Consider the following 64,935-nt stretch of genomic DNA (forward strand, 5'->3'; position numbering starts at 1 on the left):
AGTTTTCATAAAATCTAACAATATGCAATAATCAATCTCTTCATTAGTAGCTCTTCACGTATGTGATTTAGGATAATTTTATAATAACATTAAATTTAATATTTTTCATTCACTTCAATTGATTTTATCAAGTTTATAATTTGTTTTTTTTTTTTTTTGTGTAAAACCTAGTGGATTGACTAATTAAGTTTTGAAGTTGAAATAAAATTAATTTGGTGCATTTGCATTTTATGATAATGAGATTCTGGAGTTTTTTTAATATATTAGATTGATAGTTTAGAAATTAGTAAAAGCTGATAATTGATAATTCAAAAATTAGTAAAATTAAAGTTATAGTTTTAATAAATCATAATATAAAAATTTCTAGAACTTAATAGTTTAGAAATTATTATATTAATATATTAGATTTAAGGGGTGGGAAGGGGTGGGGTGGGGTGGGGAGGGGATGGGCCGGGCCGGGGCGGGGAGGGGAGGGGCGGGGCAGGGCGGGGACATATGTATCCCCGTCCCCGACCCGTTCCCGACTACGGGGATTTTTTTCATCCTCATCTCCGCCCCTTTCCCCGTTTTTATCGGGGAATCCCCTCCCCGTTAGGGTCGGGGAGGGTCGGGGCCCCTAAAATCGGGTCCAAATTGCCATCTCCAACGAACCACAACACATTAACATACTAACAAGCAAGAGAAACCTCAAGCTGACTTCTCCACTAACTGTATACAGAAGGGGAGGAACTTATTTCCATAACAGTAACAGAGATGGATTCTCTGTATTATTATTTAGTTTTATATTATATATAACATATATTTACGCACAGAGAGGAGATTGCAGTGCGCAGAGTTCTTTGATATAATTCTTCAAACTATGAGCAGTGGAGACCTTGTTACCCCCATCTTCACTTGCATTGGTGGTGCTAATCGTTATCTCGTTTCCCACTTCAACGAATTTAACAGGAGTAAATTTTGGAAGGCGAGTAATTGCATCATCATCATTTGTAATACGTAAGAGACGGAGCTTCCAATTGTTTCTTGTAAGCCTGTCGAATTCATTTTTGAATTCTTCGTCTCCACACTTGGGGCTCCCAAACACAAATGCTGTGATCAAGAACTCCTTGTTGCCTGGATTGGGATTGGGCATATTATATCCATTGGAAACTATATCAGTTGCATTCAATGTAGCAAGAGCTGCCCCCAAACTGTGTCCTGTCACTGTTATGCTAACTTCTTCATCTTTGTATTCGTTTACCCAAGAACGAACTTCTTGCAAAACCTGCAAGTATAGAAAATGAAAAATTACAATTTTAGAATCCTGCTTAGCTGGAATAAATATGAACCAAAATTTATACCTGATCTCTAGCATTTCTTTCTTCTTTATTCGATGCTGGGTTTGGCTCAGTGTAGACGGAGTAAAATCCCTGGTGCACCTTAGGATGTCTGACAAACGGGAATATGAGTTGAGGATAGATCGGACTCATGATCTGTAAATTTTTAAACCACTCCCCGTCACTGGAGGTTCCTCTCCAGCAAACCAAAACGTCTCTCCTTCCTAGCACTTTCTTTCCTTCATCTGTGGCCACAGCAACGTAACCAATCCAGGTGGATCCGTCCTGGCGAACCAAATCCCACGGGAAACCAACATTTATGTTTGCATAGATATACTTTTTCACTTGGTATATCTTGCTTTGTTTGTCTAGACCAACTTGAGAAAATAAATCTTGTTCTCCGTATTTGGGATATGCATAACCCTGACTGGTGGCATCTTTACTGATGGAGTCATAAATAGCGTGAACACTGTCACCATAGAAAGTTATATTCTTGTTGAGATCAACGTTGAGAGGATTCAGGAGACCCTCCCAGTCATTCTCGCCACTAAGCTTCTTCCAATTCATTACCGGGCGAATAATGATTTTGTTGACCACAAGTCCTACCTTCTTTATCTGGCTGTTGTGTTCATACAAAGAGATTTCCATGTCCCTGGACACGCCACAAGAAGTTTCAAAGCCACCAACTTGGATTTCTTTCCATTCGTTAGTTGGTAGCGTACTCAAATCTACTGTGACTTCAGAGGCGTTTTGATTGGGGAGGACGAGCTTCAGGTTCGAATTTGTAAGTTCTTTAGCTTTCTCGTTCCTCCTTAACACAAATAAAACTTCGTAAGAGGTCCTTGGAGTTAGCATTTGTGCTGGGAAATTCGTTTTCACATCAAGCCAATGTACTTGCACCAGTTCGGCTACCTCACTGCCAAAAGAGAACTTAAAATCGGTAACCTTCTTTTCAAGTATAGCAAAACAATATGTAAATCTATTATATATAGACACACGCACATACATATTGTCTTCTGTTTTCCAACTCCAATGATATTTAACATCTGCATGCTCGATTAAGAGATCCCTTGCGTACAACTCGAATGCGTTGGCACCAGTAATCATGTGAACCCAATACTTCTGCATGCAGTATTGATTTAATATTAAGTTAATTGCTACTAAATTATTAATATTAGCAAGGAAAGAAGATGATCATACAGGGATTTTACCTCTTTAATTCCCTTGAGGGAAACTCCAGCGTGAAGGTCATGAATCAGGTCTTCAAGGCGTTTGCCAATCAGCGACCGGTCGTCAGCAATGTTAAGAATGGCATCTAAGCTGTGTGGGACCTTAACTTCACAAGAACCCATCTTGTTTTCTTTCTCAATACCTCTTACTGGCACTCTTCTTACACCTTGAATTTATAGCATGAAATGGCTCTACATGTACATTAGATGATTCTTTCTACTAAATCACAGGCTGTAGACATCTTGAATATTCACAAGATGAAGTTTCTCGAATATTATAATAAACCTTGAATTTATAAGATATTATATTTATTTAATTTGTCCCTATATTGACATTTAGTCGTTCTTGCTTCTTTTCACATTTATATTACTCTTCTTTATATCAAATCAGAGAACTCGATAGAACATATTATGTCATTTTGTGTTTCTTTCTTCTTTTCATATTTATAAACTAGTTTTTGTATTTATTATCCTAGATGAATTTTGAGAAAGGTTTTCTCTAATACTAGTAAATTTTATTTTATGAATAAAGATATATAAGAGACCATTTTGTAGAAAGTTATTGACGAAGAGTGCTCTACGTGAAGATAATAAAAGAGTTTCTTACTGGGAATTTGTTTTTTTTTCCCTCATCATGTCATTGCCATACTTATGCAAAAGAGATGGGAAAACTATCAGTATTCAAAATTAACTATCATAATTTTATTATAATGTAAAACTATCAAAAGTCTTTTAGTGATACTATGTCTTTCAAAGATGAAGAGTTGAAGACTCATTTTGAAATAATGTGCATGTTAAACAACAAATAAGGCTCTCATTTGATTGTAATTCAATCAAACTCATTCTAGAACTCTATCCTCTCTTGTTTGTTTTTCTTTTCTGCCTTTTTTCTAAAACATTCTAGATATAATGGTCATCATTCTATAATTGTGTGTTTCTTGGGTGAAAAATGTGTGTCTCGGATCGTTTGTGATTGGGATTGTCATGTGCACTTGAATTTGTATAAAAGCAGAAGGTTTGTTTTGTTTGATTGATTTTTTAGGTTATTCAGTTAAAAAATGTGTTCCTCAAAAGTTTTTTCATTTACTTATTGTTTCATGGTATCAGAGTTGTTGATAAACGTCAGTATGGCAGAATTCTCATCAACATAGTATTTGTTGAACACGTCTAAGAAGAATACTTTCCTTAGGACTGCTATGACACAAACTGGAAGTTTTTTGGCGACAACTTTGCAAGCAATAAAACCCTTAACTTGACAGAGAAGAACTATGTCGTTACTAGAGAGTTCAGATTCTATAGTAGAAGCAATAAAACCAAAATCACCTATCCTTACTTCTTTTAAGCACACAGAGTAAAAAAAGTATTCACATACTGTACTTTACAAAACAGAAAACAATTTTAATACAAGACGATCCAAACAATCCTGATCCTGAGCAACATTTTAGAAGCAGACGCGAAGAAACCAAAGAATTATGTGAATTCACATTCTTATATGTAAAAACACTATCAAATTGTTATTATTTTATTTAGGTCAAGTGACATATTTCTAACCGTGCAATAATTAAGCTTTCTTTATATCAATTCTCATTGCTGTTAAATAAATGGTGGATTTTTCCACCACCTGAAAGAGATTTTGAAAACTGTGTGTAAATGCATTTAATGCACAGTGGGCTACATTTGGTGCCTCGGAGGAAAATTTGTCACCGCCAAACCAACCCACCCCGCCCCCCGCGCCCCGCGCCCCACCCCCCCCCCCCCCCCCCCAAAATTGTAATTGAGATGCATATATTGATTATTTAAAAATTAATCTCGATATCTCCGACTTTAGCCTTGTTTATTTCCTTCATCTTTCTTTTCATTCTTTTTTTAATTATTTAAAATTTATAACACCTTATCAGTATAATATGTTTAAATATATCTTCATACTAATTATGTTATTATCATATTTGTATGATATAAATATGAATATCTCAATTCTGATATTATCTTGTTTATCGAATACAAACTACGTATGCTTTTATTATTGTTATTATTCTATTTAATTTTTTATTTATGATTTATATTAATACGAATTATAATTGTATCTCATTTCTAATTCGAAGTTTATAAAATCATAAATCTAGATCCAAAATCTTAAATATCATTTGTTATCTAAAGTTTGCAAAATCATCAATCAAGACCCAAAATCCTAAATATCATTTATAACTCGAAGTTTACAAAAATCATGAATCTGGACTAGAAGTCTTGAATATTATTTGAATGATTATTTATATTATAATAATTATATCTAATTTGTAATCTGAAGTTTATAAAATCGTAAAAATATATATTTATATATATATGGGCTTAAAGTCTCAAATTTCATCAAAATATTATTTCACTTAATATTAACTAATCACATTTGCAACTTGAAATTTGCATAAATTATGAAAAATATAGACTTGAAGTCCAAAATATAATCATAATTAAAGTTTTAAATACTATAATATTTTGAATACTAATTACAAAATTAAACGTTTTGTAAATATAGGATAATATTTAAACCTGAAGTTTCAAAAATTAATCTCAATATCTCATCTATAAAACTAACTATTTTATAAATATGAGATAATATATAAACCTGATGTTTCAAATATTAATTTATATATATTGATTATAAAACCAGAAGTTTTATAAATATAATAATATTTGAACATAATGTTTCTAAAATTAGATGAATAATATTAAATGAGTTTTTTACACAATTTTTCATATATAATTTATGAGCCTTGAGAAAGTAATTAAATAAAATATCCTAGAATAATAAATCTAAGGTCACTATTTTACTAGTGTCACATCCTTGAAAGATTGCAAGTTGAATATATGAATATAATGATAGTTTCATTGAATTTGTGGAGAAATTTGAAAGATAAATTTGCATAAATTATGAAAAATATAGATTTGAAGTCCGAAATATAATCATAATTAAAGTTTTAAATACTACAATATTTTGAATACTAATTACAAAACTAAACGTTTTGTAAATATAGGATAATATTTAAACCTGAAGTTTCAAAAATTAATCTCAATATCTCCTCTATAAAACTAACTATTTTATAAATATAAGATAATATATGAACCTGATGTTTCAAATATTAATTTATATATATTTATTACAAAACTAGAAGTTTTATAAATATAATAATATTTGAATCTAAAGTTTCTAAAATTGGATAGATAATATTAAATGGGTTTTTTACACAATTTTCCACATATAATTTATGAGCCTTGAGAAAGTAATTAAATAAAATATCCCAGAATAATAAATCTAAGGTCACTATTTTACTAGTATCACATCTTTGAAAGATTGCAAGTTGAATATATGAATATAATGATAGTTTCATTGAATTCGTGGAGAAATTTGAAAGATAAATTTGAATATCAGATTTTATAATGCTCCCAATGGCTCTGTTATTTAGTACAATTTTACGATATTCAAAATCTTTCTTTATTTGAGATAATGTGGGAGAGAAAACATTTTCCATCTTTCTTTTTTTTTTAATTATATAATATACTCTTGTAATAACAATATCAGAAAAATATATTTTGAATTAATATAATATTTTCTCATTAATAAAAAACCATTAAACTCACCTCACAAGCACTGCATCGTTCCTTAAAATGAATACAACTAATAGAAGTAGTTCTCATAGGTGTAAGTAAGGTTATGGATGAAATAATTTTTACTCTGAAGATGGTTATAATAAAAAATTTTAATCATATCACCAGAAGTGGACTAAGACTGTAGCAAAATAAAAAATAATACAGAGTAAACTACAAAACAATAAGTGTGATTATAAATGTCATTGATTGATTACTTGTAATATACACAAACATTGGGTGGATTTACATGGTACAAAAAAATTAAATTTATTGATAATTTAGATCATGTTGATTTAATTAATCTTGATATTCCAAGAATAAAATATGCCCAAGAATTTTATAATTAGAATCCATCATATATCTTTATTTTGGAGTCATGAATATTATTTTGTGTTTTATTATCATGTTCTCCTTCCTTTTACTATTTTGTGTACATTTTGACTAACGTAATTTTTAAATGAAATGATGTAGATTCCAAAATTGAAGTGTTGACTTTAAAAACTGATGATAGAGACATATGTTTGGTGGATATTGTAACAATGCATACAATTTTTAAAGAAAATAAATTTTTCTTATAATGTGATTGAAGACTAAATTAAACATTATATTAAGATCAATAAATCTTATTGAAGACTCTAAAAGAACTACAATTTTATTGAAAAATGAGACCAAATTAAGTATCAATAATACATTATATTCAAGTAGATTTAGAAAAAAATCTACGTAATTTTAAAGATATAAGAAATAATGGTTATCAAATTGAAACCATGAAAGAAATGGTATAGAATTATTTGTCTAACTGGTAATACCTTTGAAAGAACGCTTATACTAGAAAAATTATTTATTTTATCATCTAAATTATATTATACAATCTAAAGATAATTGAAATCTATGCAGTATCAAACCAAAAATTCCTTAATAAAAAAAAATTTATGTTTTGACATAACTGTTTAGGTTACCCATGACCTACAGTGATGCATAGAAATGTTAAAAATCCATAGGGACATACATTAAAAAATTACAAAATTTTATTGTCCAATGAAAAATTCTACATCGCCTATTCACAAGGTAAATTAGTAATCCGGCTATCTCCTTCCAAAGTTGAAGTTGAATATTATCATTCTTATAAAGGATTCAATGAGAAATATATGAACCTATTCATCCACCAAGTGGCTATTTTGTTATTTTATACTCTTAATTGATGCAGTTATATGATGATCTTATGTTTGTTTATTGCCAACTCAAAATGTTGTTTTTGCTAAACTATTAATACAAATTATCAAATTAAAGACACATTTTTCAGATTATTTAATCAAGTCAATACGGTTAAATAGTGCTGGTAAATTTACATCCAAAACATTTGATGATTATTGTATGTTTATGAGGATTGATGTTGAACATTCAGTTTCACATGTCCACACTCAGAATGGATTAGTTAAATCTCTTATCAAACGACTTTACGCAATTTTATGTGCTTTATTTATTACTAAAAACTCAATTATCAATTTCTATATAGGAACATGTTATATTATATGTTACATCATTAATTCACTTGTGACCTTCTTCTTATTATCAATATTTTTTCTCTACAATTGGTTCTTGATCACCAACCTAATATATCTCATTTGAGGATATTTGATTATGTTGTATATGTCCTTATTATGTCTCTTCAACGCACAAAAATAGGACCCCAACATTGTTTAAGAATTTATGTTGAATTTGATTCATTATCTATTATCAAATATCTGAAACCATTAACAGGTGATCTTTTTATTACATAATTTATAAATTGTCATTTTGATGAAACAACATTCCCACTTTTAGGAAAAAATAAAATGTCTTCTAAAGTTATACATAAACTTACTTAGTATACACCTATCATGTTTCATTTAGATCCTCACAGATCCCAAACTAAAACTAAAGTATAAGTGATAGTGCGTTTATAAATTATTGTCAACCAAATATCTAATGCATTTATAAATATGACAAAAGTGATAAGATCACACATACTAGTTGTCAATGCACCAGCAAGAATTAATGTGACTACTGAATAATCCATTCAAATCGTGATTGATGAATCTATTGTATGCCAAAAGCATGGTAGACCTATTGAAGTGAAAGACACTATTTCTCAAAAAAAGAAAGACAAATAATCAAATAAATATCAATCATGATGATCTTAAAATGATTGAAAAATCCACTCTCTAATATTCCTTTAGAAGAGGTTATAACCCGTGAAGAGACTCAAACCCCTGAATTGACACAAATCTTTGAAAAATAGGAAAATAAGAATATCAAAATATCTTTAAACTATGTTTATACACGAAATGTGAAACCGTAAAACAGTTAACATTGATGATGTATTATCATTTACAGTAATTAGTGAAATTATGAATGATAATGATTTTGAACCACATATTATGGATGAATGTAGACAATTGGACTAAATAGGAAAAAGAAATTCGAATAGAATTAGTTTCTTTAACAAAATATCAAGTGTTTAGGCTTGTAGTCCTAACACCTAAAGACATACAATCTGTTCGATATAAATGGGTATTTGTGAGAAAAAAAACAGAAAAATAAAATTGCTAGGTATAAAGTAAGGTTTGTAGTCCAAGGCTTTTCCCAAAGGCTAAATATAGATTTTGATGAAACATATACATTTGTGATAGATATAATCACATTCAGATATTTGATTAGTTTAACCATCTCTAAAGAACTAGATATACGTTTAATAGACATAATTATTGCTTAATTATATGAAAATTTGGATATTAAAATTTATATGAAACTCTCTAAAAGATTTAAATTGTCTGAAGTAAAAATGATTAATTCAAAAGACATGTACTCATGTAGACCTAAACATTTGTTGACTTTTATATCCAAATGGTGAATGATAACACAATTAGTTAACCTAAACATTCTACAATTGTTGACTTTTATATCCAAATAGTGAATGAATATTTTCTACTGTTAATTTAGATTATAGATGATTTTTTCATGTTCCCCTAAATAGATATCTCATCAAGAGAAAATAAAACTAGGATTTGGGAACCCCATAAAACATATCTAACATTTATCTGTCTTCTTTAATTTTCACAAAAATAGATATCTAATTAGAGAGAGCATAAAAAATCAACAACAATTCAAATTGATAATAGAAAATATTCATCACTAGTTGGATATAAAAGTCAACAATTGTGAAATCCACGAATTGATTAGTTGTCTTAGGTGAATAGGGTGTAGATGGCTTATGCAACTACCAACTGCTAAGTCAAATATTTTCCCTAAATTAAGGGATTCATTTTCTCATTTCCACTTGTCTAATTTCAATCTATAACAATTGAAATGTAGAATAAGTAAAGGTTACCCCCACCCTTCTCAAGGGGTCTTCAATGCACTTTTCTCACTCACTTTGTATAAGGTCTCATATCTTAATTCATTCAATAAAATTCAATGATAATAGAAATACCTTCTCAAAATAAACATGATATCAGAATTGTAAAAGTTTGGCAATTGTTGATCGAATACCCATTTGCGCATGATGGATAGAGTTGCACAAAGTCAAACCTTTGGGTTAAAAACCAACTCATCACTAGTTGGATATAAAAGTCAACAATTGTGGAATCCGTGAATTGATTAGTTGTCTTAGGTGAATAGGGTGTAGATGGTTTATGCAACTACCAATTGCTAAGTCAAATATTTTCCCTAAATCAAGAGATTCGTTTTCTCATTTTCACTCGTATAAATTCAATCTATAACAATTGAAATGTAGAATAAGTAAAGGTTACCCCACCTTTCTCAAGGGGTCTTCAATGCACTTTTCTCACTCACTTTGTATAAAAAGGTCTCATATCTTAATTCATTCAATAAAATTCAATGATAATAGAGATACCTTCTCAAAATAAACATTGTATCAGAATTGTAAAAGTTTAGCAATTGTTGATCGAAGACTCATTTGCGCATGATGGATAGAGTTGCACAAAGTCAAACCTTTGGGTTAAAAACCAAATAAACACATGGGTATCCAATAGGAGTATGACCTAATTAGATGGGTCACCGCATGCATGATAGAGGAATGTTGGAATGTTGAAGAAAATAAAACTTGTTAAGACGTGAGGATTCATAAGATATTACATTTCATTAATTTGTCTCTAAATTGGCATTTAGTCTTTCTTCTTTTCACATTTATACTAGTTTTCTTTATGCCAAATCAGAGAGTTTGATTGATTTCATTATGTCATTTTGTCTTTCTTTCTTCTTTTCATATTTATACCAATTTTTGTATTTATTTTCATTGATGAATTTTGAGAAAATTTTTCTCTAATACCGTTGAATTTTATTGTATGAACAAATCTATAGAGGAGACTTCTTCGTACAAAGTGATTGACAAATGGTGCCCTAAGTGAAGATGATAAGAGAGTTTTTTACTGAAATTTTGTTTTTTGGTCTTTTCACTACGTAAGTTATACAAAAGGAGAGGTGAAGACTATTCTTTCCACTAAATCACAGGACATGTATATACTCGAATATTCATCTAATTCAAAAAAATAATAACATTCTAATATTTCAGTTAAATTTTCTGCTATTAAAAATTATAAATATTTATCATTTTATTTTTTAACTTTTTATTAATACCAATGAATTGCCGTTGGGGAAAATGTGTTGGGCATCTTCCCATATGAGATTGTTTTTGTTCTTAAATTTCACCATACGAGTGATCCTGTATATATCCTTTAGCTCAAGCAAACTCCTGATTTTATCCAAGGTCTCATATATCCATACATGCAAAACAATAGTTAAAGTTATGAAATCGTTAATATATTGGTTTAACAATTATTTTAGCTAACTGGTGATATAAATAGGCAAGTTCTCTAGAATACTAAAGAGAAACCCATTAAATTGTACCTTTGAGTAACTATGGAGCAATTGTTTTCGGCTCTTGTTTGTGACAACCTCGTTCTAACTCTTAGTGAATCAACAGTCACATTCCACACCTTTATACCCCATGGGTATTTGTTAAACAAATGGGCAGTCGAGTAGCTACAGTATCTTGACCTTTATAACACTGCACAAGTCTAGACCTAGTAACACCGTGTGCAAACAATATAAACGCGCCAGCTTGACCATATCTCCATCATTATTCCTACGTGAAGTTAAAAATAGAAATAAGATCATTGTAAGTCACCAAACTCCTATTCTCAAAATGCATATATCATATTCTATGTCATGCAAACGAGGGGATGTATTTGGCAAAGTTGGTGATACGGTTGAGTCTGCCATACTTTCTCTTCCAAGAATGACATAGTAATCTTACATGTTTGAGACAAGAAGTAGATTATCTATTGAGGCAATTCAAGGTCTGGTCTTTGGTCGAGTGCTTCTCTTGTTGATTCATCAGGAAAAGCATCTGGATAGGTAGCCAAGATTTTTGCCTTCATGCCCCTGAGTGTTGAAAAGGAAAAAGAAATGAAATAGATTTAACACCAATCTGCATCAAAGCCTGACTTATGAGTGATCCTTATCGGTATACAAACATTGTAGTTCATTGGAGTCTATAGGAAATGCAGGAATAGATTAATATATTCATGTTTGGCAGAATATTAGCACTAAACCTTTACGAGCACGAAACAAGTTAAAGGAAGTACAAAAACAAATGGCCAGATTAAGACACTTGGTTGAAAGTACATCAATAAAATTTATCAAAGCCTAAGTCAAAAAGAAATAAGATACTCAATCACAGAACAATTAATAGAACAGACGTATAATAAGATGTCAATACCAGGAACTTCAAGTTGCATACACATGTTCTTAGTTTTTAATCTAAAAACCTGTCTCAAACCTTGGAATAACCTAGCTAAAGAATTTTTTATAGTTTTCCAAAATTTACAAGCTGGTTGATTTAAAACCAGCTCACAGCTGTTTTTGCGGAATACATAACATAGTATTATCAATATAAGTTCTTTTCAATGTACCATTTCCCAAAGATTACTTGTGAAATTCTGTAAGCACATCGTTTAGAAGTCTGTAGCACAAAGCAACAATTTCTCTGGAATAAGAATTATATAGAGTAATTCTTCCTGCCCCAGGTCCATAAAAAAACAGCCACTACAGAGCAACTGCCTAGTTCAGAACAGTTTACTTCTCATTCAACTGGTACCAGCATGCAAAATGCAATAAACAGGTGCATAGAAATACCCTGTAAAGATATATAATCTATAAAGATACTACATGTAGAAATAGTACTAGCTACTAACGAGTACAAACAAATTTACATGTTATTATACGATTGGGCAATTTATTTGTTTACTCTATCTCTAATTTATAATCACTCAATTATATGATAATAGATTAGTTTGTTTTTACCTCTGTGTGATTGTATGTATAGCATTTTCGCAGTTTACTAAAATGAAAACTGTAGCATCTCCGGATGTGATTGCATCAAATTCAAACCTTAAACTAATATCTTACTGCACACTTCAAATTACCAAATGCTATTAGTTGAAAATTAAAACAAAAGGCAAACAACTAATTCCAACTTCCAAGAACCCAGTCAAATTACTAATCTTCAAAACCATTAAAAAAAAAAAAAAAGGGATTGTATGATACCTTAGCTTCTGAAATATGTAATCAAGATCTCCTTTCATGGACTTTAAGAGACGAGCATTTCTTGAAAAATCACCAGAAACCTCAGCAAAGCAGTGTTCTGAATACTCATTAAAATGAGAAAGAACGGCGTTACTGTCCTGTACCCTTCCCAATCTACAATTTGACACAAAGAGAAATTTAATGAAAAGGCTAAAGAAATAAATTAGGGTCTTGATTAAATTGAACAATCTTTGAAAAGAATCGAAAGGGAGAGAAAAACGTTACATGAGATACTGCAATTGCTTGACAGAATCCAAATCCTCGGTTTTGATAAGGGTTTTGAATTCGCGAGACACCTCTTCCGAAGCTTCTTCTATGGATTGCTTCTCCAATTCCTCCATTGCTACCCTGACGGAGAGACGATGAAGCGAACAAGCTGGAGTATGGCTGAAATAGTTTCAGTGGGCTTCTTATTGTACCCTTATTGGGCTTCATCAGGGCCGATATTAATTTGTCTGCTTTAACAAGAAGAACTTTTTTTTAAGAATTTTCTATATATTTTTTCTTTTTTTTCCATTAAGTTTTGATAGACCAATAGAGTGAAATTGATTATTCAAGAAAGGACTTCGGTTTAGAATGCAATTTTGTAAATAAAAAATGAGCATGACATCGTTATACATATAAAATATAATATAATACCTATTTTATTTTTTTAATTACAATTTTAACCTTCACATGAAAGCTAGTGATCAGTTTAGTAAGAGTGGGAAGATCACTTAGAGCAAAAGATAGTGATAGGTGTCAGATGACCAATATGACCTAAATTTGGTATAGTCTACAAATATATGAATCGTGCAAAAACCTCATAATAAAGTTTATGGGTTATCAAAACACTGACTCACAGAAAAAATAAATATAAATTAAATTTAAATTTTTTAAATATATTTTTAACAAATTAACCCATTAAAAAGCTCACAAAGTATGGCTTAACATATTATAAATTATGTTTCGCATCTTATAAATTCGCATTAAAAAACTACATTTTGCAAGTTTTAATATGACACTGGTGTATTTCCATCGAGACAATGTAACATGCAAACTCAATTTTGAAAATTACTATTCATTTGACATAGCAACAATTTATCTATCAATTTTAACTAATCAAATGACTTTCAAATCTTGCAAATTATATATCATTAGAAAAAACATTTAAAGAGTTTTTTAACGGTATATAATGTCAACCACAACTCAATTAACAAGACATTCAAAACTAGCTTCAAAATTTGTTGGCAAAAACTAGAAATTGCAAAAACACACATTGTGAACAGTAATCCAAGGCATAAAATACACATTCAAGTCTTTACACTTTGAATTTCAAGAGAAACATAAAATGTAACCAAGGTATAAAGGAAAGTTTCACCAACCTTGAGGTCTTCCACCAAGAATGATTGGATAAAGGAAATGAGATAAAAACCAACAAAGTTTTTCTTCAAATTTTCATTCAAAATGCTAACCAACCCTTTACAAAGTATGACCACATTTTATATAGGGAAGAAGTGGTGGCAAAATAAACTTTCCAATACAAAATTTATTAATTTTTTTATACAAAAATCTCTTGAATTAAGCTAAGTCATACATTCTAAACTAAGCGCATACATAGTAATTAACTAAAGACAAAAGTGATTTGCTTTTTTCTTAACTCTAGGAATTATGTTTCCTAACTAAAACAATTAAATTCTAACTTAGTTCCAATGTAACTAAAACCCAATTTTGGGCTCTTTGGGCTTCTCAAAATGATGTTTGGACGTTTGGGCCATTGATGGACTTTGAAAGTTACACTTTTGGATCAATTGGAGTAAACTATTCACTTGGACCTTGGGTGCATGTAATAAGATTATACCCAAAAATGGTTTTGGGCCAAAATTGAAGGTGCAATGTTTCCTTTGGCTTGAGATTTGTTAGAACTTCATTCTTATTGGCTTCAAAGGTTGCATGGAGACTTAAGGATGGCTTAGAACCTAAAAATGACAATGGAGTCGTGTATACATCATCCTTCCTAGGTTGAGAAGGATTTGCCCTCAAATCCTCAAGATGATTATCCTCCACTTGTTGATCATTCATAAACAAGCTCTCTTTCTTGACTTCTATTCCTTTAATAGCTTATGAACTTGTTGTGAGTTAAAGTGATAGTCTTGCCATTGGATTTAAAGGAGTAAGTGTTCTTCTTGCCATCATGTTTCACTTCCTTATCAAATTGTCAAGGTCTTCCCAATAACAAGTGACAAGCATTCATAGGAATCACATCACACAAAATCTCATTATTATAATGTTTACCAATGGAGAAGGAAACAAACACTTATTTGGCTACTTAGAGGCTGGTCTCATTACTCAACCATTGTAGTTTGTATGGTTGAGGGTGTGGCATGGTGGATAACCCAAGTTTGTCTACTAAGGTGGATGAGACCACATTTGTACAACTCTCACTATCAATAATTAAAGAACATACTTTCCTCCAATAGTGCACCTTGATTGAAAAATATGGAGTCGTTGCTCTTCATGAGGATGAGACTTGGCATGCAAAGCTCTCCTAATAACTAGCAACTCTTCTTCATCAGCTCCTTGTAGAATTTTTTCTTCTTTCTTGTTTGCTTCATAATTTTCATGGCTGGAAACTTCACTTTCTTCTTCTTCTTGAAGGGACTCCTCAATTGCCTGTATCTCCATCAAAGATAAAACTCTCCTATTAGGGTATTCAGCTTGGAGGTGTCCATAGCCTTGGCATTTAAAGCACTTTTTGTTGGAAAGGTTGGTCTTCACCATATTAGGCTTATCTTTAATTGGTTCCATCATTTTTTCCTTGTCTTTCTCCTTGGAAGAAGAATCAATAGCATTTGTGTAGGATGGGGTTCCTCTATGGAAGGTAGTTCCCTTGGTAAAAGATATGTTTTTGTTAAATAATGTCCCTTTAGAGAATGACTTGGAAACCATAGGCTTCATGACCTTCTTTTGCTTCTCCACTTTAATAGCCAACTTACACAAATCTTCAAAAGTGCAATATGGTTGTAACTCCACCATATGAGCAATGTCTTGATTCAATCCTCCAATAAATCTTGCAATGGTTTACTCCTTTACTTCTGACAGTTCACTCCTCATTAATAGCTTCTGAAACTCCTTAATGTAATGCTCTACTTTATCACTTCCTTGTTTAAGGGTGTGTAGCTTGAGGTAAAGATCTTGTTTATGGTTCTCCGGGAGGAATCTTCTCTTCATAAGCTTCTTTAGTTTCTCCCAAGATCTCACTCTCTCTTTATCGTCCATTTCCCTTTGCTTCTTGAGATTTTCCCACCACAAGGACGCACAATCCTTGAATTTTAAGATGACAAGCTTACATTTTTTTCTCATCCGAATAGCCTTTATATTCAAAAACTCTCTCTATAGCATGTAACCAATCAACAAAATCATTTGGACTCATGCTCCCTTCGAATTCTGGAATTTCAATCTTTAAACCCCTATCATCATCTTTTTCTCTCCTAAGTGGCATGTCTTGTTCCTTCTCACTTGAGTCATCATGAATTATCAATTCTTTCCCATTATTATGTCTAGGAGGAGGAGGGGAAGGTCTAATATGTCTTCTTGGGTGATGTAGTTGGGTTGGGTGAGGTGGAGGAGGGGGTATTTGGCTTTGTGTTGAAGTTTGATGTTGTGATAAGGGTGCCCGACTTTGAGTGAGGGTCAAGTCTCTCATCATTTGCATCATTTGATTCATTTGGTCCCTAATGGCCTTAAGTTCTCCTTTAACCTCTTCTTTTAATGTCATGTGGGACAATTCCCAAGGATAAGAATGAAGTTCTTTTATGGGACATTTTTGGTAATGGCTAGTGGATAAAGGTTAATGGTTATAAGTATTTAAGGCTTGGGGAGAGTATTGGTAAGTGTTTAGGTTAAGGAAGGTTTGTGTTTTAGGTAAATTAAGGTTCTGTGAACAGTAACTTTTAGTGAACCGTAAATTTCGGTGGTGAACAGTAGCTCTAAGAGGTATAAATCAATCAACAAATCACATAAACACCCTAAGCTCTAATACCAAATGATGCATTTCTATCAAGACAATGCAACAACACACAAACTCAATTTTGGAAATTACTATTTATTTGACATAACAACAATTTGTCTCTCAATTTTAACCAATCAAATGACCTTCAAATCTTGCAAATTATATATCATTGGGAAAAACATTCAAAGAGCTTTCTAACAGTATGTAATGTCAACTACAACTCAATTAACAAGACATTCAAAACTAGCTTCAAAATTTGTTGGCAAAAACTAGAAATTGCAAAAACACACACTGTGAATAGTAATTCGAGGCATACAACACACATTCAAGTCTTCACACTTTGGATTTCAAGGGAAATATAAAATGTAACCAAGGCATAAAGAAAAGTTCCACCAATCTTGGGGTCTTCCACCAAGAATGATTGGATAAAGGAAATGAGATAAAAGCCAACAAAGTTTTTCTTCAAATTTTCATTCAAAATACTAACTAACCCTTTTACAAAGTATGACCACCTTTTATATAGGGAAGAAGTGGTGGCAAAATAGATTTTCCAATACAAAATCTATTAATTTTTTTATGCAAAAATCTCTTGAATTAAGCTAAGTCATGCATTCTAAACCAAGCTCATACATAGTAATTAACTAAAGACAAAAGTGATTTACTTTTTCCTTAACTTTAGGAATTATATTTCCTAACTAAAACAACTAAATTTTAATTTAGTTCCAATGTAACTAAAACCCAATTTTGGGCTCTTTAGGCTTCTCAAAATGATGTTTGGACGTTTGGGCCATTGATGGACTTCAAAAGTTACATTTTTGGATCAATTGGAGCAAACTATTTACTTAGACTTTGGGTCCATATAATAAGATTATACCCAAAAGTGCTTTTGGGCCAAAATTGAAAGTGCAATGCTTCCTTTGGCTTGAAATTTGCTAGAACTTCATTTTTATTGACTTCAAAGATTGCATGGAGACTTGAGAATGACTTAGAATCCAAAAATGACAATGGAGTCACATATACATCATACACGACTTATGACATAATGGATTATATCAATTTTGGCATGGTCCACTCGTTGCAGATTCTAAACAGTATTAAATTGTTTTAGATTTTTAAAGTGAATTTCACGCCCAAGGGTGACTTTCTTGTACCATTCATTTGCTTTTAAGGTATAAATAATATAGTGTTGCTAAATTTCCACTAGCTCTTGGCCTTTCCTTGGTGGCCAGTGGAATGTTGCCCTTATGTATAAGGGTGCAAGTGCTGGCAATGATGATGATAGTAATAATAATCCTCCTAAAACAAGAGGTATTCTAAGGTACCTTTCACACTCTTTAAGTATAGGTTTCCTGAAATTTACACTGGAAAATATTGGGCTCTGATAATAACTTATTAATTTTGAATTAATTTTTTTAAATTCGAAACAATTTAAAATTGAATTTTACTGGAACTAAATCCGAGTCTAATTTTGCATTGTTTAATAATTCATCCATTTTGAATGAATCTTTTTTGAATTTAAAATAATCTTAAATTAGATTTTAGGGTAATTAATTAAAATAAGCAAAATTTTAAGCTTTTATATGTTTTTAGGCCACCCTAGAAAAGTTTTACCAAAATAAGCAAACTGTATTTTTTTTACCCTTTTTACCCTTATGTTGAAAAACCAAGTAAAAATATTTTTTCTGAGAATGTGCGTTGGTTTATGGTGGTTACGATGGTGGCTAGGGATTTTACACTGAAATCCTAAATATGTCGAATTATGTATATGGATGTTTTTGAATGTTTCGAACGCTTAAAATGATGTAGTTTCAATGTTAATGGATGTCTGGAAGTGTAGCCGTTGAGAGACAAAAGCGCACAAATTTACAGTGTCACGCAAACTGCGCAAATTTACAGTGCTGCGCAAACTGCGCGAATCGCGCAAACACTGTTTACACCACGCAAACACTGTTTACATCGCGCAAAAGTAGATATCATAGTCTGTGAACAGTATTTTTTGCGCGATTTTGCAAGCAGTTTGCGCGATGTGAGTAGTATTTGGGCAGTTTGCGCGACACTGTTCACTTTTGCGCTTTTGTCTCTCAACGGCTACACTTCTAAGCATCCATTAACATCGAAACTACATCATTTTAAACGTTCGAAACATTTAAAAACATTCATATACATTCGACATATTTAGGGTTTCACTGTAAAATCCCTAGCTACCATCGTAACCGCCATAAACCGACGCATATTCTCGAAAAAATATTTTTACTTGGTTTTTCAATATAAGGATAAAAAGGGTAAAAAAAATACGGTTTACTTATTTTGGTAAAACTTTTCTAGGGTGGCCTAAAAACGTATAAACGCTTAAAATTTTGCTTATTTTAATTAATTACCCTAGATTTTATTCAAATTAAGTCTGAATCAACTTTTGCATTAGTCAGTGTTAGATTCGAAATAATCTAAAATTGGATTTTATTCAAACAAGATCCCAATTAAATTTTGCACTGTTTAATAACTCATCCATTTTAAATTAATCCTTTTAAATTTAAAATAATCTCAAATTAGATTTTATTCAAACTCAGCCGGAATCAAATCTTGCATTAGCCGGTGTTGGTTGGCTCTGCTGTAAAATATCCTAGCTGGTGGTGGCTGGCTTTGCTATAAAATATTTTTTATTCCTTTTTTAATATAAGCAACATTTTAGCATATAAAGTCACTTGTGTCAAAATAATTAAAATTATAGTGATGTTATGTATATATATCATTAAAAAATATAAATAAATTGAGTTTGAGTCAATCTAAATATTTGAATTTAAGTCTTAAAAGCAAATTTAAAATTAAATTATTTTTAAATTGAATCTCAAATCGATCGCTAATTAATTTTTTTAAATTTGAAACAATCTCAAATTAGACTTTGTTTGAATTAGCCCGAATCAAATCTTGTGTTAGCCGATGGTGGTTGGCTTTACTATAAAATATTTTTTTCTCCATTACCATTTGTGCCAAAATAACTAAATATAGAGTAATGTTGTGTGATCTTTTGATATGTACAGTAACAAATAATTATGAATATCAATTTGTTATCATATAATTAAATGATTTTTAATTAAAAATAAAATAATAATAAATTATATAATAATATATTTATGCACATTGTTAATTAGTGCATACAATATTACTCTGTTGAAAACTTAAAAGTGAAAAATATAAAATGTTTACCCTCTAATATCGTAGGTGTTATACGGCGGTAAATCTATACAAATTTGGCAGTAAAAATGGAGTTCAAAAAGAGATTTTAAACCATAAGTCGGGTCAAAGTTAAAAAAAGGGAAATTGAACCCGACGTGAATCGAACACGCAACCTTCTGATCTGGAGTCAGACGCGCTACCATTGCGCCACGGATCCACTTAGACATGGGGTGTCAAAATTTAATATAAGTTAATATAAGTGATTGTGGGAGTTCCCTTTGCGTCATGTGCATTGATTGATATGATACCTAACCTAACCGAAGAAGAAAAATCTATGAAGCATCCCAATCCTATAAAATTCAAACAACCCCGCCACCTTAGTCAAAATAAAAAATCATGAATCATATATGCAGAACAGAACCATCATCATTTTCCTCCTAGAGCTAGACCGACAAGATAAAGGGTATTAAGGGCTTTTTATTCGAGGAGTTTTTTGGACTAGCACTTGACAATAATCCAAAAAACTATAAAACTGTAGGGCTTCCAAAATAATATAGGCAGTGTCCTAAACCTTAAAGATATTTAGGTAATTGCACCAAACCATAGGGGCCTCTGAGAAAATTCTTTAATAATATAATCAAAATTTAAAAGTTTATAAGTATGACACGAAAGAGTTACAGTACACGTGTCAGAATTATGCAGAAAGAGTAAAGAGCACGAGTTTCGAAAATACAGTGGCTATCGCCCTCACCGTTTAAACGCCTCGAATTTCAAACGTTGAAAAGGATAAGCCCTAAGCCCATTCTACGCTTATTCATAATATCCCTACCGCCGTTTGTAGCCGTAGCCGTAGCCGTTTTAGATGGGTATTATGTATGTATATTACCATCATTAATCATCATGCATGGTGATGCTACTATATTACCTATTTTGCTTGGCCAGAAAGTTCTTGGGGCTTTCTGGAATGTTATTTACTTTTTTACCATCCCAAAAATGCCCTTTGAATTTTTGCATAAGCTATCTAGGAGGCTAGGAGCTACCCTATCTCTTTGTCGTTGAAAGAGTTAAAATTTAATTTCATATTATATGAATTAAATAATAACCGAAATTTTTTTATTATGACAGCGCTGGATGCAGTGGGAAAAGAGACAGAACTGTAAACCAACGTCACATCGGTAGACAGAGTCAGCATCAGCTGAGGCAGCGGCAGACGCAGACGCAGACGCAGACGCAGCCCTAAGCGACTAAAATAATGCAGGGCCGGGGTGTGGAAAGTAAAGATGAGAGTGGGCATCATCGTGGGCCCACCGCTGAATTTTGAATAAAATAAATAAATAATTTTAATCTTCTTGTCAAAAAGAGTGGCGTCCTCTGCTTTAGGAGATTCTAGTGGGGCCCTCTGTCAGATCGGTACCGACACAAATAACGATACCGTCCTCAGTCTCTGTGGTGTGGTCCTCTTTTGTTATCACATCTGTCTACTTCTTTTTATAAATTCATTTATATCTTAATATTCCCTTGAATAATAAAAAATATAATTGAGGAACAAAAATTATAAGATTGTATTTAATTTGGACAATTTTTTATTAAAATAAAAAATAATTATAACAATAATAAATATTTAAATGATAATTAAATTAAAGTATTATTATATTTTATAAAAATTATTTCTCAAGATAATTTGAGTGGAGCAAGATTAAAAAATTCTTTAATAATATTTTAAAAATATACATATAATTATTTTAAAATATTTGTAATAATATTAATAATAAAATATAGATTACTGAAATATTTTTTAATAAATAATATGTTTTCAACTATTTTATATATTAATAATATATTATGATTTTTTTATATTGTCAAATAATAAGATTAGTTAATTACATTGTTTTTTATTTAACAATGTTTCAAATAATGAAATAAACTAAATTTGATAGTTGGGTTTATTATTTTAATTAAAAATAATAATTTTATTTTAAAATTTTAATAAGTGAGAGTAAAATTATGATAAAATTAGTATTACCTTATTAATCTTTTAATAGTATTCGTCATATCACCTTTATAATAAAATATTATTTTAATATGTTATTATTTGATAAATCAAACAACAAAATACTAATAATAAAAGATAAATTATTAAAATAAATATATATTATCTCGAACAAAAAACCTAATTATGAATTGATATCCGTAAGTTTATGTATAATAATATATTTATAGGATTAGAGAAAAACATAATTGACTAATTACATAAGCGGATATGCATAAATCTTAATATTTTGAATCTAGACATTTAAATAACAGTAGTTACTCATATTATCTTGTAATGATAGAAGAAAGAAATGGAAAATAATCTAGGAGAATAGAATGATATATTGAAGAGATCGTGAATAACAATTGAACCATCAATTTCTCTTAACCTATTGCTGTTGTTATTTATGGATATAGCGTCAACTACCTACATTTCGAATTGACATGCGTATAAGTGATATGTCTAGTTGTTGATTCTATAACTAATCACTTCTTCGTATTATTCTCGTACATTTGACTAAAGTAAAGTTTCACAACAATTCTTATATTTTAAATTAAGGCCAAATGACTATATCCCATCGAAGTAGGGTAGGACTCGAGCCAAGTAGAGCTCAAGTTTGGCTCGATTTGTATATCGTAGAGCTCAAGTTTAAGCTTGAGCTCGTAGAAGCTAAGCTCAAACTCTATTTGAATTCAGTTTGGCTAGTTTCGAACTCGAGTTTTTTACTATTTTGTTATTAAAACAACATCGTTTTGATACATATTGATCAAAATGGTATCGTTTTGTATCAAAAAATTTTAATTGGTAAATTTGGCAAGTAGCTTGAGCTCAAGTGAGCTTGCATAGGGCTGGCTCGTTTCAGGCTCTTTCGTATAGAGTCCGAGCTCGAACGAGCTCAGTTTGAATCCAACTTTACACCTAAGTTCGTGCAAACCCAACTTCTCATGCTTTAACTATCAAAAATTTAAATACTCATTATTCTATTAAATTTCACTGTTAATGTTAAGGGTAAAATTGTCATTTAACACATATTTTTAAACTAAAAATTTATCACATTTCCATCCCCCAAGTTTAAAAACTAACAAAACCCCCACCACATAAAGTTTGAAAAACTTACATTCTCCCATAAGGTTTTTTCAGTAGATACCAGTGACTGAAGACAATGGCGATGATGATGTTCCCTCTCCCTCCTGACTTTTCGCTCAATGACACTCCATTTTCGGCCATCTTCTCCCTCATCGACTAACATATGACAAGACCGAGATCTGGGTCTCTTTGTTGTGCTACAAAGAGATCTTGGTTTCTTCATCACATCGTCGTGCGATGAAGAAATTTAGATCTCTTCATCGCATGACAAAGCAATAAAGAGGTCAAAATCTCTTCGTCGCATGATGACATGACAAAGAGACTCATATTTCAATCTTGTCATGTGCTAATCGATGAGAAAGGATGACCAATGATGGTCGAAAATGGACTGCGAGTGAGAGGAAGGGAGAACGTTGTCTTTTCTGGCTACCAGCAATGTGCTAGAAAACCCTAGGAGAGAAATATTGATTTTTCAAACCTTAGTGGGGAAGGCGGGATAAATTGTCAGTTTTTAAATGGGGGGGGGGGGGGGGGATGTGACGAATTTATAGTTTTTTAAATATTTTTATTAACTAACAATTTTACTTTTGATAATATCAGTGAAATTTAATAGAATAGTAGATATTGAGATTTTTGGTAATTAATGAGTGGAAAGTTAGGTTTGCACTCAACCTTTAGTGGAAAATAGTCATTTGGCCTTAAATTAAATAGATTTTAATAAATATTTATAATTTATAATGATATATATCAACAATATAAAATTTTTTATTATTTCTAAAACTTGGAAAGCATTTGTTATAAATTAAATTAGAGGGACTAAAGTTTTGATTCTGGTCAGTAGAGTAGCTCACTGCGTACATAATGTGGGCATTAATGATAAGAAGCAACCATGAGATCCAATACTATTTAATTTTAATTCAAAATTTGGCAAATATAATATAAATTAATATTTATTATTATTTTATATCATTTTTATTGTTATAAAAATATTTTTAATTTGAGAAAAATCTCTTTATTAGAAAATAAATACTTGGGATATGATGGTACGGTTGATGTCTTGGATTGATTGATGACAGGCGATGATGAACCGGTTCTTCTCTCTTTTGTTTTCTATTTTTGGAAGAATTTTTAGTCAGATTTTAGTTTTTTTAATTTGGAATAAACAGTTTAAAATTAAATTATTTGGAAATCATATTTATTTATTGGTTTATTATGTACATTTTTCTACGGAATCATTGAAGGAATATTTATATAATATTTAATTTGGCGACGCAATAAAAATGAAAGGCATTGAGAGCCCCACTCGAAAACAACCTCCAAATGACGCAGGAAATCTGACAATTAACTTTCACTAATATTGCATAATTTTCTTGTCCAATTTTTCCCACCAACCAAACGGGGCAAGTAGCAAACCACATGAACGGTTTTCAATAATTCAAATAACACTATTTAAGAGATCCAAATTCACAATTTTCTATCATGTTTTTCATCAAGAAAGCCCCAAATATCATAAGAAACTCTTATTTGATACAAGTGTTAAAAAATATACACATCTTTCATACAGTCTTCGAAAACTTAGGACATTTTATTTTTAAAAATATTGCAACTTTGAAAAAAGGATATCTAAAGCAAATGCAATTATTCCGACTTAAATTTGGCCCACTCCAATTGAAGATGTCCTATGAAAACAATATCCAAATCCCTACACTCAACAAATCATTTAAGCTAAAAACAAGTTCTTTGAAAAAATCAATGCCCAACATTCTCATTCATGACCTAGAGTTTTCCATACCAAAGAAAATAGACACCTGACTCAAAGCTTATCTTTAAACACATGGGAATCTCACAACCAAGGAATACAGCCAACTCAAGACCCAGGACAGACAACTTACCATGTTGCATAGACAAATTCTTAGCCTTTCTAATGCACCCTAGATACCACCTTATCTCAAAATTCAGTTATCTATGACTTTTTCTCCCAATATCCCAATTCCCAAGAACCATTCAACATAGAGAAGGCCCTTGAATTGATTGATCAATCAAAAATTGAAGTCATATATTTAGAGTTAGAATCAATGTATGATGGAGATTCCAATGCATCATCTCCAGTATCTCTTTTGACAAAATAAGGAAGAATCTTTACTGTTTGCTTTTGCTTGCGCTATGTAAAAACTCATGTGCTCATATTACTACTTTATGTATTATTGGTTTGCTTTTGTTGTATGATTTATGTGCTCTTTGTTTTACTGTCTATACAAGCTATCAGCTCAATCCTCTTGTATTAGAAAGTTTGTTAATATATAAGGAGCCTCTCCTTCTAAGAGAAGTAATCCTATCCATCCCTATCCCAATTTCCATCTCTCTATTCCAATGTTTTTTTAGTAAATTCTGTATTGAGTTTAAGGTCGACACTTGTGACTTGGATCTAGAATTTGAGTGCACTACACAGTTGTGGATCCTGTAGTGACATGCAGAAGTTTGGGAATAGAGTCATCATTATTGTTCCAGCATTGAGTGTGGTTTGAATAGTGTCAAGATTAGCATGTTCAAAATTTGGAAAATGGGTGTCAAGGAGAGTAATCCTTGATGTAGTAGGCAACCTTTTTCTTCCATGAAAAGTAAGGGCAAATCGGATAGCACCAAAGTGAAGATGAGTGTATCATTTGGTGATCCATTCTTGAGTGAAATGGGTAGGATATGCCAAAGTGACATATTGCTCTAAAGTAGTTGTTGGAAGCTAGTAGCTACTAAATGAGACACTTTGGATGTACTCCTTAGTTTTCAAGGCTAATGGGTGAATGATGGTGTTTATGGTTCTTTTAAAGGGGGTTAAAAGTTTCAAGTAATTATGATATCGGTTTAAGTTGAGATCCCTGATCACTTAAAGCTGACAAAAGCTAGTAGAGCATTATGGGAGGACTTGGAGACTCAATGTTGTGCAGCCGTTGCGACAGGCTTAGGCTTAGAAAAGTTTAGTCAATTAATGCGAAAGCTAGCAATAAGACTAGCTAAGCTTGAAGTAGATAGGATTTACTACGAAGAAGAAGAACTCACTAGAAGATCTATTCTTCGAATGCAATTGTTTTTAAAGACTAGGCTAATAAGAGAGATAGTTGAATTCAATATCCCTTATCTCGAGTTAGTCACTTTGAAAACATTAATAGCCTCTCTGAAAGAAAAATATATAAAAGATCTTGTAGGACTATCTGTATTTCCAGATAGAGCTATAGAATTACGCGTTCCATGAAAACTCTTCAGAAAATAATACTATGGGCAACTTTTAAAAAGAGGATAGATCGATGTAAAAGAAATTGAAGTTTAGACTTATTATCCATATATTTTATCTCGTATAAACTGTCTATTTTATAAGAGAAATGGTAGGTAAGAGAAGATGTAGATGTAATAGGTACTATATGAGTTTTAGTTTGTGGCTGAGTAAAACTAAACATATTTGTTTAATACTAAATTCTGACAAAACAAGCTAATCCAAATACCAAAATTGGGAATGAAGATCTAATTCAAAAATAAAAACATGGGTCTAATACCAAAGAGAGGGAACCAAATAGAGGACTTCCAGAGTGAAACTAGGTAAGCAAGGCATGTCTAAGAGCAAAATTAGTGAAATAGATGAAGTCTTTCCAAGGTTTGCCAAGGTGCCTATTCTTAACTGGGGATTCAAGCTATGGAGGTCTTTTGATGGAAATTGGGTCTTCGTTCAACTCAAACTCAATTTGAATAACTACTACAAATTCAAAATATTATTAGGACTACAAATTAGTCAACCTGCACGACAAGCTATCGGTGGCCCTCACTCGTAGTGAGCCAATCACAAATCAATTATTGTTGAAACGAACTCAAACTTAATCAACTCAATGAGCACACAAATTTAACTCAATTTAACTAAATTATCAATAATCCCCTAAAAATATTAAATCTAAACTTACGACTTGAAAATCTTATCATCTAACCTTGTATATAAAAGAATAACTAATAATATATAAATTACAGAATTTAAATATAGTGTTATGAAAGTTTAGAGATTTAACTGTAATTTTTTCAATCGAGTTTGAGACAAACTCACCAATTTAGCAAGCTCAAACTACAACTCAAACTCTACTTTTATACCAGCGAATCAAGCTAGAAATGGCAACTGGGTAGCGAGAAACCGCATACCCTAATCTTTGCCTTCTTATAAGAAAAACCTTTTCAAATGTTCATTCTATTACAAGGATAATAGGAAATCTTCATCTCCTTGCAAAAAAAAAAATTCTTTCCATTTTTTCTTTTAATCCCTACAAGAAAAATTCTTCTCTCCTCTCCCTTATTTCATTTAAAAAATAATAAAATATTTATTATATATTAAAATATATTTATAATAATTCAAAATTTTTAAAAGCATTTCAATATTCAAAACTTCTAAGAGAGTGAAAAAGAGGTTTAAAAAAAGAGACGAATTAGAAATATATTTATTCTCATCTCTAATTATGAGAATTTTAGTTATCTTCATTACCATCATTGTTTCTATTAAAAAATCTCCTCCCTATTCAAGAAAGGATATATCGGGGATCAAGTTTAACAAGCCAAATTGTCATCTCTAAATCAAGCACAAACCAAGCAAATAACAATAATGAGATAACACCAATCAAACATGAAACAGGTAGTAGCCATACATTACAAATATTCACATCATGAAATCCTGCAGTGACTGCATATATATGTCATAATATGATAGTAAACTATGCTTCTCCCAGGAACAAATACATAATATATAGATACCTAAATTATGTCTTTCAGACACCTGTTTTTCTTCATCACACGAAAGACCAGTTTATGAACATGAAGGCCAAGCAATGACTAGAGTTGTCATCATCAAGAACTTTCCATGCAACCGCCTGCTCATATGATGCTGGCCTGCCCATGCTCGATGCACATATTCCTCCTGGCAGATATGCGAATCCCTGTAATAACATGCAAAACTCGTTAGCTGGCTCCCAAACAGTATCTAAAATTTTAACCCCATTTAGTATTTACTGAAGAATGTAAAATTACCTGCTGCATGATCTTAGCAAACTCAGAGCAGAGAACTTTTCTCCCAGCCTCGTCAAGAATTTTATCAAGCATTATGTCCTGAAGGGCCACGAGGGTGGTTTCGAGCATGTCAAGCCCAGCCTGGTTTGCGAAGGTAAAAACAGGAGAAGCCTGCAATATATATTTGCTGATTATGTTTAGTTTACTTTGAGATAGCATGACTGGAACTTCAAAGAGTTCCCTTTGCGGTGCTCTGATCAAACAGCTAGTTGAAGAAATTACATTTGTTTTCAAGGAGCAGCACATTATTGCATCAGAGTGGTGCCAAAGTTGCTTCAACAAAGCATCACCAGCTTGGGTGTCGACTCGAAAAAGCTCTCCCCCGGTGTGAATCCTGAAACAAGCAACACTTAACAATTATTTCTGAAATGAAAATTTTCTTTCGGCCCAACAATGACAAGATCAAAGAGATTGGAGTCTAACCTGTAACTGCAACATATCCATCGAGCCAAAGTAAGAGCCTCAGGAGAACCAGGAAGTGGTTTTGCCCCCACCTGTGAGCTAAGCCTGGAGGGTGCAATGGCCATGGCAACCCTCTGGACGGATCCCACAACACTACGGACATATTGGCGGGCCATGGCAGCCACGCTGTCCCGCATGTGATTTTCAAAAGTGAATTGGAATGCAATTGTCAAGACTGACCTAGAGGTGTAATTGCTCAGCTCAGCTTCACCAGCAGGACGGGTACCACCAGATCCTACCTCAAGTGTAGAGGCCAGATCCAAGGTCCGAGTTGCAGCAGGTCCATCCTGTAAATACAAAAAAACAATTTTAAGAAAATGGTTAATATGCAAAAGTTATCAAAATAACTTGCATGATGACATATAAACATAAACAAAAATACTGTTCTGCAAAGAAAGTCACATTTTTCCCGTCTGCTCAAAAGAACTTCCTTCATTTAAACCACAGGATATCGAAATGGCTATTGTGCAATATAATAATAATAACACAAAAGCCAAGAATACGTAGAAGCCTTTCTTTCATGGATATCCAAACTTTACTAGAGTCCGTTTAAGAGATATTACCTTGGCAGTTTTAGACTCTAATGGTATGACACGAAAACCAGACGGTAGCAAAGGAGCATCATCGGCAAAAGATTCATCAATAGGTGCAAAAACAAGCTGAGCACAGCCACTAATGGCATTTTCATCAACCCCACTGCAAAGCTGCACAACAAAATTCCAGATAAATCACTAGTCATAAGAATACCCACAAATAGTACTGACTCCATTGCCAGTACTATTTATGACCCTAAAGTAAACTAACCTGTAACAGGTACATATCCCTTGCCAAAGCTACATCTTCAGGCAAGAATGCATGACCCTCTAGCCGAACAACCTCTAAGAACTGTTAGAACCAAGAAAATGTTACATAAAAAAATAATTCTCAAAAGGACATCATAAGAAAGGAAATAAATTTCAAGCAGATAAAGGGTTTTTAGTTTTCACCTCCTCGTGCTCCACAGTATGGGCCAGAGGTAAAATGACTTGGCTACTAGGAAAGCCACCAGGCCTAGCACAAGGAACTACGTAGGGACTAGCTTTGAGGCATGCAGCAGAGTATGCATCAACACCATAGTCAGCCCACTCTGAGCGGTGCTCCCTCAGAAAACGAACAAGCAAAGCAGGGGGAACATTCTGCATAACCACAGGAAATTACTTAGATTATACACCACAATTGAATTTGGATGAACCAAAAATGCATGTATGAAAATTTAATGTTGGCTAATCTAGTGGCACATCGCAAAAATGAAGACTGCGTAAGAGTGCAATGAAAGCAGATATAACCGCAGATTTTGATCCCACAAAACCCGTTCGGATAGAAGTGAGTACCTGCAGCAGCATTGATGCCTTGGCACAAAGCACACCTCCAAAACTTGGAAAAAAAGATGAATTATATTGAGACCCAGGAAATTTGTTTGGGGATGAGTTAATAGCAATAGTCACATCCTCCACGCCGTCTGTATTCATAAGCGACCATCCATCATCAGAAAATCCATTAATTGCATCATTGAAACCCCTGAGATCCATTACAAAACCTATTAGTCAAGGAAAACAGACTGAAGAAAAGACAGCAATCATAGACCATACTGGTTTATATAATTTAGAACAAATCACAGGCCCACAAAAAACGCAGGCAAAACAAAACTTTTTGGCATTCCAATTGGTCCACAGACTCGGAATTCATCTGACCGAGATGGCCAGGCTGCCCCAGGGTTTTTCCCAATGCCAGTTTGAGAGAGCCTACCTGCAAAGTCTCTGGCTAAAAGTTCTTAGCACAGCAGGCTGGCGACCTCCACCATACTGAATTTCCCCGCTAGTCTCTTGCGCAATTTGTCGAATGTGTCGCAAGGCCTGCATAATAATATTTCAAAGATAAAATGTGGACAAACCAAAAAGGCAATATTGATAATGCTCTTGTAGCAGTTCTTACAGCCATGGTCATTTTCTGAGCAAGGATTTTAGATGACTCATAGAGTGGCCTGAGAACTTCAGGAACGCTCCAAGCCTAACACACAACCATGAATGTAAAATTATCAAGCATTTAGAGAAATCAACTTCGTAAACAGACAAACACACAATTTTAAAAAAATGTTCAACAAAAATTTCATGAGATGTTGTACATACATCTAAATCAACATGATCAACAATGTGAATAATGGAGCCACCACCCTCACAAGGACGGACTACAAAGCCACTCGGAAGCACTTCACCTCTAACAAAACTTGATGCAGGAGGCCCTGCGGGGCCACCCATGGAAGATGTCAATGACCTTTCACATACCTGCAAATAACATTTTAAGAGACAAAACATAAAACCACATAAATTCCAAGCATTTAAACAGAGGTGAACAATCAAGAGTTATTTGCATGCAAAGGTAAGAAATCTAGAAATTTATGACTCCACTCAAAATAAAAGCCATGTGCAAACATAGTAGCAGAATTTTGCAACTATTACAACAACAGAGAAAGTAGCAAACTCAACCAGCAGAGGGGTTGTTAAATGCATGTATAAAAGGCTTCTCTCATAAGATTATAAAACCAATCTTAAGAGTGTAGGCTCTTTCATGTTATTCCAAGCTTCAACAAAAACAAGAGCAGCCACACCTAAATGATAAAACCCAAAATTCAACAAACTACAAGATACATTGTTGAGTTCATTTGACAGGTTTCCTCAATCCTGATGTCCATATTCACAAACAAGTGAAAAAGGAAACAAACAACATCAAAGGGCTTACGACAAGACTGCCATCTTCCAAACTTGTTGTATATCTCAGCGTCCAGAAGTCCCGTGCTGCTGCCAGTGTTGTTGGTGCATAAGTCTGTAATGAGAACAAAAATAAATAAACAGGCACTACAAATATAATTTAGAAAATCAAGTAATAAAAAAATAACTGGTAGAAGTCTGCCAGAGTTTGAGCTGCAATGAAGGTTCTATTAGTGATTACAACAAACCTGCATGTATATGAGCTCTATTGTTCCTCCATTTCCAGTAGGTATTACACTCAACACTTCAAGGCATCGGCAATCACGAAACCAAGATGGACGATCTTTCAGTATTTCAGTGATCTGGAAAAAAATCCATATACAACAATGAACAAGAAAAAGACCACCATAAATTTTTGCCTTCAAGAAGATAAAAAATAAAATGTAGGAAGACAGGCACCTTTGTGGGATCTAAACTCACGAGACCACAAGCTCGTGCTGCTACTCCGCTACAATTGCGAGAAACAGCAACGATTCCAATAGAATCCGGACCAGGCTACAAAAGCATCAACAGAAAAGTTAGTTCATGCTAAAGACACAAATAAGCACAACAATTAATATATGTCAAAAATACTAAAGGTAAAGAAACCAACACCGAAATTTTTATAGATCTACCTTCATCCCAATCATCTGGACCCAGTCGACAGCAGTTCCAGTAGCCTTAGGAAGGAACTCTGCCAGAGTCTCCTGTGCTATTGCAAGAAGACTGACACAAGCGGAAAGATATTGACAAGTTTATTAGCCAAAGCAGAAATTTAAATATCTTGATTGAATTGGTCTAAAGAGGCATTGATTACTAACCCAGCTGGGTTATTAGCATCCCTCTCAGAATGCTGAGGTGTTGGGTTTTGCTGTTGTTGGTGCTGACCACTCATGACCACAGACTCACAGCTATTGTCTGTGGTCGCAGATGCCTGCTTTGAATCCACAAAAATTAAATAAACTTTAAGTATCTTCACTAAGTTATAAATTCTTGCTTTTAACAGTAACAACTCAGATATAATATGCAATACTGTGTGACCAGTATTTAAAAATACCAGAATAGGAAACACTTGTGATTGAAAACATCAGAAGGAAACCAAATATAAGGTAGGTTTTATGTGATCGTAAAGTGCTTCAATATCCATGACGGATAATGCAGAAAGTATATTCAAGTCAAATGCAACTAATATATTAAAAGAACGTGTTAGAGGAATTATGAATTACTTCAAAATGTAAATTAGCAAAAGGCTATGACATGGTAATTCCTGCAAACGAAAAAAATGAGACAGGTATAGCAGTATAGCACCAGGGTAAACTGCAAAAGTGGGGAAGCTTACACTATGCAGTTGTTGTCGCATGTAGCCATTCTCGTAAACCAAATGTGACACCTGCTTCTGCAGACGGTCATTCTCCTCCATCAAAAGCTTGTTCATGGCACTCAGCTTTCTGTTTACCGACTGAAGACGGGAAGCTTCCTTTCTCTGCTTTTCTCTACATCTTTTTTGATAAAAACAAATAGGAAAATGATTTTAAAGGGCTGTTCAAACTGAGAACATATCTTCTTGACAAAACAATACACAAAACTTATAAAAAGTTTTGATGAAGCTCTGCATTTTTATTTATTTATTTATTTACTTAGACAAATAGTAGATACAATTTAAACATAATAAAGGGCCCCCATCCATTTTTTATCTACGAAACCTTCAAGCCCAGCAAAACCATTCAAGAACACAGCTTCTTAAAAATTTTCCAAGATTTTTACAGTATCAAAATATAGTAAGAAGAATGTAACGGATTTAAACACATTATAAATATTGGTTGACAGAAGGTAGAAGAAAATTATCTCCCCGAAAATGAAGTCAACTCTTAACGATTTACGAAGGTAGCTGAAGAATGATGACTGAACCAGTTTACCAGAAAGATGAAATTTATTGTCAAAGATTCTTTTCATAATTCCTTTCTGCAGGCTCAGAAATGTGAAAAAGAAAGGACTGAGGACAACACGAAACTGTCATAGTCCTTCAATTAATTTCACAACCACCCCCATTACAAAGTGTTAATTTTTGATATATTTATAAACCCATTAAAAAAAGCTACAAAATGGAAGTTTCAGTTTTCACCTTCTGCAAAATGGTTTTAAAAAAAACAGTAAGGTAAAGTAAACATTGAAGTGAAAAGCCAATTAACTAGCTGTCATCTTCATTTACTTTCAAGAATACTCAAAATGGAAAAAGGCCTGAGCAATTAAGACTCTGTTCAAAGGAAGAAAAGAAATCTAATTTATGCAATAGATATTCCCACAAGTTCTATAAAATAAAAAATATAAATGGGGAAAACAGGAAACAAAACAGTATACAAACGATAAAACAATAAAAAAAAAAAATCAGAGAATAATAAAAAACCAAAACTTTCATAGGACATACATAAACCAGTTTCCTTTTCAAAGAAAACCTCAAAGCACAAAAACGCAGCAAAGAAGATGATATAACCCCACACCATTTTAGATAGAAGCATTTCAAGCTTCAAAGACTCGAAACAAAGAGAAGAAAAAAATCCAAAATAAAGTAACTTCCTCTCCTCTAAATGAGACATTAAGCAGACCCATAATAGATCACAAGCACGTTAAGAAAATCCAGTACCACTTTCATTTTCCAAGAGTTCACGTTCAGAAAGTTTACAAGAAAAAGGAATAATTCTTAAAAAATATTATTTATCAAAAAGTGACACGGCCAACCCAAATTTCAAAAGCCAAAAACTCTTAAAATGAAAGAAAAACAAAAGAAGAAAAGAAACTTTTGAAAAGAAGAATCCATTTTGACCCTCATTTTTTCTAACACAAGAACAAAAACAAGATAAAACGTTTACATTTCATCAAAAGAAAACACTCATAAACCCACATTCAGTCACAAAATGAACTCAAATTTTGTCTTTTACAAAAGAAATAAGTTTTTATAAGTGTTAGTCACCTGCGGTTTTGAAACCAGACTTTGATCTGCTTAGGCTCAATATTAGAAAGAATAGGACACTCCCGAATCAGCTGTTGCCTTCTCAAAGAACTAGGTTTGGGGCATTCAGAGTACACCCTCTCCAAAGCGTCAACTTGCTCAGGGGTATATCTCACATATTTACTCGAATCCATTTGCTGCTCCTTGCTGTTGCTGTGGTGATGCATAGAATGTGCCATACGCAAAACTTCGAAAAAGAAACAAATTTTCACTCAAAGAACCAAAAACAAAGACAAACCCAGATGGAGTTTTCTGCCTAAAACCGAAACAGACAGTGGTTTAATAAACGCTCTTGATCTTCTTCAGTGTTTTGAGTAAGAATTCGTGGTATTGTTCAAAGGCAGGCTCTCTCCACCAAGAGAGCCCACTCTCTCCTTCATCAGTTTCTAGCTCTCTGTAAACAAATACTAAACCCTGAGTGGTGAAATGAAGCCGAAAGTTGAAGAACCAAGGAGCTTAAAGAAGGGACCACTTGTCTTTATCTTAGACACCAATCTCGAGATTCTTTTACTTCTTCTTACAGAGAAACCAAAATAAAAATTAAATTATTTTTCAAAAAGATAAATACACATGGTACGTATAACAGCCAGAGTATAAGTTAATGATAAATTAGAGGCCAAAGGGCTCTTTCCCACCCACGGATTACTGTTTTCCTAATATTCCTTTTAACTTTAAAAATCTCAAAAATCCATCTATAAATAGTTAAAATTAATAATAATAAAAATAAAATTATTATTTTATTTATAATATTAAAAATAAACTAAAATATAATCTCTTTTTCCTCCCATAAACTTTAAAAACTAAAAATTTTTCTCTAACTAAAATTTAAAAAAATGACAGTTTCCCCCTAAGATTTGGTTTCTAGATCTCTGACACTAAATCAAGCAACATTGTCGGTCGTCTATCCCTTCCGAAACTTTCTCTCCCTCCGACGGTCTCTCTTCACCCATTTGGACGCCCGTTCGATGTCGATCTTTTTCTGAAAGACGAAAAGTTTTGTCTTCATCTTCTATCGTCTTCAAGTCTCATTCGATGTCGATCAGACGACCAAATAGATGAAAAGAGACCGTCAGAGGAAGAGGAAGCTTCAGGAGGGATAGACGATCAACAACGATGTCGGATTTGATGTTGAAAATCTGAAAACCGAACCCTATGGGGAAACTATCATTTTTTAAAACTTAGACTGAGGGTAAATTTTTAGTTTTTAAAGTTTAGGGAGAAAAAATAAATAAAATGTTAAAAGATTAAAGTTCTGTTAATTTTAACCGCTCATAAATGAGTATTTATGATTTTTAAAATAAAAAAGGATACTTAAAAAAAACAACCATCTTTCGGTGGGAAATAGTCCTCTGGCCTAAAATGGATTTAAATGAGTGTGAGCTTTAAAAGATTTTGTACTATTAAATGCATATTAAAACCACTTATTTAAAAATTAGATTAGGTCTATCTATTTAACGAATCAAAAATTAGCTTCGAACTTTAGTTTAGTTAATATTAAAAAATAATTTATTAATTAATTTAATTAAATTTGATCAAAATTGAATAAATTAATTAAATTGAAAAAATCAAATTTGAGATATTTTAAAAAAATTAATTATTTTTTAAAGTAATTTAATTATTTTAGATTAAACTAGATGAATTTTTGAAAATCTATGAGAAAAATATAAATTCAAAAACAAAAAGAAAAAAAAGTATCACATATCCATTCAAATATCTTTTATATGCAATAACTTATAGAACTATATATTTTTTTCTATACCACGAGATGAGATATTTTTTCATCTAATTTTTTTATTAAAATCAAGTGAATAATTGTCACTCTGTTTTAATTATTATAAGTATAAGTATCCTGATTAATTTTATTTTTATATAAAATTTTAAGCAAAATCGATTGATTAATCTAATATTATTTTAAAAAATTCATTATAATGTGATAACAAGTTGAACTGATAGATTCTCGATCAAACTATAAATCAGTAAAACAACTGATTCAATTATTAATCCGATTTTAAAAATATTGCTTAAAATATGTTTAACCAACTAAACTCACAGTTTGGAAATTATGATTTGCTTTGTACAAATTAAAATAATATTATTTTAATTATTATATATCAAAATGATATTATTTTTGTATTTTTTATATAATAACAAATCGAGCTCAATTTAAACTCTTAAATTCAAATTCAAATTCAATTCCTTTTAAACTAAATTAAATTTAAATTAATTTGAAAAATGTTTATCAAACTTAAATCTATATTTGAACTCAATTATTTCAAACCGATCTAGACTTGAACTTACCCAAACCCCACTCGAATTCATGGTAAGTTATTTCCTAGAGATTCACGGATTGAGAGAATAATTATAATTGAAAATTGTTTGTGGCGAAAATATCTTTTCAACCCTTCAAGTTTTTTAATTTATTTTGTTAATGCTTTTTAGTATTTTTTTTTTGTAAAAATATAATCAAAGTTGAAATTTTTAATAATAAATACCTTTTTGCACAACCATATCATGGCAATTATTTTGTATTAAATTGATGAAATGATCATTTTAACATTATAGAAAATATTAAATAACTATTTTTCACCAAAGTTTGATGAATTAAACAAATTTTACCCTTAAAATTAAAAAAAATCAAATTTTCACATGTCATCTAAATTTATTAGTGAATCTATTTGATTTTTTTAAAATAATTATTTTATTAAAATTACAAAATTATTATTGACACTTAATAGAATTATTAAATTATCAATATATTCTTTTCAATTTAAATTCATAGATTAGACTTCTAAAAATATCTAAACTTTAATCAACTTTAATATGTCGTTTCTTTCAAGAGTATAACTATCATTCTTAAAACTATTGAGTGTATATTAAAATTTTAAAACTTTTTTTATAGTGTAACTATCATTTTTTAAAACTATTGAGGGAGTATATTAAAATTTTAAAATTTTTAAAAATACCTCTAAAATTTTAGGGAAAACCCCCTAAAATTTTATTAACACCCTTAAACTTTTCAAAAAGTAACTTTATCCCCTAAACTTACAACAAGAGAAAATAACAAATTAAGGGGAAAAATAAATAGAGAAAATAAAAAAATTTAATCAAAATATTCTTTCTACCCTTTCATTTAATAGAATTCATTGATTGATATAGATGAAGTAGATAGGAGATGAAAATTTGGCATTTTGAAAATTAATAAGTGGTAATCATCGTATCAACAAACCTTGGGTGGGTAACAATTTTTTGGTCGAAATATTGAGGTAATGATTTTATTTGATAAAAAGAATTTGAATATACTTTTAAACTTTAAAAATATTATCATTATCGTCGACCACTTATTTTGTTACAGAGATGTTAGTTCAATCGTGTATAATATTATGTATCAAGATTCAAGATTTTAATTTTTGTATCATATCATATTATAAAATTACCTTTAAAAAATAATAAAATTTCTAATTATTGTAATAATATCTAAAAAAATATTATAAACACCTATAAAATTTTAAAATTCTCAAACAAATCCTTATCAAATTATCATTTCTAAAAAAAGTTGTGTTAATTCTTAAATATATATCATTTTTCAAATATATAGGCCAAACGACTATTTCCCACCTAGTTTTGATGATTCTTAAAGTCACATTTATAAGATTTTAAAACCCAAAATCCTATCTATGGACCAACTGTAGTTAAAATTTTTTGTTAAAGATAAGGATAAAATTGTTATTTTACTAATAATATTTAAAAAAATATAAAATTCATTATATTTTTCCTTTGAGTTTTAAAAACTAACAACTTCACCTCTCTGTAAAGTTTTTTAACTTTAAAAAGTCACATCCCCCCCCCCCCCAACCACCATCTTTGACGCCAACGATCTCCCTTCTTCACCCTAAACCATTGTTGACTCTATCTCTTTACCTCTATAGTCGGATCTGCTTGTTGACAGTGCTAGTTTTGTCAAATCTAGACATGTCGACAACTCCAGATGAATCATCTGGATGCATCATCATCTAGACAATGATTTGTTTGGATTTAACAAGATCTTGCACTGTCGAAGAATGAATCCAGTTAAAGAGGTGAAAAGATAAATTTGGCAACGACTTAGGGTGAAGAAGGGAGATTGTCAGCACTAGAGGGGTGAAGAAACAAACTCTAGGTTTGGAGGGGAGGAATTTTATTTTTCAAAGTTAGAAAATTTTAAACAAGAATGAAGTTGTGAGTTTTTAAAACTTAGAAAAAAAAATTTTTTAAATGTTATATATTTTTAATATTATTAATATAATAACAATTTTTCTATATTTCTAATAACAAAATTCTAACAATTGATCTATAAATTAAATTTTCAAATTTTCAAATACCATAGATATAACTTTAAAAATACATTAAAACTTAGATGGGGCATAGCTCTTTGGGCAAATATATATATTTCTTACTTAGTATTATATAAAATATATTTCATACGGCAGGATAAAATACTTATATATATATAAAAAAAAAAAAATTGTTATGAGTAGACTATCATACCCTTTAATTGTTTTGGAGATTGTGACAGTGAAAGAAGCAGAAAACGTACGCCAACCGACAATTACAAAGTCAAAATGTTAAGAGACAAATAAGTCAAATTGGTAACATGGTCATATAAAATGTTTATAGTATAAAAAATATTGGGTATTCTACTTAATGTCACATTTTAATAGAAAACAAGTTACACATGAATAGCCTTTATAATATAGACATTTCATTTCCTTAGTGTTTTTTCAATAAACCCATATATATACAGTTGGATATATAATTAGATATATAAATGATATATATTATCATATATGATTAAATAATTTTAAATAAAAAATAAAATAACATCTAATCACATAATAATATATCATCTATATATCTATGTATATACTAAAAAATATATACATATAGTATTATTCATTTGGAAGTGCATGCGTTGAAGGTCTAGAGCTTTCTTCATTCTTATCCCATAGGGTAATAATGTTATAATTGAAAATTAGTTAGTTAAAACTGTTCTTACTTTATAAAGATATTACTTCGATTCAACAAGCCGATGCTTTGAACATATTTATTTTCATGGTTTTATTTTTAAAATGTTAAGATATTATTTATTTAAACACAAAATTAGTCACGATTTTTTAGTTTTACAACTCAAAATATATTTTATATTTACACCATTCGAGTCAGTCTTGAATCAACCAAAGTCAAACCAAACTTGAGTTCAAGCTACTCAAGTTCAACTCTTGAATCGAGCTTGAGCTTGATAATAGATGGCTCGGTGAGCTCACAAGCTCATAACTCAGTGCGAGTAAAAATATCAGTAAACTTCTAATAATTTCAAATTTTATATTTACACCTTACAAATTTTATTTTGTTATTTTAAATAAAGAAGTAATTGATAAATATATAAATTATAGGTTTAAATGTATTTTTTTAAAATTAATAGGGTATAATATAATTTTTCGAACAGAGCTCGAGTCAATTTTTTATATCTAAAGATTGAGCTTGTGCATGAGCTAAGATCTTATCGGCTTGCCAAGCTTGAGCTCTAGATATATACATTTGAGACATCATTCGGTTTAACTCATTTGCATTTTTATATTTAATATCTCTCTTTTGCTTTAAAAAAATGATAAAGGACATTAAAAATCGATAAATTATCTTTTAATTTATAATTTATGGTAGTTAATTTTAGGGAAATTAAAATAATTACCTTTTTTTTGGGGTAATAAAAAATTTACCCCTAATTTTAGGGTTTAAAAGAAATTAACCACACTTTAAAAGATTTAAACGAAAATACCTTAAATATCTTATAAAATACTAAAGTTATCTTTCTTTTATTCCATATTTTGGGAAATTAATTAAATTACCCTTTTCTAAGGGTAATAAACAAATTTATTCCTAATTTTACAAGTTCACAACTTAGTGTGAGTAAAAATATCAAAAAATTGTGAATAATTTCAAATTTTATATTTACACCTTACAAATTTTATTTTGTTATTTTAAATATAGAAGTAATTAATAAATATATAAGTTATAAATTTAAATATATATTTTTTAAATTAAGAGGGTATAATATAACACAATTTTTATAAATAAATTTGTATATAAAAAATATTTATATGACACATATTATTCTTTTAAATATTGATAAACCATCCCAAGACATTATATAATAAATAAATAAATAAATAAAAATATAAATATATTTCCATTATATTTTATAATAACTTAATTCTAAAATAAGGTCGTTGTCCCGTCAATACGAATAGGGATTTCCAAAATAAACTAGAGGAAGGACAAAAACAACCCCTACAAGTGGATGAGTGAGACATTAACCTATAATTATTACACTAAATAAGTATATTGTTGGTGGGTCTTCAACTCATGCTCTCATTCATGTTTAGATATAGATCTAACCGTTTGTATTATCAAATCATGATTGTGTTTCAGGTTATGGATCCTCAATTCTAACTCGATCTAAAATAAATACGTATCGAAAATTTTTAACTCTAACCTACCCTGAAATATGTTCTGGTTGACCTGATACAATCAGAAATTACATGAAATTATCTATTGTTTTTATTTTCTTAAGTATTTTTACAATTTTAATTTATTCACCAAATTACTTTAACCTACTATCAACAATACACATAATATAATATTTTATTTTATTTATAAATGGTTTAAAAAATTTACATACAAAAACCTTTAATATATATCTATAATCTTAATAAACAAATCTTATTTTCACTATTAGAATAGTAAAAAAAGTTAAATAAAAATAAAAAATAATTGAAATAATTATACCCATGTGAAGATACAATTATTTAAAATATATAAAAATTTTAATTACTTCGATGTTTGTCTTTCAACATTTTTTTAATCTATTCCTAACAAATCTTAATATAACAAATATGTCTCTAAATATTTGGATTAATTAGAGATACTTTTATATCAATTCTAACACAATTTTATTTTGTTTTGAATTATATTATATTGATTCAAATTAAATTTTGCATAAAAAAATTTAATCTTAATTTGATTTAAATCTGGGTACGATAAAATAAAATAATAAAAAGAATGGGAAAGAAGCAAAACGAAGGAATAAATGAGGGACTGCATTTTCGTCTGCCAACCCGGGCACCTTTTTCTTTCCTTTTATTATTTTGACTGATGCTGATGGGTTTTGACTCGATTTCTCTGCCACGGCCTCTTTCGGCAATATGGACATGACATGCATGGATGATGTGTAAACATACATGTATGCATGTATGCTGCATGTTATTGATGTAGTGATGCATGTGTGGGCATACGGATGGCATCATGTTTGCGACGTCCGTGAAGAAAGAAAGTGGAAGTGGCAATTTTTGCTTTAGTGTTCAAGTCGGGCGGGTTAACCCGGACCCGAAAAAATTCGGTTTTTCATATGGGCCCATGGCTTCGACTGGAGGATATTGGGCCTATCCCAGTCCATTTTATAATTATTTTTTTCTTTCTCAAAGTATTTCACAAAATTTTGTGATGCAAATTATCTGCTGTTAGATATTAATATTATAATATTAAAATGATTCATCTTGTATTAATATTTTTAGACCAAGATCAAATCTCTAAACTAGTCAAATGGCCTACATACGAGTTAACTGATTGGATAAATCAATCAGATCAGTTTGAGTTAATTTAATTTCAAAACATGTTTTAATTATTTATCAACATTAGTATGATTATCAAACTAATTTAACCCATCAGTTAAATCATAGTCTAACACAATTTACTTAATTTAACTTTAAGACAATTTGATTTGATGGGTAAAATGAGTCTTAAATATAACTTGAGCCAAATTTATCTTCAACCAATCTGATTCGAATTTTAGAACGATGTTTGTCATACAATTTGCTGTAAAGAGAATTAATGATGTAAAAGGATTAAATCACTGACAATACAAGTAACATCAATTCCATTTGTACAACAAACATTACAACAACTCCAAGAAAACATGATTAAGATTATAATCTAATTAAGGCTATAATTAAAGAATGATAACTTTTTCAATTAATCTTCATGATTTTTTAGTTCAAATATTGATGTCTCCCTAATCCCAAATTTCATGAGAATTAAAAAAGAAAAAAAAAATCTTTAAAGCTTTATGATCTCTAAAGTTTATTGGTAAACATACTTAAAAACAAATTAGCCCTATATATAAGACAATAATAATAACAAAGTTAAAAGGAAGAAGAAAGGGACAAGAGATAAATTTGAGAAGATTAAGAAGATGAGGAGAATTAATCAACATTTAATTACAAACTAATTAGTGTAAGTGGGGTTTGCTGACTTTAATTGATTAATGATAAAGCAGGTGATTAGTTGGGGAGATTAAGATTAGTCAACTTTAATTGGAATGAATGGATTCATACACTAATTCTTTTTCTAGCCATCACCTTTCACAAGTTTTCATGCCATTTAATATCATTAAGCAATTAATTTCTTGATTAGGGGATGTAGGGTTATATATGTTTGCAATAATTAATTTTACACAAGTAAATAAAAGGCCAAATCTCATTTCCACCCAAAGTTTGATGATATGATATTCCCACCCTTTAGGTTGGAAAATCCATTTTCCCACCTGTTTAACATTTAAAGAATAATTATGTCATTTTATCTAATTATTATCGTAAGTTTAATATCACTTATATTCTTACTTGAACAAACAAATTACTCTCTAATAATAAATAATTTATTTTTTCTTTAATTGAAAATTACAGTGATTGATATGATTTTAATCAAAATCACACTAATTAATGTAATTATTTTTATTGAAATTATACCAATATAATTTAATTTAAGTTTAAATCACATCGATTGATGCGATTTTGGATGTCAGTTGGCGACATTCATTGTAAACAATTATATATATTTAATTAAATTTTGAGGATAAAGTATAATTTAGTTTGAAATTTTTTTTCTTTTAATCAATTTATAAAGAATTTAAATAAATTTTTCAAACTTATGTGGTGGTAATTTGTTGTTTCACAAACCTTGGGTGAGAAATAGTCATTTTGCCTAAATAAAAACATAAACTGGAATTATATTGAAATAAATAAACATGAATATTATTTTTCAATAATATAAAAATATTTAATTGAAATATAGCTGGAAAGAACCACTGAAAAAAAATAAAGCTCTCTAATTACAATTTGCAAAGTTTATTTGGGATGCTTAGAATACAAGTATAATTTGTGTGGAGTCATCATGGAGTCTCTTCTCTTGCAAACTTATGATTTAATTTAGATTTTGTCTAGGAGTAAGAAAGATTATCATCTCATAAAAATATCATTAATTTAGTCAAGTTTATTCCTTTTAAATAATTTTATTTTATTTTATTTTAATTATATATTTCTATGTATTATTTTTAATACATACTTTTAAAAAAACAATGTAGTTGATTTTTAAGATTTACAGTATCTGAATTCGATCAATCATACATATGTGCATTATGATAAGGAATATAACATAAATAATATTAGGGTTAGATTCAAATCAACTCACTTGGTCTTAAAAATTGACTCGGTTTGGTTTGGTTTAGCTTAGATATATTTAGTTTGAATTCAAACCAAGTTCAAACCAAAAAGATCGGCTCATTTATTAAACTGAGTCAAACTCAAGCTAGAAAGAATTCATTTCAAGTACATAGCTTGAATCTATGGTTTGTATATGTAGTTTGGATTTGTGATTCGATCTTGCAACTCATTAACAAAATTGCATCATTATAATTGGATAACATAAAGTCATTTAATCAATATGTCATAAATCCAAGTCACAAATTTGATACATATGCGAGCCATGAATCTAATCAAACTTGAGTTGGTTCCAGTTAAACTATTTTTTATTTGAGTTGAACTCAAACCACCATTATACTTGACTTGATGAATTCGAACTAAATCTAAACTAAAAATTTTTTCATTTGAACTGAATGCGACTCTGAGAATATTTGATCTCATCTTAGTTTGAATCCACAAGTAAACTTATATTAAATTTGAATCCTCATGCATTAACATAAAAGTATTCAAACCCTAACCCTAAAATCAAAGTTTTGCGGTAAAGGCCTAGCACCACCAACCAATTCTTTTTAAGTAACTTTCCCACTTCCACTTTGTATCGTAATTCATAAGAATCCAAGAGAGGTAAAAGCTTTTTGATATAAAGGGATGGAAATAAAAGACTTTATAATAAATATACAAGAGAAATTTCAACCATGTGAAAATAAAAGCCAATCGTTTTATTCTTTAATTCTTTTATGCAAAAGAAAGGGAGGACATAATTAATGGCTTATGATGAAGTTCTAGGGAGGAGTCAATGGTGACGCAGACTCAGTTGGTGTTTTCTTGTCTCCCCCTTCTACATATATATAAACATAAACGATCATGAATCTCTTTAATTCTTTCTCCTTTTGTAAGAAAGAAAAATAAAAAAAACCTTTCCCGTCTGGCACACAAAGTTAAGGTTTATATGATATAAATTCAGGGTCCACAGAGGCGCATGTTCTCATATCAGATTGCGTGATTTTGCAAAATTTGCGAAGGTGGGAGTCACTTTCCAGGAAATATCTCAGGGACCCATATGCATGAATTAACTTTCTTTGGTGGCGATGGTGGTGGAGATCAGAAGGTCGATGACCCCAGCTTTGTCATGCACAAAAAGAAACTTTCATTTTTTTTGCAATTTAGACCCCACCATTTACATTTCTCACTCTAGAATTGTGTGCCCTTTGCTTCCATTTTACATCTTCCTGATCTCTCTCTGGTTATGATAAGAGGTGTAAAGGTATAGCTAAACATGAAATATGCAGATAGAATGAGAGAGTGAGGAAGAATCCCAGCTGAATATTATGGTCCTGTGAGAGGGAAATGATCTTGATATCTTTGCTATCAATTATGACTCTAATTTCTTGTAATACTTGTTATTATCACGAGTGGTACCAAAGTTTTTTAATTTTATATTTTTCAACACCGTAGGAAAATATTACCTACCAAACATCCTATACACAACAATCAAATTATGTGCATCAAGTCTTTAAGTATCCAATGGAGTATTCAGATAATGTCATTAATTATGTGATTATCACCATTTTAAATTAAAAATAAAATATCACTCAGTTATACGATAACATATCATTCGAGTATTCAATTAGATAGTCAAAACTGAGTGCATATAACATTACTCTCTATACAATTCCCTTTGCTTCTATGGATATGAGTGGGAAAAATAAATGATGTATTTTTAAACTTTACAAAATGCACCGTTTCATTTTAAAAGATGATTTAAGTCGGAATATCTTCTCGGCTCGTTCCAAAAAGGTTCAAAACGAAATGAAGTTAATTCAGCCATGGGAAAGTCTCTCAAGTTTGAATCTCAACCATTGGTACGATATGTATCTGGTTTTAACATGCATGCATATGTGTAATTTCTATTTCTCATGTGCAATATTAGAATGAAGATAACAGACAAATCAGTTGTTTATCCAAAAGGAAAAAAAAAAAAAAAAGTAGATCATGAACCTATCCCCACAACATGATAAATACAATTCATATAATCACATTACACATTTTCATGTTTTCACCATTCTATCATTACTCCCTTTAATCAATTTCCCTCCGCCTTCTCTTTTTGTTGATATGTATAAAATAAAAGTAGGGAAAAGGACTCTTTCCCACCCATTTTTTAGGCCTATCTCAAACTGATACCTACGGGAGATGAAAAACCCTTTTTTTCACCCATGACCAAACTGCCGTCCAATTTTTCAGTTAGAGACAGGGGCAAATCGATATTTTATTATTTATATTAAAAAGTTATAAAACTTATTACTTTTCATCCCCTTAGGTTTTAGAAACTAACATTTCATCTTTAACTAAAGTTTTTAAACTTTGAAAACTAACATTTTCACCCGCAAACCTAGGGTTTTCATATTTTTCAAAACGCAGTCGTCCCCTATAACTTTCAAAAATAGCAGTTTCACTCCAATTCTTCAACTTCATCTTCCAACGTTATCTCCGGCGTCGTCACCGACCTCCTCCTTCTCTTGGTGCGACAACGGTGGTGCTACGAAGAGGTCTTCATCTCCTCGTCGCACGGTGTGACGAAGAGATGAAGATCTCTTTGTTGCACGATGTGACGAAGAGACAGAGACCTCTTTGTTGCACCATCTCGTCGTCGCACCACCCAGACGACGAAGGATGACGCTTCGTCGCTTGTTGCGTCATCTAGGCGTGTCCACGAAGGATGACGAAGCGTTGTCCTTCATCTGTTCTTTCAGATCTAGATGACGCTTCGTCGTCCAGATCTGGGCAACGAAGGGTCATCCTTCGTCATCTTTTGTAGTCGAAGATGCAAGATCGGTGGAATGCATCGGCCATCGGTGGTGGCGGGAGAATGAAGCAAACCCTAAGGGTGAAATCTAAACTTTTTAAACTTTGAGGATGGGTTGAGTTGTTAGTTTTTAAAACCTGGAGGAAGGAAATGGTGAAATTTTAAAGTTTTGATGTTTTAAATAGTAAAATATCGATTTTGCCCCTGTCCCTAACTAAAAAATTGGACGACAGTTTAGTCATGGGTGGGAGAAATGGTTTTTCATCTCTCGTGGGTATCAGTTTGAGATCGGTCTAAAAAATAGGTGGGAAATAGTCCTTTTTCCCAATAAAAGTATGTGCTCTTAATTTTGAGTATCTAATTAAGTATTTAAATAATATATCATTATATAATTAAATAATTTTAAATTAAAAATAAATAATATATAATCATATGAATATACAATACAAAAAATTGTCCCTAAAATATTTCATAGAATATATATATATATATATATATATATATATATATATATATGTATGTATGTATGTATCATAGAATAAAGTTAGGATATGATCATAGTATCAGCTTAGAAATCTGAGTTTTTATTAATTATTTTCTTTAATATTTATAATACACCTTTTATGGTGATGAGATGTAGAAGAATACCTCCTGGCGTAAGTCTCTCCTCGAGACTTAGCTTAACTGGGGATGTTGATGTGAGATGATGAAGTCCTCCTTGCATATCATCTCCTCTCCTTGCATAGTTGTTCTTCTCAAAGACATTCAGTTCTACATTAGTTATTAATGGAAAATGTTAAGTCTCTGAGTACTTCTAAAGTACTGAATATACAGAAGCTAAATTTTCACCAAATTTCTCTCAACTCTTTCTCTAAGCCTCCATCCTTATCAACTTTAATTAAGGATGCCCATCCACATGTCTTTTGAGTTTTTAATTTGTCCCTTATTTATATCTCATTTTCCATATGTGGATTCCTCCATATAATAGCCAATTGTTAATACTTTTAACCAAATTGAACAATGTTAATGGAGAAACATGGTTTCTGCTTGACAAATTATAGAAAAAAAAATATATATTTGACTGATCAACATTCATGACATTGGAATGAATTATGAAAGGCAATGAAATGGGTGATAATAATCAATGATTTTAAAACCAAATAGAATCAATTGGTTCAATCGGTTAAATCGAAAATCGGCTCTAAATCTGGTCCGATTAATATAAAAAGATGGTTTGTTTATTGAACCGATCAAACTCGATCAAAATCGGATTGAATTGGTTAAAATTGGGTTTAACCAAAATTTAAAGTATTTTTTGAAATTTTATTTTTTTTGAGTAATTTTATTTTTTTTATTAGATTGGATGAATTTTTAAAGGTTTGTAAGGAAAAATAAGTTCAAAAATAAAATAAAAAAGAAGAAAAAAAATCTCATATCCATTGAAATGTGTTCTATAAGCAATAATTTATAGAATTATGTTTTTTTTCTGTATCATGAGATTGAAACTTTTTTATTTTAATTTTTTAATTGAAATCAAATGAATATTTTTTACTCATTAAAAAAGATATGTTCTAATCTCCATAGGTGTAAGTATATTTTATTTTTTTTTTATAAATTTTTAAGTAAAATTTATTCATTATAATTTGATAATAAGTTAAACCGATCGATTTCCTGGTTGAACTAGTCGAACTGGTCAAACCATGAATCAGTGAGACAATCGGTTTGATCACTAGTCCGATTTTTAAAACATTAATAATAATAATAACAATAAAATTATGTGTGATGTATCATAGTATGATTGAATATCATCCAATCATATGATGACATTTTATTTAAGTATTTAACTAGTTATTAAAAATTAGATAAATATAGTATTACTCAAATAATAATATTTTCAATATAAAGTCTTACTATAGAAAGTATTTTATTTAGTTTGTTCTATGCTCCTAACACAACCATTCTTGCATTGCCCAAAATTGGGCACTCATGATTCTCAATTTCAGCTGTCAAATTCAAATGAATTTCTTTCTCATTGCTTCACTTGTATATATATTTAACATGAAATTATATATATATAATGTGATCGATTACACAGATTATATCCTTAGCATGAATTTCACGTCACACAGATTAATTATATATTGCTTCATGCGATAATCCAAGGATAAAAATTTGAGTCAAAATTTGCTCATGAATTCAAAAAGAGTGGGTAGAAAATTCTCCGGGCATTTTTATTACAAATTATTATTATTATTTTTTTGTAAAGAAAAATGTATACTTTCAACATCCAAAAACATATTTGGTAATGTTTCATCGATTTAAATTATACATGTTCTTACAAATAAATAAATACATATATGCATTCAATCAAGTCTAAATTCAACAACTAATATTAATTCATTTGCGTATAGATTATAAAAATACTAAAAATTAAAGGGTAAGAGAATTAGACAAACTTTATGCGTCATATAATTGATGAACAAATCCATCTAAATCAGATCGATTATTAAACTGCTAAAACTAGTCTTTCTTTCTTATATGCTCCTAAAATGATGATATTTTTAATGAAGTGATTCATCGTGCATGCATTGGAAAATGAGACATATATAACCTCTTTTTATAACAATTTACTGAGCTCTCCCATTACAAACTTAATAAACTCAATAATTTATACTCGTATTGTTATAACCCATATTTTTAGTATAAAATATATGTTACATTCAACAAAATTGAATACAGTAGTAGCCATAAAACTTAACTCATTAGACTTTATATTTACCAGTGTTTTAAAATTAAAAGTGATAAGATATGAATAATTTGTATTTACGATATATACAATTGTCTAAATAATATATAAATTTATACAAGTCTTAAATCCTATATAAGGAAACATATATCAACATAATAAATATGCAATAATATACAACGGGAAAACATATATTCCAATATAGAAAATCATATATTGAGGATATATTCAAACATAGGAAATCATATATTTGAAATATATTTTAATATCCCTCACAAACTCAAGTAAGCAAAGAATTTACTAGATTGCGTTTATAATGCAAGTTATGAAATCATCCAGGAGGATAAGTGTAACACCCACAGATACGCTTAATGGTATTTTTGTCTTTGTGTTTTGCTTTTGACTTTGGGAGAGTTTAAATTGTATATTTAATGTTTGAGGGATGGAACAGACGTTTGCCATAGGGGTAGACACATGTTCATCTGTTAAAAGGGAAAATTTATCATTTTGCATTGGTTGCGTGAAAATGGGAAAGTGTGGAAGGATGAACAAACATTCATGGTAGGATGTATGCTTATTCATAAGTTCTTTGAATTTGAAATTAGATAATAAGGACCAGTTTTGTGGTGATTTTGGGATTTGCATTTAAGTGGAAAATGGTTGGAATGACCATTCATAGAGGCAAATGATCATTCATGATGTTAATTCTGGAAAAATAAAAGGATTTGTCATGTTTGTTTGGCTCATATACATATTTTACAAATTCTAGCACAAAATGTGACTTGAGAGCGAGATTTTGGAGCAACACGACGTTGGATTCAAGCCAAGCCACATGAAGATTTTTAGCTATCAAAAAATAAGAGGTAAGTACGATGATATTTATGGTTTAATTGGTTTTGTTGGAAGTTATACCTATGTTAACGGTTTGAAACATTTGGATTGGGAGTATATTCATGTTGTGCAATTGTTATAACCTGCAAATAATCACGGAGGCAAACTTTGTAATTGATTTTTGTTGATTGGATTACAAGAAATTTGATGAGCTTAATGTTATGTGAATGGATGAATTGTGTGATACATGATTTGTGGTTTTGAAATTACGATTGATAATTATTGTGGCTTAAATCATGTTAGAAATGGGATAATATGTGTACAACCTTATGGATCATCAGATTTTGGCTAGAAAATGTAAGAATCGATAGGTCCAATTTTTGTAGATAATGATGAATGGTTATCCTTATTAGAGATGACAATTTGGACCCGATTTTAGGGGCCCTGACCCTCCCCGACCCTAACGGGGAGGGGATTCCCCGATTAAAACGGAGAAAGGGGCGGGGATAGGGACGAAAAAAATCCCCGTAATCGGGGACGGGTCGGGGACGGGGATACATATATCCCCGCCCCGCCCCGCCTCGACCCCTCCCTTCCCCCTTCCTCTTTCCCTAAATCTAATATATTTACTAAAAAATATAACTTTAATAATTTTTATTACAAAATTACCACCTATCTTTTAACCTTAAATCTCATTTTCCTTCAATTTTTCACTCCACAGCCACACACTCCCTCTCCCAGCCAAAGCTTCCATTTTTTATTCCACAGCCGCACACTCCCTCTTCCAGCCAAAGCCTCCATTTTTCTCTCCACAGCCACATATTCCCTCTCCCAAGAGGTAGTATACTACTCTTGACTCCTTGAACAAAATCAATGCCCTACACATTACAGGCGCTGGACTTGCTGAAGCGTTATTATTATTATTATTCTTAGTACTGCGGCCTTCAACAGCAACAGAGCACAGCAACTGGAAACCATCAAAAATTTTATCAAACCCCAACGACCCATCCTCAATCTCCCCATATTTCCCGAAAAACGCCCTGAGCTTCTCGGCACCAATCTACGGCCCCACATTCGCCACATACAATTTTCGAGCACTCATCTCAGAACCCGGCTGGTTCTGAACAGGTCCAGTGGAAGCTAACTGGCAGGCGGCGATCCGATTTCTGATATTCTTCTGCGGCTCCTTCAAAGCCTTACGCACAGCGGCGCGCATCTTGAAGAGGACAAAACCGTAGCCTTTAGAACGGTCGGTAGTTTTATCGGTGACGACATTGCATTCCTCGATGGCACCAAAAGGTTTGAGAGCAGCGATTAGGGTTTCATTAGTGGCAGCCCACCCAAGGCCGTGGATGAAGATCTTGCGGTGGACGGGGATTCTTCTTTTTCTTCTCCTGATGATTCTTCTTCCTCCGAAGATGACTGAGATGATGTTCATAAAATATTGAAAAATTAAACTTGGATATGAGAAGGGGATTTTTCCCCTTGGGGACAGAGAAGAGATGGGAGGGGATTTTTCCCCGTGGGGACGGGAAGGGGATGGGGAAGAGATTTTCCTTCGCGGGGAGGGGACGGGGATTATTTGTTATCCCCGTAACGGGGACGGGTTGGGGACGGGGATTGATATCCCCTACGGGGACGGGGACGGGGATTGATATCCCCGCCCCGCCCCTCCCCATTGCCATCCCTAATCCTTATGTAAGAGTGGCATCCGTTTGTCCCCTAATTTAAAGATAGTTAACTTCGTTCACCCTAGGAACATTCATTGGGTAGTGAGGCCATGAACAACAGTTCAGTATAGGACAAATGTTTATTCATGGTGATTCAGAAAGAACAAGTAACATAAAGGCAAACGAACATGCTCAAGGAGTAACACTATTAGTCAACTGTTAGTTTAGGGTATAAGTGAACGACTGTTCAAGCTAATGGTGTCATACTTGTTCATGGGCAATGTGAATTCAATGAGAAGGAAGGGCAATGGATGCCTATTTATATGTTAAGGAAAATAACTATTTTACCTATATGTTGTATGCTAAAGAAGGGGATAAGAATAAAAATGCCCTAATAAAGGCGAAAAAGAATGAGATTTGAAGGTGTCTAATCACGTGGACGATGACACAAGCTATGATTGAAACAAATATGAGTCAAATATTAAAAACGATGTATCTCTTTATTTTAGTCACCGAGCTATGTGTAGTGTGATTGTAAAAGCATTACGGTTAGTCTGTGTGATTTTGATACCTATGTAATTTACTATACACTTAGCACAAGGTACCTTAGCATTTAGGATTCTTATGCACACATTTAACATTGGATGTCTTGACATCTAGGATGCTTGTGCAATATGGGAGAGGCTTGAGGTCTTATTCCTTAGGCATCCTTAGCCAAAGTCCAACCAACAAGTGTATTGGGTACACTTTTATGTTATAGGATATCGTATGTTTTCATTAACTATTCAGGACACTGATGTACATCATTTAACATTAGTTATATGAGATGACACTGTTGATGGAGATACAACATTAGGTATTGAAATAGTTTGGATAGATATTTGAAATGTTGAGAAAACATCTCAGAAGTACCACATTATAATTTAGAAATGGAACACCTGTGATTATAATTTATGTTGTGTGCAAGATATCAAGAAATCACCTATTTATTGAATATTTTCACTCACTGTGTTCCTTGTTATAGTTTTATAGGCAGATGTGTGGATCAATGGGGTGACAGGATAGCCAACAGGTTAACTTGGGATGTTGTATAGGGCAAGAGGCATTTTGGTCATTGTGTTTTGGTAAACCTTACTTATGTATTAATTGAAATTATTTTATGCACGGTTGGTTATGTAATTTGGATTTCAGACACTTGGTTACTTGTGGATGATTTTATGGATTATTTATAATATGGGTGTTTAATTCAAATGCGTTTGCACCTTTTTATATGTTACATGAGTTAAGTGTTATATTATGCTTTTATTATTTTGTTGTTTGTTTTGAGGGAAATTTAAGTTAGCACATCCCTTCAAATTTATATTCTGAGTTAGGGTATGTATTTGGAGAGGGGTATTACAATAGACCTTGGTAAAGATGTCTATTATAAAATCAATAGAAGGTAAGAAAGTGAGATGAAGTGTGCCACTAACAAGATGATGATGAACAAAATGATAATTAATTTCAATGTGCATAGTGTGTTCATGGAAAACATTATTGTGGGTAATTTGAATAACACTTTGATTGTCACAATGGATGTTTATAGCTTTGGATTAAGAGACCCTCAAGTCCTGTAATAACCATTGTAACCAAACAAGTTCAAAAGTAGTGTCTACAAGTGTTTATATATTATGCTTTTGTACATGATCGAGAAACTACTGTTTGTTTCTTACTACGCCAAGAGATAAATGAATCTCCTAGAAAGAAACAATAACTAGTTGCAGAACATTTATCTACGAGATCACTTGTCTAATCAGCATCAGAATATACACGTAATACTAATGATGATTGAGTAAAGAAGTAAACACCACGAAACATGTTGAATCTTAATATTTTGATGATAATAAAAATATAAGTTTAATTTGCTAGCATGTCCAAAGAATATATGAATGTATTACAAGATAGACAAAGTGTGAAATTTACAGATAAATCTAAAGCAAGAAAATATTGGTCGTATCTCTCCCATCACTAAGTTGTGCGTTAATCATTCAGAATTTTGAAAATAAACTGACTCGAAAAGAGCAAAGGTACAACTGTGCAATTCATCTTAAGTAAAGATGTCCAACCATGACCCAAATTAAATATTTTCAACTTATTCATTTAATTTCCCAACCATGACAAATATGTCTCAGCCATGACTATTAAGTATTTTCAGCATGCCACATGTCATGCATTTAATGTCCTCAACCATAACAAATATGTCCCTACCATGACCATTAAATATTTTTAAGTGACATGTATTAAGTGTCTTAATTGGGAAACTTGAAAATTGTCCCAGCCATGACATCTTTTTTTACAAATTGATGTCGCTTGTTGCCTCTAAGTAATGCCTCGCCGCCATGTGTCTAAGGAAGCTACCTATCTATAGCTCGTTGCCACGTGTCCAATTGTATTAAATGTCCCAATTAGGACACTCTAAAAATGATTTCAATTGTGACATAAAATCCAATATAGGTGTGACACGTGTAAAATTGTCTCTTCCATGTAGTTTTTGAAAACCTCCCAATCGTGACACAAAAGTCAATTAAATTGTGACACATGTAAAATCTTCCCAGTCATGCAGTTTTTCAAAACTCTTTGATCGTGCCCTTTTTAAAATCAAACTTGTACTTCAACTGTGCATAAGCCGGGATATACCCATTCAAGCTTTTATATATATTTTTTAAATATAGAAATAAAACAAGCAGCTCATGACACGAATTTGTCACTTATGTTGAGTATATTTAAAGTTCTTCGTTGAAGCATTTAGAGCAATCTATTGTAACTCTGATCAATGTCTATTTTCTCTGCTGAATTTTTTAGTTGATTCTCGATGACAACTCAATCCAACGGAATGCAACTATTTCTATAAATTAGTTTTGAATTGAGAGCAAAAGGCCAGAAAAATCTACAAAACGGAAAAGAAAAACAAAAATTATTCTAATTTCTGTATCACTCTCACTAAGCTTCCACTTTTATTTATTGAGAGTTTTGTATACTTAAACTTGTACTTACAGCCTTATAGAGGTATTAATACTTTCATCTCTTTGTAATTAAATATCATGGGCACAATCTCGTATCAACTAGTGTAATGGACGCAATCTCAAATATATTATGTGTAGAGAATTTTTCAAGAGATAATGGAACTTTGAGGCAGTTTGCTTGGAGAAATGGACATAGGAGGCTTGCAAGAAAAAACTTCAAACCACTCTAATTAAACATTTTTATAACTCAAACTCTTTAAATTTTGTCTTCTGTTGTTGTTATTTATTGCTGTCGTTGTTGATATTGTTATTTATTGTTGTCGTTATTTCTTTCTATTGTAAAATTTATTACTATTGTGCTTTTATAAAATCGTAATCTATTTGTTAATTTATTGATGTTGTTATTATTATGTGTTCTATAATGTTTGCTCTAGAATTTATTAAAGTGTATACTTTAATTTTTTTATTAAGAACTTATTCACCCCTCCTCTAAGTTCATATTAATCATTGCAAAAGTGTTTAACAAAACAAAGTGCTTTTTATATATTATAGTATACGAAGCACCACCATAAAGTGAGTAGTATGAAGAGAAGCCATAAATTAACCAACAATATAAACAACATATGCTATGCTTGGTTGAGTGGTTGTTAAATAAAAAGACTTATAACCAACTGTCAATATAGAGTAGGATCATTCAGAATGGTTCCTTCTATAGGTAAAAGTTTGACATTAGGCTCAAATGGAGTGGTGAAGGTTTTATTATCTATCAGACCAATACAAGACAAAAAATCTGTAACATAATTAGCTTGAGATAAATAATAGCTAAAACTATCTAATGAAACCTCTATCCCAAGAAAGTAACTTAAATGCTCAAGATCCTTCATTTCAAATTGTTTATTGAGATATTGCTTCAATTTAGTAATACCTTGTAAATCATCACTAGTGATGATCATATCATCTACATATAAAAAGATAATAGTATATCTCTTCTCGGTTGACAAATAAAGAAAACATTATCAAAAAAGCTAAAAGAGAATCCAAACTAACTAATGGTGGAGCTAAATTTTGTAAACTATACTTTAAGAGCCTATTTGAGTCAATACAAAGCTTTCTAAAGCCGACAAATCTTATCGGGCAGATGATTATATCCAGGCAAGGGTCACATATAAACTTCTTCAAAAAGATCTCCATTCAAAAAGTATGTTTCATATCCATTTGAAAAAGTTTTCACTTTTTAACAGCTACAATAGCTATGAGACTTTGCATATAAGTGAGATAAGCCACTAGAGCAAAGGTCTTGTTATAATCAATGTCATGTTCTTAAGTAAACCTATTTTCCACTAATTGAGCTTTATCTTGCTCTATGGAAACATCAACATAAATTTTAATTTTATAAACCCACTGATATCCCATAACAGTTTTACTAGGTGGTAAGTCAACCAAATCCCAAGTCTTTGTCTTCACTAAGACTTGCAATTCTTCTTTCATGGCTTGTTGCTAATGAGGATTAGTATTAGTTTCCTTATAAGAGGAAAACTCATACAAGGAAAAAATGGAAAAGTAACAATGATAATCACGAACATAAAGGGGTGGTTGATGTACTATAATGGTTCTATTAAAGGACGAAGTGAAACTAGATTAGGACATAAGATTCGTAGATGAACTAGACATTTTGAATCTTACTATGGTGTGATCATCTGTTTGTCTTACATAAAAAATATTAAGAGAAGGACTATCATTGGTGTTATTAGAGGATGACTTAGGAAACAATTCAATAGATAGATTGATGAAGTAAAGAAAATAGTTTTTAAAGAGTTGAAACTCAAAAAGAGTAAAAATATTAAGAGAAGGACTATCATTTGTGTTAATTTGAATTAAGTGGCACATGGTTGTGTCCTTGGACACACGCATGTGTGTGTAATGTGTTTTTAGTCTTTAAAAAGGCATGCTGCTGCATTTTAGGGATTATTAGCTAAATCTTTAAATGCATGAAATAGAGAGGAAATGAGAGAGAATGAGAGTTTAATATTTTGGTTTTATGATAATAGTTCCTAGTGGCATTTTCGATGGCAAGGAAAAGAGATAAATTAGAAAGAAAGAGGCCTGTTTGTGCGTATTACCTTATGCAAATAGAGATAAATATAGTTTTAGACTCTCTTTGATGAATAAATATGTTTTCCCATGTTGATGAGATTGTTTATATGCTTGTATCGATGAGAATAAAATATAAGAAAGATAAGCTTTTATGTTAGGGAAGTATATGAGCTGATATATTTAATTTGTTGTACAAATATTGCTAGGATAATTATGTTGTAGTTGAGATGATCTCCTCATGAATGAAATCCAGTTGTGATATGGAGTTTAGGAGGGCTTGAATGGTATAATAACGTAGAAAAACCAGACATGATATGGGTTAATCCCTTATATTATGATTAATAGTTGGAGTTCTAATGCTTTGAGTTAGTGCTTACGATCCCTTGGGTGTTCATTTGTGTTAAGAATTGGTTTATTGCAATGTAGGGATTATTATTTATGCCAAGACATGTGTAGACAGTGAGTTATCATATAAAAATGATGTAGGGATCGAAATTAGGTTTTTTCTAATTTGTTGTCTGCATTTACTACATGACTGTGTGGTATGGGACAATGGTCGTGTGATATGGGACACACGCCTGTGTGTATGAACTCTAGATTTAAGTCGAGTTCTCTAACGATTCAGTTATCGTTAGACACCATTGACTGGTGAGCTATCAACTAGGACACATGGACTTCTCATGTATAGTATTAGCACAATCGTGCATGAGGTGAAATGATTAGAATACCCTTGAGAAGTAGTGTGATTAATAAGCAAATAAAAAAGAAAAAAGAAATAAATATCTGGAGTGGCACAAACTCGTGTGTCTAAGAGCATATGCTCGTGTGTATAGAAAATTTACATATGGGGAAATGACACGAGGAGGCAGTCATGTGTGTAGAATTAAAAAAGGATGCACATTGTGTCTCTATAAGCACACACTTGTGTGCGTGGAGCAGAATTAAGAAAACGAGAGAAAGAATTAGACAAAGGATATATGGGTCATCCTAAGTAATAGTACCAAGATTCTAGGTATGCAATAATACCCTAAGTGAAGTTAAGTTGCAAAATGGCATAAGATACATTTTAAATGGAAGTGAGAGTGAGCAAAGTTAAGTTAAGGCTCAAGATGCATGCATGACAAAAATCATAGGATCGTTATTAGAGGTACCGTGAGTATACATTCTCTACACCACCCGCAGTAGGGTATTTGCTCGTAGTAGAGTCTAGTTGAGATACAGTTTAGTGTAATGAAACAGAGAGATAACTCACATAGCCAAAGTGTCAAATCCTTGTATTCTATCTACATTGATAAGCCTAGTACACAGTTTCAATTACAACTTCCAGATTTAGATGTTACCACCAAGTTTAGTATGATTATGCTGGATAGAAATCTAATGAGTGGTTCTTTAGCAACTGAGCATGACACAGTTTGATCTAAGAGTTATGACATAAGCTTAGATATTCCCTAGAATATAGTATGGGCACAAAGATAGTATATAGGACCCATTATCATCCATAATGGAGTTTAATACCGACTCTGGATGATAGAGATAGTAAGGGTCGAGACTAAGGACATTTTGAGAATTTCAGTAAACGTTATCAATAGAGTCTCCCATTTACTGAGTATTTTATGACTCACTCTCTTATTTTCATATATGTAGATACAAGTGATCATGATGATTGTGAGATAAATGATGATTAACAGGCGTAAAGCTATGAGGGCATTCTAGTTATTTCACTTTTATCAGTTTTATTTCATTATGATTTTTATGATTGTATTTGACTATACATATTTTGGTTTTCAATTTATGTTTATAGGATTAGACATATTTTGAACGCTTCTAGTTTGGTTTGATAAAGGTATTTAAGTAATTTTACAAGCTTTAATAAATGAGATTTTATTCAGCTATTTCATGAATTTAGTACATGTTTTAAGTTAAACACATGCTCAAAATGGTCAATTTGATGACCTTTCCCTCCGAAAGAGAATACTTTTGAATGAGGGTTTTACAAGTAAAAGTTGTTTCTCCCTAAAATCATTTAGGACAAAAGGCTAAGATCAAGAGAGTACGAACAATCTCTAAAATGTGTTTGTGTTTTCATTTAGCATGACCAATTTGTGGAAACGTACCAAGACAAGACCCATGAATAATAATGTCATTTTGGGAGAGAAAAGTAAAGAGTTTAGCATTTTTATACTTCATAGCATTATTTGTTCAAAGACTTTTAATGGTACAAGAGAATTGAGTTTTTACAAGAGTAACAAAATTTGTATAAAGCTTAGACAATTGAGACCGAATTTTCATAAAATATATCCAAGTAAATTGAGAGTAATCATAAACAAAAATCACAAAATAGGTAGTGCCTCTTCTAGTAGCTATGGGAGAGAGTCTCCAAATATCAATATGCACAATGTCAAAAATAGTAGAAGAGAAAGATATACTATTATTAAAAGGTAAAACATGATATTTGTCAAGTTCACAAGAAGCATAATCAAGATTTTGATGTTTAGCATTTCTTAAGAGACCATTAGAACATAAGGACTTTAAGCGAGGGAAAGAAACATGATCAAGACGAGAATGCAAAGTAAAGGAAGACACAAAGGCTACATACTTTGACTAATTATTGGATATAGACATAATTTTTTAAGGTAGTTAAAAAGATGTCAGCTCAAACAGATAGTCAACCTTACGATTGGTCCCAAAGATTTGTCTCATTTGCGGATCTTACACATAACAATCATATAAGAAAAGTGTACATCAAGACCAAGATCGCATAATTGTCCAATAGAAATAAGATTTAATGAGAGTTTAAGAACACAAAGGACTCTAGATAAAGAAAAAGTAGGAGTTGAGTTATTATCAATGTGACTAACCAACAAACAAAAATTATCAACAGTATGAATAACATGAGGGTAAAATAACGAGGATTAAAAGTCATATGATTACAACAAGTGGAGTCCATAAACCGAGATGAAGAAGTACCAGGGTTATAGACAAGGTTAAAGAAGTGAAGGTACCAAAAATGGATTAGGCAAAGACTTATTTTAGAGTATCAATGTTGACCTGACTAAGAAGCTCATTTAAAGTAGAAGATTTGCTAGACGACAAGCCTGACCAATAATTTTTTATGACTCATACAATGAAAAATGATATTAATCATATATAATAAGGAACGACATAACTTGTTAAATTAAGAGAATCAAATTTGATTAATTAAAGCTAATTAATGATTAACTATTTTTGAACTATTCAAACTAAGATTGAATAAACTGAATTCGAATCAAAGATTAAACTTGTTTTATAAAATGAGTTGAGTTCAAGTATGAAACTAACTCAATTTGAATTCATAAAAAAATTAATTCGAATCAAATTTGAATCTCAAGTCATTGATTTCAAATACTCTTTTACATTAGAATTAAGCCTTGTTTAGGTTTGACTGATATTGAATCCGATAAGTAAATTGATTTGTACATGAATTATAGTACTGTTGATGAATCTCTAGATATATATTATCTGTATATAATAATGTAAAATACTGTCATTATTCAATAAATGTGACACCACCCCATTAAATTTTATGATTTGTGTGAGATGGGATTGTTTGATTTTGCAAATATAAAAGGTCAATTAATTGTGTTAAAAAGTGAAACTCATGATTGAGACAGGAAGATATTGTAAACATAAATAGAGTAACAAAATATAAATTCAACAATTAGAAATGTGATATAATAAAGTCCATTCATTCACCTGCCACCGGATTCCCGGTTGAAACATGGTGAGATTGTAATGAAAGAGACAAATTGGAAAATGCAAAATGATTTCATGTGTTGAAATTTGAGAAATAGATAATGTAAAAGATTAAAAGAAAAATAAAGCAACAGTGATGTGTCGAATAATAATTGATGGAGGGATAATTGAGAGACTTTAATTTTTTATATTTATATATAAATAAATAAGTAAAAATTTATTATAAAATTATTAAAAAGGTCAAAAAAATTAAATTAAATCATATATTTGCACCCTTATTTTGAATTAATTTTCTTTAAATATAATTAAAATAAGTTATATATATTTAATTATTAACGGTGTCGAGTGTTACATCAATCAATGTAATTTCAATTAAAAAAATTGTAAAATAAAATAAAAATAAAAAATAAAAATATTCAAGATGAAGTATAATTTATTTATATTATTAAAACATAAATAATATTAATTCTATTAAAATATTTAAATATAATAATATGAATATAATTCCCATTGATAAAATTAACTATTAGTTTTGACAAAAGATGGAAAAATAATATTTTAAAAATAATAAAATTATGTGTATAGAAAATAAATAAAGACAATAAGAGATAAATCAATATCAATTATATAATAACATATTATTATCCATATACAAATTTATATTTATTATTTGTACGGGAAAATATTCTTTTGGTTAAAGAAATATTATATTCTTTGGGCCAAAAGACATAATCTCATCTAAGGTTTGTTACATTCTCAAACTAGTATCCCTTAAGTATTAAAAATTTAAACTCTTATCCATAAATTATTAAAATTAATAAAATCAGTCAATTTTAAAGGTAAAATTATCATTTAATTAATAATATATTAAAAATAATAAAATATTATCTATTTTTTTTCTTGATTTAAAAAATTAATAATTTTTTATGATTAAATTTTAAAATATTATATTTTTCTTATAGAGTTTTGTTTTTCTTCCTCTCTATTTTTAGCATCATCTCCAACTAACTTTTCTCTCTCTCCCTTTCTTTAGTATAGTTTCTAGACAAAGATAAGGAAGTAAAGAAAACAAATTTAAAAAAAAAAAATTTAATTTAATTTAAAATTATAATTTAATTTTTAAATTTATAAAAAAATTGATAATATATTATTTTTAATATATTATTAATTTAATAATAATGTTATTTTAAAATTAATTAATTTTATTAATTTCAACAATACATCAAGCCAAGAGTGGGAACACGTCCTTCTGCTTATTCTTTGACATGACCCAATGTCAATGTCATTGAAATCGGTCAATACCAGCTACGTTTTTTTGACCTCAACATCAATTCATTCATTATTGTGAAATGGCCAAAGACCTATTTCCTACCCAAGGTTTGTACACGGGACATTCCCACCCTTAAAATTTCAAATTAATTTATACTCATCATCTAACTCAGTTAGTAAATTTCAATAAAGTGAAATGGCAGAAACATTATTTTGTATGTTGCATAAGGTGGATTTTTTCATCATATGAGAAAAAAATGTAAAAGCTTAAATGTGAATTTATTTATGAAATGGTGACTGCATGATTGTGAAGGTAGAAAATTGAAGAAACGCATTTTATGCTCTTTATATGAGTGAGTTAAAGTATGTAAATATCAAAGGGGAGTTGGTAAAAAATTCTTGTATAAATACCCCCTTTTATCTCTCACATTTTGATATACAATTCTTCATCCAGAAAAGAAAATATTCACTCCAATATACACTTCCCAAATTTGCTTATCTCTACTCTTCTTCTGCTCCATCTTTCTCTATTTATATTTTGTTGTTATAAATCCCTTTGCGTACGTTTTCATTATATTCACAACATGTTATCAACACAAATTACTCAAATATATCATAATCTTTTAATTACATCGTTATACTGTTTATACAAATATCTCAGTTATAATGTCTCAAGTTATCTTTTAATTTTTGTTGTTCTTCTATTTAATTTTTCATTTATAATGGTATCATATTTGCAACCAAAGATTGCGAAATTATGAAACTGGACCCAAAGTTCTAACTACTATTTGTAACCTGAAATTATAAAATTATGAATATAGACCTGAAGTCTTAAATATTATTACGGTATATGATTTGTAACCTAAAATTTACAAACTCATGAGAAAATATATATAGGTCTAAGGTCCCAAATTTCATCAAAATATTTATTATAACTATACTCCAATTGCAAGCTGAAGATTGCATGAGTGATGAAAATAATGAAATAGAAGTCTAAAATATTATGTAAGTGTTACATACTATAATATCATAAATATTAATTATAAAACCAGAAGTTTTGTAAATATAAGACAAATATAAACCTGAAGTTCTAATATATTTTTCTTTCATCATATTACTAATTTTTATTACTTTCATCAACCTGCAATTGGTGACAATGACAAACTTGGTAAAACTTTAACATGTTGCCTTTCGATTGGATGGAGAAAACTACGCTAAATGGGCCTTGGACATGGTTCTCCATCTAGAATTGATAAGCCTTGGAGAAACAACAAAAGAAGGAAATAAAATATCCTAGCAGGATAAATCCAAGAGTACTGTTTTCCTTCATCACCATATCCAATAAGGGTTACAAGCAGAATATATAGACATTATGGACCCACTAGAATTGTGGAGAAACCTGAAAGAAAGATTTGATCATCATAAGTCAATAACATTGCCAATGACCCAATATGAATGGACTAATTTATGCTTACAAAATTTTAAATCTATAAGTAAATATAACTCTATCATATTCAGAATTGTCTCCCGAATGAGACTATATAGGGAAAAAATCGAAAAAAATATATTAGAAAAAACTTTCTCCACATTTCATCCCTCATATATGCTCCTGCAGCAGTAATATAGGGAAAGAAATTTTAAAAAATATTATGAACCGATATCCTATTTACTGGTGGTTGAGCGAAACAATGAATTATTATTAAGGAACTATCAAACACACCCCACTGGTACTACATCATTCCCTGAAGTGAACACAACTACTAATAGTAGTCATCGTGAGCCCTAGACGAGGTCCTAGACAAAATAAGTTTCGATCCAGAGGTGATCATAATTGAAAATCTTTTCACCATAAATAGACTAGAGAGGAAGCAAAACAGGATAAAGAAAAATGATCCAGAGTAAACCACAAAATCATGAAAGTAAATGTTATAGATATGGTTCCAAAGGTCATTGATTGCATACTTGTCGTATACTCAGACATATGGTGGATTTATACCAAGCATCTATAAAAAATACATAGAAAAAGATCGAATCAAATTGTGTTCCAGCCACATCCTGTTGATCTGATGAACTTCGATATTTCAGAATTTTTGCGAGATTAAGAAATTATGTATATTATGTTGTGTAATTAGTATTATGTATTTCTTCCTTTGTAATAACTAATGTAAATTTTAAAATGAAAAGAAATAAACTCTAAAATTGAAGCGTTAACTTCAAAAGCTGGTGATGGAAGCATATGCCTACTTGAATATAATGCATTATTGATGTTTAATTTGGTCTCATTTTTTAACAAAAATGTGGCTCTTTTGGATTATATTATACAATCATAAAGGTAATTAAAACATATGCAGTATTGAATCAGAAGTTTTCTAATCCAAAAGCATTTATGTTTTGGTATGATCATTTAAACCACCTAGGATCTCTAATAATGCGTAAGATTGTTGAAAATTCACATGGAATGTATTAAATAATCACAAGATTTTATTGTCCAGTGAAAAATTCTACACTGCCTATTCTCAAGGCAAATTAGTAATAAGACCATTTCCCTCCAAAATTGGAGTTGAATCTCTATCATTTCTATAAATGATTCAAAGGGATATATGTAGACTCATTCATCCACCAAGTGGGTCATTTCATTATTTTATTGTTTTAATTGATGCATCTGTACGATGGTCTCGTATTTGTTTATTGTCAACTCGAAATGTTGCATTTGCTAAACTGTTAACACAAATTATCAAATTAAAGACACATTTTACAG

The 64,935-nt window shown here is 31.0% G+C and overlaps 5 protein-coding genes and 1 non-coding gene across 6 annotated transcripts; all 6 read right to left on the reverse strand.

The window, feature by feature from the left end:
- Positions 1-731: 731 nt before the first annotated feature.
- On the reverse strand, positions 732-1,950 carry LOC123226850 (phospholipase A1-IIgamma-like). The gene is made up of 2 exons (XM_044651368.1): positions 1,341-1,950; positions 732-1,264 (listed from the first exon to the last, which is right to left on the reverse strand). The coding sequence occupies exons 1-2, from the start codon at positions 1,881-1,883 to the stop codon at positions 803-805; spliced, it is 1,005 nt and encodes a 334-aa protein (XP_044507303.1). The 5' UTR covers positions 1,884-1,950; the 3' UTR covers positions 732-802.
- Positions 1,928-2,672, reverse strand: LOC123226755 (protein PHLOEM PROTEIN 2-LIKE A1-like). Its single transcript, XM_044651284.1, has 4 exons — positions 2,528-2,672; positions 2,323-2,438; positions 1,982-2,232; positions 1,928-1,935 (listed from the first exon to the last, which is right to left on the reverse strand). Exons 1-4 carry the CDS (start codon positions 2,666-2,668, stop codon positions 1,928-1,930), a joined length of 516 nt encoding a protein of 171 aa, XP_044507219.1. The 5' UTR covers positions 2,669-2,672.
- Positions 2,673-10,986: 8,314 nt separating this feature from the next.
- LOC123227300 (kxDL motif-containing protein 1-like) lies at positions 10,987-13,226 on the reverse strand. The gene is made up of 4 exons (XM_044652043.1): positions 13,061-13,226; positions 12,797-12,949; positions 11,505-11,632; positions 10,987-11,333 (listed from the first exon to the last, which is right to left on the reverse strand). The coding sequence occupies exons 1-3, from the start codon at positions 13,174-13,176 to the stop codon at positions 11,530-11,532; spliced, it is 372 nt and encodes a 123-aa protein (XP_044507978.1). The 5' UTR covers positions 13,177-13,226; the 3' UTR covers positions 10,987-11,333; positions 11,505-11,529.
- Positions 13,227-20,145: 6,919 nt separating this feature from the next.
- TRNAW-CCA lies at positions 20,146-20,217 on the reverse strand. Its single transcript has one exon. It is a non-coding gene; the product is annotated as a tRNA-Trp (tRNA).
- A 7,546-nt stretch (positions 20,218-27,763) lies between these two features.
- Positions 27,764-34,891, reverse strand: LOC123227079 (homeobox-leucine zipper protein ATHB-14-like). The gene is made up of 18 exons (XM_044651710.1): positions 34,420-34,891; positions 32,791-32,950; positions 32,273-32,385; positions 32,087-32,177; positions 31,872-31,967; positions 31,661-31,774; positions 31,444-31,527; positions 30,834-30,989; positions 30,640-30,714; positions 30,454-30,560; positions 30,039-30,225; positions 29,655-29,843; positions 29,473-29,553; positions 29,232-29,372; positions 28,630-28,955; positions 28,429-28,540; positions 28,168-28,317; positions 27,764-28,076 (listed from the first exon to the last, which is right to left on the reverse strand). Exons 1-18 carry the CDS (start codon positions 34,635-34,637, stop codon positions 27,930-27,932), a joined length of 2,547 nt encoding a protein of 848 aa, XP_044507645.1. The 5' UTR covers positions 34,638-34,891; the 3' UTR covers positions 27,764-27,929.
- A 16,276-nt stretch (positions 34,892-51,167) lies between these two features.
- LOC123226756 (UBP1-associated protein 2B-like) lies at positions 51,168-51,848 on the reverse strand. Its single transcript, XM_044651285.1, has 2 exons — positions 51,483-51,848; positions 51,168-51,377 (listed from the first exon to the last, which is right to left on the reverse strand). Exons 1-2 carry the CDS (start codon positions 51,846-51,848, stop codon positions 51,168-51,170), a joined length of 576 nt encoding a protein of 191 aa, XP_044507220.1.
- Between the last annotated feature and the right edge of the window lie 13,087 nt (positions 51,849-64,935).

Source organism: Mangifera indica, chromosome 10 (assembly GCF_011075055.1).
Source record: "Mangifera indica cultivar Alphonso chromosome 10, CATAS_Mindica_2.1, whole genome shotgun sequence".
Classification (NCBI taxonomy): Eukaryota; Viridiplantae; Streptophyta; class Magnoliopsida; order Sapindales; family Anacardiaceae; genus Mangifera; species Mangifera indica.

Bases quoted from the DNA above. Each gene is read 5' to 3' on its own strand.
- LOC123226756 (XM_044651285.1), bottom strand. From the start codon at position 51,848: ATGAACATCATCTCAGTCATCTTCGGAGGAAGAAGAATCATCAGGAGA. The intron at 51,378-51,482 runs GTGGGGCCGTAG...GATGGTTTCCAG, and splicing joins GAAAATTGTATGTGGCGAAT to TTGCTGTGCTCTGTTGCTGT.
- LOC123226755 (XM_044651284.1), bottom strand. From the start codon at position 2,668: ATGGGTTCTTGTGAAGTTAAGGTCCCACACAGCTTAGATGCCATTCTT. The intron at 2,439-2,527 runs GTAAAATCCCTG...TACTGCATGCAG, and splicing joins CCCTCAAGGGAATTAAAGAG to AAGTATTGGGTTCACATGAT. The intron at 2,233-2,322 runs GTATGTGCGTGT...CTCTTTTGGCAG, and splicing joins TGGAAAACAGAAGACAATAT to TGAGGTAGCCGAACTGGTGC.
- LOC123227079 (XM_044651710.1), bottom strand. From the start codon at position 34,637: ATGGCACATTCTATGCATCACCACAGCAACAGCAAGGAGCAGCAAATG. The intron at 31,968-32,086 runs GTAGATCTATAA...ATGCTTTTGTAG, and splicing joins TCCAGATGATTGGGATGAAG to CCTGGTCCGGATTCTATTGG. The intron at 30,990-31,443 runs GTAAGCCCTTTG...TGTTATTTGCAG, and splicing joins TGGAAGATGGCAGTCTTGTC to GTATGTGAAAGGTCATTGAC.
- LOC123227300 (XM_044652043.1), bottom strand. From the start codon at position 13,176: ATGGAGGAATTGGAGAAGCAATCCATAGAAGAAGCTTCGGAAGAGGTG. The intron at 12,950-13,060 runs GTAACGTTTTTC...GTCAAATTGTAG, and splicing joins AAGCAATTGCAGTATCTCAT to ATTGGGAAGGGTACAGGACA. The intron at 11,633-12,796 runs GTATCATACAAT...TTCAACACTCAG, and splicing joins TACATATTTCAGAAGCTAAG to GGGCATGAAGGCAAAAATCT.
- LOC123226850 (XM_044651368.1), bottom strand. From the start codon at position 1,883: ATGAATTGGAAGAAGCTTAGTGGCGAGAATGACTGGGAGGGTCTCCTG. The intron at 1,265-1,340 runs GTATAAATTTTG...CTATACTTGCAG, and splicing joins AAAGAAATGCTAGAGATCAG to GTTTTGCAAGAAGTTCGTTC.